A 72,089-nucleotide genomic window follows, 5' to 3' on the forward strand; every position below is an offset into this window, starting at 1 on the left:
GTGTTGGGGCTGAGCATTGAAGCTTTCACGTGTAGAGGCCTTCTTTGGAGTTGAACGCCAGTTTGTAACTTGTTTCTGGCATTTGACTGTAGCTTGCAACTTATTTCTGGCGTTTAACGCCAGAATAGGGCAGAAAGCTGGCGTTGAACGCCAGTTTGCGTCGTCTAAACTCGAGCAAAGTATGGACTATTATATATTGCTAGAAATTCCTGAATGTCTATTTTCCAACCCAATTCAGAGCGCACCATTTGGGTTTCTATAGCTCCAAAAATTCCATTTCGAGTGCAGGGAGGTCAGAATCCAACAGCATCGGCAGTTCTTTATTAGCCTCTGAATCAGATTTTTGCTCAGGTCCCTCAATTTCAGCCAAAAAATACATGAAATCACAGAAAAACACACAAACTCATAGCAAAGTCCAGAAATGTGATTTTTGCATAAAAACTAGTAAAAATATACTAAAAAGTAGCTAGATCCTACTAAAAACTATATGAAAATACCCCCAAAAAGCGTATAAAATATCCGCTCATCACCCTCTTATGCTAAGTTCATGAAAGAGATCTTAAGTCATAAGAAGGATTGAAGAGAAACTGAAAAAGTTTTTCTCACTGAAGAATGCAGTGCAATCATTTTAAAGAGCTTACCAGAGAAGCTTAAGGATCTTGGAAGCTTTATGATACCATGCACATTAGAGGGTACCTGTACCAAGACAGCTCTATGTGATCTTGGGGCAAGTATCAACCTAATCCCTACATCCACTATCAGAAAGCTTGGCTTGACTGAACAGGTCAAACTAACCCGGATTTGTCTTCAACTTGCTGATGGCTCCATTAAATATCCATCAGGCGTAATTGAGGACATAATTGTCACAGTTGGGCCATTTGCCTTTCCCACTAACTTTGTAGTGCTGGAAATGGAGGAGCACAAGAGTGCAACCCTTATTCTAGGAAGACCTTTCCTAGCAACTGGACAAACTCTCATTGACGTCCAAAAAGGGGAAGTGACCCTGAGAGTCAATGAGGATGAGTTTAGGCTGAATGTTGTTGAAGTAATGAATCATCCAGACACATCAAAGGACTGTATGAGAGTTGATATTATTGACTCCCTGGTAAAGGAGATCAGTATGGCTGAGAGTCTCGAATCAGAGTTAGATGACATCTTTAAAGATGTTCAGCCTGATCTAGAGGTACCAGAGGAAATAAAAGAACCTATGAAAACTCCTCAGGAAGAGGAGAAACCTCCTAAACCCGAGCTCAAACCATTACCACCATCCCTGAAATATGCGTTTCTGGGAGAAGGTAACACTTTTCCTGTAATCATAAGCTCTGGTTTAGAGCCACAGGAAGAGAAAGCACTAATTCATGTGCTAAGGACACACAAGACAGCTCTTGGGTAGTCCATTAGTGATCTTAAGGGCATTAGCCTAGCCAGATGCATGCACAAGATCCTACTGGAGGATAATACCAAGCCAGTGGTTCAACCACAAAGGCGGCTGAATCCAGCCATGAGGGAGGTGGTGCAGAAATAGGTCACTAAATTACTAGAGGCTGTGATTATTTATCCTATTTCTAATAGCACCTGGGTGAGCCCTGTCCAAGTTGTACCCAAAAAGGGAGGCATGATAGTGGTTCATAATGAAAAGAATGAACTGGTTTCTATGAGAACAGTTACAGGATGGTGTATGTGTATTGACTACAGAAGGCTCAATACAGCCACCAGAAAGAATCATTTTCCTTTACCATTCATAGACCAGATGCTAGAAAGACTAGCAGGTCATGACTATTACTACTTTTTGAACGGCTATTCAAGTTATAACCAAATTGCAGTAGATCCTCAAGATCAAGAGAAAACAGCATTCACATGTCCATCTTGAGTATTTGCCTACAGAAGGATGCCTTTTGGTCTATGCAATGCACCAGCAACCTTTCAGAGATGCATGCTCTCTATCTTCTCTGATATGGTGGAAAAATTTCTGGAAGTCTTCATGGATGACTTCTCAGTATTTGGAGACTCATTCAGCTCCTGTCTTGATCATCAAGCACTTGTTCTAAAAAGTTGCCAAGAGACTAACCTGGTTTTAAACTGGGAAAAATGTCACTTTATGGTGACTGAAGGAATTGTCCTTGGGCATAAAATTTTGAACAAAGGAATAGAGGTGGATCAAGCTAAGGTAGAGGTAATTGAAAAATTACCACCACCCACCAATGTTAAGGCAATAAGAAGTTTTTTGGTACATGCAGGATTCTACAGAAGGTTTATAAAGGATTTTTCAAAAATCACAAAACCTCTGAGTAACTGCTAGCTGCTGATACACCATTTGTCTTTGACATAGAGTGTTTGCAGGCCTTTGAGACTCTGAAGGCTAAGTTGGTCACAGCGCCTGTCATTTCTACACCAGACTGGATATTACCATTCGAACTAATATGTGATGCCAATGATCATGCTATTGGTGCAGTATTGGGACAGAGGCATAACAAGCTTCTGCATGTCATTTACTATGCCAGCCATGTTCTAAATGATGCACAGTAGAACTACACAACCACAGAAAAGGAACTGCTTGCAGTGGTTTATGCCATTGACAAGTTTAGATCCTATTTAATAGGATCAAGAGTGATTGTGTACACTGACCATGCTACTCTCAAATATCTACTCACAAAGCAGGATTCAAAACCCAGGCTCATAAGATGGGTGCTGCTTCTGCAAGAGTTTGATATAGAAATAATAGACAGAAAAGGGACAGAGAACCAAGTGGCTGATAACTTGTCCCAGATAGAACCAGTGGCAGGAGCATCCCTCCCTTCCACTAAGATCTTTGAAACCTTCCCCAATGAGCAACTCTTTGCTATTCAGGAAGTGCCATGGTTTACAGACATTGCAAACTATAGGGCTGTAAGATTCATATCCAAGGAGTACAACACGCAGCAAATGAAAAAACTGACCTCTGATGCAAAGTACTACTTATGGGATAAGCCATATCTCTTTAAGAGATATGCAGATGGAATAATCTGTAGATGTGTGCCTAGAGAAGAAGCACAGAAGATCCTCTGGCATTGTCATTGATCACAATATGGAGGACATTTCGGAAGTGAGCGAACAGCCACAAAAGTCCTCCAATGTGGCTTTTACTGGCCTACCCTCTATAGAGACTCCTGAGAGTTTGTGCGTAACTGTGACAGTTGCCAAAGAGCTGGTAATCTCCCTCAAGGTTACGCCATGCCTCAACAAGGGATCTTAGAGATCGAGTTGTTTGACGTATGGGGTATTGACTTCATGGGGCCTTTCCCACTATCATACTCAAACACTTATATTCTGGTGGCTGTAAACTATGTATCTAAATGGGTAGAGGCAATTGCAACATCCACTAATAATACTAAGACAGTGCTGAAGTTCCTCCAGAAACATATCTTTAGTAGATTTGGTGTCCCTAGAGCACTAATCAGTGATAGAGGCACTCATTTCTGTAATAAATAACTTTATTCTGCTATGGTCAGATACGGAATTAGCCACAAGGTGGCAACTGATGAGCGGATAATTTATACGCTTTTTGGCATTGTTTTTAGTATGTTTTTAGTAGGATCTAGTTAGTTTTTAGTATATTTTTATTAGTTTTTAGTTAAAATTCACTTTTCTGGACTTTACTATGAGTTTGTGTGTTTTTCTGTGATTTCAGGTATTTTCTAGCTGAAATTGAGGGACCTAAGCAAAAATCTGATTCAGAGACTGAAAAGGACTGCAGATGCTGTTGAATTCTGACCTCCCTGCACTCGAAGTGGATTTTCTGGAGCTACAGAAGCCCAATTGGCGCGCTCTCAACGGCGTTGGAAAGTAGACATCCTGGGCTTTCCAGCAATATATGATAGTCCATACTTTGCCCAAGATTTGATGGCCCAAACCGGCGTTCAAAGTCACCTTCAGAATTCCCAGCGTTAAACGCCGGAACTGGCACCAAAGTGGGAGTTAAACCCCCAAACTGGCACAAAAGCTAGCGTTTAACTCCAAGAAGAGTCTCTACACGAAAATGCTTCAATGCTCAGCCCAATCACACACCAAGTGGGCCCGGAAGTGGATTTTTATGTCTTTTACTCATCTTTGTAATCCTTAAGCTACTAGTCCCCTATAAATAGGACCCTTTACTATTGTATTTTACATCGGGAGATCTTTGAATCTTTTGATCACTGGGGGCTGGCCTCACGGCCATGCCTAGACCTTGTTCTTATGTATTTTCAACGGTGGAGTTTCTACACACCATAGATTAAGGTGTGGAGCTCTGCTGTACCTCGAGTATTAATGCAATTACTATTGTTCTTCTATTCAATTCAGCTTGTTCTTATTCCAAGATATCACTTGTTCTTCAACTTGATGAATGTGATGATCCATGACACTCATCATCATTCTCACCTATGAACGTGTGACTGACAACCACATCTGTTCTACCTTAGATTGGGTGGATATCTCTTGGATTTCTGATACATGACGCATGGTTGCTGCTCGCCTGACAACCGAGCCAGCCATTCCATGAGATCAGAGTCTTCGTGGTATAAGCTAGAATTGATGGCGGCATCCAAGAGAATCCAGAAGGTCTAAACCTTGTCTGTGGTATTATGAGTTGAATGACTGTGACGAGCTTCAAACTCGCGATTGTGGGGCGTTAGTGACAGACGCAAAAGAATCACTGGATTCTATTCCGACATGATCGAGAACCGATAGCTGGATAGCCGTGCCGTGACAGGGTGCGTTGAACATTTCCACTGAGAGGATGGGAGGTAGCCACTGACAACGGTGAAACCCTTGCATACAGCTTACCATGGAAAGGAGTAAGAAGGATTGGATGAAGACAGTAGGAAAGCAGAGAGACGGAAGGGACAAAGCATCTCCATTCGCTTATCTGAAGTTCTTACCAATGAATTGCATAAGTATCTCTATCTTTATCTTTTATTCATATATCATCCATAACCATTTGAGTCTGCCTGACTGAGATTTACAAGGTGACCATAGCTTGCTTCATACCAACAATCTCTATGGGATCGACCCTTACTCGCGTAAGGTTTATTACTTGGACGACCCAGTGCACTTGCTGGTTAGCTGTGCGAAATTGTGTTTATGCCATGGTATTGAGCACCAAGTCTTTGGGGCCATTACTAGGGATTATTTGAGTTGTGAAAAGTAGTGATCACAATTTCGTGCACCAAGTTTTTGGCGCCGTTGCCGGGGAATGTTTCGTGTATGGACAACTGACGGTTCATCTTGTTGCTTAGATTAGGTATTTTTCAGAGTTCTTAAGAATGAATTCTAGTGTTTCAAGGTGATGATCTTATCATCACCAAAGCTGATTGATTCTCATCAATTTAGCTCTTGAATGCAATGTCCTGCTGAAGCTTGGCTATCCATGTCTAATTCCTTTAGACTAAAGCTTTAGACTAACATTGCATGATTCCTGGAATTCTCATTAAGAATTTTGATACCTTTATTTTCTTTTCCACTTAATTTTCGAAAAATCCAAAAAAATTTACAAAATCATAAAAACCAAAAATATTTTATGTTTCTTGTTGAGTCTAGTGTCTCATTTTAAGTTTGGTGTCTTGCATGCATTGTTTATTTGATCTTGATTCTATTTTTCAAGTCAATAATACAGGGAACTGAAGACTCAGTACATGCAGCAGAGGAATTATACAGAAAAAGCTGGGCGTTCAAAACGCCCAGTGAAGAAGGAAAAAATGGCGTTTAAGCGCCAGCCAGGGTGCCTGGCTGGGCGTTTAACGCCCAAAAAGGTAGCATTTTGGGCGTTAAGCGCCAGAATGGATACCATTCTGGGCGTTTAACGCCAGGATGGCACAAGAGGGAAGATTTTGTTTTTAATGCAAATTTTTTTCAAGTTTTCAAAGTTTTTCAAAATCAAATCTTTTTCAAATCATATCTTTTCAATCAAATCTTTTTCAAATCAATTTCTTTCCATTTTCAAAAATACTTGCTATCAATTAATGATTTGATTCAACATTTCAAGTAGGTTGCCTTTTCTGTTGAGAAAGGTTTAATGTCTGAATCATATCTTTTCTTGTTAGCCAAGTCATTAATTTTTAAAATCAAATCTTTTTAAATTGTTTTTCAAATCATATCTTCTCAATCACATCTTTTTAAAACCATAACTTTTAAATCACATCTTTTTCAAAAAAGTTTTCAATCATATCTTCTTCAAAATCTTTTTCAAAATGATTTTAAAATCTTTTTAATTAATTTTCGAAAAATCTCTTCCCCTCTTCTCACATCCTTCTATTTATGGAGTACCACTTCTCCTCAATGCACAATTCGAACCCTATCTCACTAAGTTCGAATTCTTCTACCTTTTCCTTCTATTTTTCTATTCCTCTGACACCTCAAGGAATCTCTATACTGTGACATAGAGGATTCCATATTTTCTTATTCTCTTCTCTTTCATATGAGCAGGAGCAAAGACAAAAGCATTCTTGTTGAGGCTGACCCTGAACCAGAAAGGACCTTGAAGCGAAAGCTAAGAGAAGCTAAGGCACAACTCTCTGTAGAGGACCTAACAGAAATCTTTAAAGAAGAAGAACCCATGGCAGCCGAAAACAACAACAATGCCAACAATGCAAGGAAGGTGTTGGGTGACGTTACTGCACCTACTCCCGACTTCTATGGGAGAAGCATCTCTATCCCTGCCATTGGAGCAAACAACTTTGAGCTTAAGCCTCAATTAGTTTCTCTAATGCAACAGAATTACAAGTTCCATGGACTTCCATTGGAAGATCCTCATCAGTTTTTGGCTGAATTCTTGCAAATCTGTGACACTGTCAAGACTAATGGGGTTGACCCTGAGGTCTACAGATTTATGCTATTCCCTTTTGCTGTAAGAGACAGAGCTAGAATATGGTTGGACTTACAACCTAAAGACAGCCTGAACTCTTGGGAAAAGCTAGTCAATGCCTTCTTGGCAAAGTTCTTTCCACTTCAAAAATTTAGTAAGCTTAGAGTGGAAGTCCAAACCTTCAGACAGAAGGAAGGAGAATCCCTCTATGAAGCTTGGGAAAGATACAAACAATTGATCAGAAAATGTCCTTCTGACATGCTTTCTGAATAGAGCATCATAGGTATTTTCTATGATGGTCTCTCTGAACTGTCCAAGATGTCTTTGGATAGCTCTGCTGGAGGATCTCTTCATCTGAAGAAGACGCCTACAGAAGCTCAAGAACTAATTGAAATGGTTGCAAATAACCAATTCATGTACACTTCTGAAAGGAATCCTGTGAACAATGGGACTAATCAGAAGAAAGGAATTCTTGAGATTGACACTCTGAATGCCATATTGGCTCAGAACAAAATACTGACTCAGCAAGTCAATTTGATTTCTCAAAGTCTGTCTGGAATGCAAAATGCACCAGGCAGTACTAAGGATGCTTCATCTGAAGAAGAAGCTTATGATCCTGAGAACCCTTCAATGGAAGAGGTGAATTACATGGGAGAACCCTATGGAAACACCTATAATTCTTCATGGAGAAATCATCCAAATCTCTCATGGAAGGATCAACAGAGACCTCAACAAGGTTTCAACAATAATAATGGTGGAAGAAACAGGTTTAGCAATAGCAAGCCTTTTCCATCTTCTTCTCAGCAACAGACAGAGAATTCTAAGCAGAGCCACTCTGACTTAGCAACCATAGTCTCTGATCTAATCAACACCACTCAAAGTTTCATGACTGAAACAAGGTCCTCCATTAGGAATTTGGGGGCACAAGTGGGACAGCTGAGCAAGAAAATTACTGAACTCCCTCCTAGTACTCTTCCAAGCAATACAGAAGAAAATCCAAAGGGAGAGTGCAAGGCCATCAACATGGCCGAACTTGGAGAGGAGGAAGAGGCAGTAAACGCCACTGAGGAAGACCTCAATGGACGTCCACTAGCCTCCAATGAGTTTCCTAATGAGGAACCATGGGAATCTGAGGCTCAAAATGAGACCATAGAGATTCCAATGAATCTACTTCTGCCATTCATGAGCTTTGATGAGTATTCTTCCTCTGAAGAGGATGAGTATGTCACTGAAGAGCAAGTTGCCAAGTACCTTGGAGCAATCATGAAGCTAAATGACAAGTTGTTTGGTAATGAGACTTGGGAGGATGAACCCCCTTTGCTCACCAAAGAACTGGATGACTTGTCTAGGCAAAAATTACCTCAAAAGAGACAAGATCCTGGGAAATTTTCAATACCTTGTACCATAGGCATCATGACCTTCAAGAAGGCTCTGTGTGACTTAGGGTCAAGTGTAAACCTCATGCCTCTCTCTGTAATGGAGAAGCTAGGGATCTTTGAGGTGCAAGCTGCAAGAATCTCACTAGAGATGGCAGACAATTCAAGAAAACAAGCTTATGGACTTGTAGAGGATGTTTTGGTGAAGATTGAAGACCATTACATCCCTGCTGATTTCATAGTCCTAGAGACTGGGAAGTGCATGGATGAATCCATCATCCTTGGCAGACCCTTCCTAGCCACAGCAAAGGCTGTGATTGATGTTGATAGAGGTGAACTGATCATTCAAGTGAAAAAAGAATCCTTTGTGTTTAAGGCTCAAGGATATCCCTCTGTCACCATGGAGAGGAAGCATGAAGAGCTTCTCTCAAATCAGAGCCAAACAGAGCCCCCACAGTCAAACTCTAAGTTTGGTGATGGGAGGCCACAACCAAACTCTAAGTTTGGTGTTGAACCCCCACATTCAAACTCTAAGTTTGGTGTTGGGAGGTTCCAACATTGCTCTGAGTGTCTGTGAGGCTCCATGAGAGCCCTCTGTCAAGCTACTGACATTAAAGAAGCGCTTGTTGGGAGGCAACCCAATGTTATATTTAATCTATTTCCCTTTTGTTATTTTATGTTCTCTGTAGGTTGATGATCATGAGAAGTCACAAAATCAATTGAAAAAGCAAAAACAGAATGAAAAACAGAAAGAAAAATAGCACACCCTGGAGGAAGATCTTGCTGGCGTTTAAACGCCAGTAAGGGTAGCAGTTGGGCGTTTAACGCCCAGTCTGGCACCATTCTGGGCGTTTAACGCCAGAAAGGGGCACCAGATTGGCGTTAAACGCCAGAAAAAGGCAAGAACTTGGTGTTAAACGCCAGAAATGGGCACCAGCCCGGCGTTTAATGCCAGAATTGGCACATAGTGCATTTTTGCACAATGTTTGGTGCAGGGTTGAATTTTCCTTGACACCTCAGGATCTGTGGACCCCACAGGATCCCCACCTACCCCACCACCCATTCACCAATCACCTCAACACCTCTTCCCCAAAAACCCTTCACCTATCAAATCCCATCTTTCTCTTCACCACTCACATCCATCCTTCATTAAACCCCACCTACCTTACCATTCAAAATTCAAACCACTTTCCCTCCCAAACCCACCCATAATGGCCGAACCCTACCCCTCTCCACCCCTATATAAACCCATCTTCACTCCCTCATTTTCACACACCCTAAACACTAATTCTCCCCCTTTGGCCGAAAACACAAAGCCATCTCCATCTCCTCTATTTCTTCTTCTTCTACTCTCTTCTTTCTTCTTTTGCTCGAGGACGAGCAAACCTTTTAAGTTTGGTGTGGTAAAAGCATTGCTTTTTGTTTTTCCATAACCATTTATGGCATCCAAGGTCGGAGAAACCTCTAGAAAGAGGAAAGGGAAGGCAAAAGCTTCCACCTCCGAGTCATGGGAGATGGAGAGATTCATCTCAAGGGTGCATCAAGACCACTTCTATGAAGTTGTGGCCTTGAAAAAGGTGATCCCCGAGGTCCCTTTCAAACTCAAAAAGGGTGAATATCCGGAGATCCGACAGGAGATTCGAAGAAGAGGTTGGGAAGTTCTTACCAACCCCATTCAACAAGCCGGAATCTTAATGGTTCAAGAGTTCTATGCCAATGCATGGATCACCAAGAACCATGATCAAAGTGTGAACCCGGATCCAAAGAATTGGCTTACAATGGTTCGGGGGAAATACTTAGATTTTAGTCCGGAAAATGTAAGGTTGGCATTCAACTTGCCCATGATGCAAGGAGATGAACATCCTTACACTAGAAGGGTCAACTTTGATCAAAGGTTGGACCAAGTCCTCACTGACATTTGTGAAGAGGGCGCCCAATGGAAGAGAGATTCAAGAGGGAAGCCGGTTCAATTGAGAAGGCATGACCTCAAGCCCGTGGCTAGAGGATGGTTGGAGTTTATCCAACGCTCAATCATTCCCACTAGCAACCGGTCCGAAGTTACTATAGACCGGGCCATCATGATTCATAGCATCATGATTGGAGAAGAAGTAGAAGTTCATGAGGTTATAGCCCAAGAACTCTATAAGGTGGCGGACAAGTCCTCTACCTTGGCAAGGTTAGCCTTTCCTCATCTCATTTGTCACCTCTGTTATTCAGTTGGAGTGGACATAGAAGGAGACATCCTCATTGATGAGGATAAGCCCATCACTAAGAAAAGGATGGAGCAAACAAGAGACCCCACTCATCATGAAATCCCTGAGATACCTCAAGGGATGCACTTTCCTCCACAAAACTATTGGGAGCAAATCAACACCTCCCTAGGAGAATTGAGTTCCAACATGGGACAACTAAGGGTGGAGCACCAAGAACACTCCATTCTCCTCCATGAAATTAGAGAAGATCAAAGAATCATGAGGGAGGAGCAACAAAGACAAGGAAGAGACATTGAGGAGCTCAAGCACTCCATAAGATATTCAAAAGGAAGAACAAGCCGCCATCACTAAGGTGGACCCGTTCTTTAATCTCCTTGTTCTTTATTCTTCTGTTTTTCAAAAATTTATGCTTATGTTTATCCATGTTTGTGTCTTATGACCATTAGTGTCTTAGTGTCTATGCCTTAAAGTTATGAATGTCCTATGAATCCATCATCTTTCTTAAATAAACAATGTTCTTAATTGAAAAAGAGAAGAATTGCATGAATTTTGAATTTTATAACAGATTAATTATTTTGATGTGGTGGCAATACTTTTGTTTTCTGAATGTATGCTTGAACAGTGCATATGTCTTTTGAATTTGTGGTTCATGAATGTTAAAATTGTTGGCTCTTGAAAGAATGATGAAAAAGGAGACATGTTACTGAGGATCTGAAAAATCATAAAAATGATTCTTGAAGCAAGACAAAGCAGTGAATACAAAAAAAAAAGAAAAGAAAAGAGAAAAAAAAAAGAACGAAAAAAGAAAAGAGGAAGGAGAAAGAGAAAAAAAAAGAGAAAGAAATAAAGTTGTGATCTAAGGCAAAAAGAGTGTGCTTAAGAACCCTGGACACCTCTAATTGGGGACTCTAGCAAAGCTGAGTCACAATCTGAAAAGGTTCACCCAATTATGTGTCTGTGGCATGTATGTATCCGGTGGTAATACTGGAAGACAGAGTGCTTTGGGCCACGGCCAAGACTCATAAAGTAGATGTGTTCAAGAATCATCATACTTAACTAGGAGAATCAATAACACTATCTGGATTCTGAGTTCCTAAAGAAGCCAATCATTCTGAATTTCAAAGGATAGAGTGAGATGCCAAAACTATTCAGAGGCAAAAAGCTAAAAGCCCCGCTCATCTAATCAATACTGATCTTCATAGATGTTTTTGGAATTCATTGCATATTCTCTTCTTTTTATCTTATTTGATTTTCAGTTGCTTGGGGACAAGCAACAATTTAAGTTTGGTGTTGTGATGAGCAGATAATTTATACGCTTTTTGGCATTGTTTTTAGTATGTTTTTAGTAGGATCTAGTTAGTTTTTAGTATATTTTTATTAGTTTTTAGTTAAAATTCACTTTTCTGGACTTTACTATGAGTTTGTGTGTTTTTCTGTGATTTCAGGTATTTTCTGGCTGAAATTGAGGGACCTAAGCAAAAATCTGATTCAGAGACTAAAAAGGACTGCAGATGCTGTTGGATTCTGACCTCCCTGCACTCGAAGTGGATTTTCTGGAGCTACAGAAGCCCAATTGGCGCGCTCTCAACGGCGTTGGAAAGTAGACATCCTAGGCTTTCCATCAATATATGATAGTCCATACTTTGCCCAAGATTTGATGGCCCAAACCGGCGTTCAAAGTCACCTTCAGAATTCCCAGCGTTAAACGCCGGAACTGGCACCAAAGTGGGAGTTAAACGCCCAAACTGGCACAAAAGCTGGCGTTTAACTCCAAGAAGAGTCTCTACACGAAAATGCTCAGCCCAAGCACACACCAAGTGGGCCCGGAAGTGGACTTTTATGTCTTTTACTCATCTTTGTAATTCTTAAGCTACTAGTCCCCTATAAATAGGACCCTTTACTATTGTATTTTACATCGGGAGATCTTTGAATCTTTTGATCACTGGGGGCTGGCCTCACGGCCATGCCTAGACCTTGTTCTTATATATTTTCAACGGTGGAGTTTCTACACACCATAGATTAAGGTGTGGAGCTCTGCTGTACCTCGAGTATTAATGCAATTACTATTGTTCTTCTATTCAATTCAGCTTGTTCTTATTCCAAGATATCACTTGTTCTTCAACTTGATGAATGTGATGATCCGTGACACTCATCATCATTCTCACCTATGAACGTGTGACTGACAACCACCTCCGTTCTACCTTAGATTGGGTGGATATCTCTTAGATTTCTAATACATGACGCATGGTTGCTGCTCGCCTGACAACCGAGTGCTCGCCTGACAATCGAGCCAGCCATTCCATGAGATCAGAGTCTTCGTGGTATAAGCTAGAATTGATGGTGGCATCCAAGAGAATCCGGAAGGTCTAAACCTTGTCTGTGGTATTATGAGTTGAATGACTGTGACGAGCTTCAAACTCGCGATTGTGGGGCGTTAGTGACAGACGCAAAAGAATCACTGGATTCTATTCCGACATGATCGAGAACCGACAGCTGGATAGCCGTGCCGTGACAGGTAGCGTTGAACATTTCCACTGAGAGGATGGGAGGTAGCCACTGACAACGGTGAAACCCTTGCATACAGCTTGCCATGGAAAGGAGTAAGAAGGATTGGATGAAGACAGTAGGAAAGCAGAGAGACGGAAGGGACAAAGCATCTCCATTCGCTTATCTGAAGTTCTTACAATGAATTGCATAAGTATCTCTATCTTTATCTTTTATTCATATATCATCCATAACCATTTGAGTCTGCCTGACTGAGATTTACAAGGTGACCATAGCTTGCTTCATACCAACAATCTCTGTGGGATCGACCCTTACTCGCGTAAGGTTTATTACTTGGATGACCCAGTGCACTTGCTGGTTAGTTGTGCGAAGTTGTGTTTATGCCATGGTATTGAGCACCAAGTCTTTGGGGCCATTACTAGGGATTATTTGAGTTGTGAAAAGTAGTGATCACAATTTCGTGCACCAGCAACTCCATATCATCGACAGACAAATGGGCAAGATGAAGTCTCTAATAGAGAACTAAAAAGAATCTTGAAATGGACTATAATTGCTCGTAGAAAGGATTGGGCAAGGAGCTTGGATGATGCTCTCTGGGCATACAGAATAGCATTCAAGACCCCTATAGGAACTTCTCCATACCAGCTTGTGTATGGAAAGGCCTGTCACCTGCCCGTGGAACTGGAGCATAAAGCCTACTGGGCAACCAGATTCCTGAACCTTGATGCCAAATTAGCTGGTGAGAAAAGATTGCTCCAGCTGAATGAGCTAGAGGAATTCAGACTCAATGCTTTCGAAAATGCAAAAATTTACAAAGAGAAAGCAAAAAGATGGCATGACAAGAAACTGTCATCCAGAGTCTTTGAGCCAGGACAAAAGGTTCTGCTGTTTAACTCTAGGCTCAGACTATTCCCTGGAAAATTAAAATCCCGGTGGAGAGGACCATATGTCATTACAAGTGTATCACCATACAGATATCTAGAGCTTCAAGATATTGACTCTGACAAAAAGTTCATTGTTAATGGATAGAGAGTCAAGCATTATCTTGAAAGCAATGTTGAGCAAGAATGCTCAAAACTGATATTAGATTAAATCTCAGTAAGGTCTAGCTAAAGACAATAAAGAAGCGCTTGCTGAGAGGTAACCCAGCCATTGGCATAGTTTTTTTATTATTTAAATAATAATTATAGGAGTTTGATATGAATTCTCTTCAACATTGATTCTTAACTACAGAAGTTTACATAGTTACAGAAGGATTCAGAGCATAAAGCAGAGAAAAAAGAGCTCACTGGCACAAAAATGCCAGTAAGGGGTATTTTGGGCGTTAAATGCCAGAATGGGCACCATTCTGGGCGTTTAATGCCAGTAAAGATACCTTTCTGGGCGTTAAACGCCAGAATGGGTACCATTCTGGGTGTTTAACGCCAGAATTGCAGCATCTTGGGCGTTTAGAAAAATGCCCAGTGACAAAGGCTTTCTGGCGTTTAACACCAGCCAATGTACCTGGCTGGGCGTTAAACGCCCAAAACAAGCAACAATTGGGCGTTAAACTCCAGAATGGATGCCATTCTGGGCGTTTAACGCCAGGAATGTGGAGGGGAGGAAGTTTTGTTTCCAACTCAATTTTTTTCAAATTTTTATGTTTTCATCCATACTTCCTTGCATGAACATGTTACAAATCCTCATTTTTTTCAATTTTAATTTCAAAAAAAAAATCTTAATCCAAAAAAAAAATCTTTCTTCAACTTCTTTCAAATCTTTTTCAAAATTCATATATCTTTTTAATTTCCTTTCAAATCTTTTTCAAAACTCATCTATCTTTCTAATATCTTTTCAAATCTTTTTCAACTCATCATACTAGCTTTTCAAATTTAGATTTATCTTTTTCAAAACTCTCTCATATCTTTTCAATTTTAAAATTACATCTTTTGCATATCATACTTATCTTTTCTAAATCATATCTTCTATCATATCTTTTTTCAAAATTTTTGCCCACCCCTCTCCTCCACCACTCGAATTTGACTCTCCTCTTATTCCTTTCATTTCCTTTCTTTTGCTTGAGGACAAGCAAACCTCTAAATTTGGTGTGTTTTTCGTGATCACTGGGCTAAGATTCATCAAGATCATGGCTCCTAAGGGAAAACAAATCACTCGAAGAGGCAAGAAAGAGAACACTCCAAAGCCACTTTGGAATCAATAGAGGTTCTTAACCAAAGAACATGTAGACCATTACCACAAAATAATGGGTCTAAGGTCAGTGATCTGGGAAGTTAAATTCGATCTGAAAGAAGACGAATATCCAGAGATTCAAGAGCAGATTCGAAACAGGGGCTGGGAAATTCTAGCTAATCCTGAGACAAAGGTGGGTAGAAATATGGTTCAGGAATTCTACTCAAATTTATGGCAAATAGATAAGCAGAGAATGACTAGAACCGCCTTCTATACCTTTCAAACTATGGTCAGAAGGAAGATTATTTACTTCGACTGGGACAGAATAAGAGAGGTCTTCAAGCTGCCTTAACTACAAGATGATCCAGAATCCTTTAATAGGAGAATGGTGAGATTAGATAAGCCCTTGGACCAAGTTCTAGAGAACATATGCCTCCCTGGAACCAAGTGGATAACCAACACAAAGGGTGTCCCAAACCAACTCAAGAGAGGAGATCTCAAACCAGTCGCTAGGGGCTGGCTAGACTTTATTGGGCGTTCTATACTGCCCACCAGCAACCGCTCTGAAGTCACTGTCAAAAGAGCAGTGATGATACATTGCATTATGCTGGGAAACGAAGTGGAGATTCATTTTCTGATCTCTTGTGAGCTTTACACAATTGCAAACAAGAACTCCACTGACACCAAATTGGCTTACCCAAGCTTAATCTCTCTGCTATGTAAAGATGCTGGGGTAAAGATAGAAGTGGACGAATATATCTTAGTCGAGCACCCAATCACCAAAAAGTCAATGGAAGGACAACAAGTGCAAGATAACTCCATCAAAAGGAGGGCGCAAGAGTTCCTCCCAGAAATCCCTCAGATTGACTACTGGACCCGCCTAGAAGCTATGGATCAACTTAAGGAAGAACAGCAAAATCAAAATAGCCTGCTTTGTAAACTGCTTAAGGAACAAGAAAAACAAGGGCGTGAGCTACAGGAGCTAAAGCGCCAGAAGCTCTCCCTTGAGAGACCAGACACCCCACAGATTGAAGGAGCATCCATCTCCCAAAATAAAGGTTGTTGAGTCCTAATCTTAAATATGTGATAACTTTTATTATTAGAAACCTATCTTAAGAATTATATGAGTATTAGTAATTAGGGTCCTTATTTTTATTTTTTTATTTTTTTTCTATCTCCAAGTAAGCTATAATTTGTTCCTTTCATCATCACTAAACATGAATAAAATAGTAGATTCTCTTTAGAGTAAGGAGGCAATTATTTCAAGTTTTCAATAAGAAAAAAATTCTAATTATTTTTATGTGGTGGTAACACTTTTTGTTTTCTTAATGAATGCTTGAACAGCGCATATTTATTATAGTGAAGTTTATGAATGTTAAAATTGTTCTCTCTTGAAAGAATGATGAACAAAGAGAAATATTATTGATAATCTGAAAAACCATGAAATTGATTCTTGAAGCAAGAAAAAGCAGTGAAAAAAAGGCGAAAAAGAGAAAGAAAGAAAAAGAAGAAGCAAGCAGAAAAAGCCAATAGCCCTTTAAACCAAAAGGCAAGGGTAAAAAGGATTCAAGGCTTTGAGTACTAATGGATAGGAGGGCCCCAAAGGAATAAAATCCTAGCCTAAGCGGCTAAATCAAGCTGTCCCTAACCATGTGCTTGTGGCATGAAAGTCCAAGTGAAAAGCTTGAGACTGAGTGGTTAAAGTCGTGATCCAAAATAAAAAAAAAGTATGCTTAAGAACTTTGGACACCTCTAACTGGGGATTTTAGCAAATTTGAGTCACAATCTGAAAAGGTTTACCCAGTTATGTGTCTGTAGCATTTATGTATCCGGTGGTAATACTGGAAGACAAAGTGCTTAGGGCCACGACCAAGACTCATAAAGTAGCTGTGTTCAAGAATCAACATACTGAACTAGGAGAACCAATAACACTATCTAAAATTCAGAGTTCCCATAGATGCCAATCATTCTGAGCTTCAAAGGATGAATTGAGATGCCAAAACTGTTCAGGAGCAAAAAGCTACTAGTCCCGCTCATCTAATTAGAATCTGAGCTTTACTTAAAACTCTGAGATGTATTATCTCTTTATCTTCTTTTTATCCTATTTTATTTATCTAGTTGCTTGAGGACAAGCAACAGTTTAAGTTTGGTGTTGTAATGAGCGGATATTTTATACGCTTTTTGGGGTATTTTCATATAGTTTTTAGTAGGATCTAGCTACTTTTTAGTATATTTTTATTAGTTTTTATGCAAAAATTACATTTCTGGACTTTACTATAGGTTTGTGTGTTTTTCTGTGATTTTAGATATTTTCTTGCTGAAATTGAGGGACCTGAGCAAAAATCTGATTCAGAGGCTGAAAAAGGATTATAGATGCTGTTGGATTCTGACCTCCCTACACTCGAAATAGATTTTCTTGAGCTACAGAAGCCCAATTGGCACGCTCTTAATTGCGTTGGAAAGTAGACATACTGGGCTTTCCAGCAATATATATTAGTCCATATTTTGCTCGAGTTGTGATGACGCAAACTGGCATTTAACACCAACTTTCTACCCTATTCTGGCGTTAAACGCCAGAAACAGGATACAAGCTGGAGTTAAACGTCCAAACTGGCACAAAAGCTGGAGTCAAATGCCAGGAATAGCCTCTACACGTGAAAGCTTCATTACTCAGCCCAAACACACACCAGGTGGGCCCCGGAAGTGGATTTCTACACTATCTATCTTAGCTTACTCATTTTTTGTAAACCTAGGTTACTAGTTGAGTATAAAAACTACTTTTAGAGATTCATTCAGTATCTCATGACATTTTACATCTGAATTTGTATCTTCTATAACATGAGTCTCTAAACCCCATGGTTGGGGGTAAGGAGCTCTGCTGTGTCTCGATGAATTAATGCAATTATTTCTGTTTTCTATTCAATCACGCTTGTTTCTATTCTAAGATATTTATTCGCACTTCAACATGATGAATGTGATGATCCGTGACACTCATCACCATTCTCAACCTATGAATGCGTGCCTGACAACCACTTCAATTCTACCTTAGATTGAATGTATATCTCTTGGGTTCCTGGTTCACGAGTTTGACTGCCTCTCCTGACAACAGAGCATTCAAATCCGTGAGATCAGAGTCTTCGTGGTATAAACTAGAATCAATTGGTAGCATTCTTGAGATCTGAAAAGTCTAAACCTTGTCTGTGGTATTCCGAGGAGGATCTGAGAAGGGATGACTGTGACGAGCTTCAAACTCGTGAATGCTGGGCGCAGTGACAGTGTGCAAAAGGATCAATGGATCATATTCCAACATTAGTGAGAACCAACAGATGATTAGCCATGTACATAGACCCTTTTCACTGAAAGGACGGCTGGTAGCCATTGACAACGGTGATCCACCAACATACAGCTTGCCTTGGAAGGAGATCTGCATGCGTGAAGAAGAAGAAGACAGCAGGAAAGTAGAAATTTAGAAGACAGAGCATCTCCAAAACCTCAACATGTTCTCCATTACTGCATAACAAGTAACATTTAATTCATGCTCTTTTACTTTTCACAATTAAAACTAAGAACCACTACTGATATCCTGACTAAGAATAATAAGATAACCATAGCTTGCTTTAAGTCGGCAATCTCCGTGGGATCGACCCTTACTCACGTAAGATATTACTTGGACGACCCAGTGCACTTGCTGGTTAGTTGTGTGGAATTGCAAAATTGTGATTGTAATTTTCGTGCACCAAAAATATTGAATTGGAATTATGGATTTGTGTTGAATTATGGTAGAAAGATTGAGTGAAATAGGTGTGAAAGTAATGGAAGTACAATGGAATGGTAAATGTAGTGTGTGGTAGTGGTTTGTGCTGAATTGAGTAGGTTCTGTTTTGGTTTGGTTATGAAAGTTTTGAAAAACTAGAGAATTGTCACTTTTGGTAAAAACCTGTTTTTAGTGAACTATAGCGAATTATAACTTCAGCCTCAGTTTTCAAAATTGATTGGATTTTATTTTAAATTAAAGATGATTTTAATATCTTTAAAATGATGTTCAAGTTTGAAGAAAATGGAGTTTTTTGTAGAGGAAGTTATGAGCGTTTAAAGTTTGGTATAAAAATCTGATTTCTGCAGCTTTAACATTTTCCTAAGTCTGCTAAGGCTTGCGTACGCGACACTATACACGCGACGTGAGCATTCTCTACTGCCTGGGGGTCTTGCGTACACGGGCACTAGCTTGCATACACAAGCATGTGTTTTTAAGGTTTGCGTACACGAACATTTAACACACGATGCGAGCATCCCATTCAGGTTGGGACACTCGCGTATGCGAGCAGGAGGTTGCATACGCGACCATCTATTTTTAACAGCATGTGTACGCGGACAGAGGGCATTCGTACGTGAGACCCCTGTTTTGCTGAAAAATTATTTTTCTTTATCTTTAAGGGTTCTCTAGATTTTCAAACTTCTTTAATAAGCGTTTAAGATTATTAATTAGTAATTAGGCCCTAAAAATAATAGAGAATGAGTTAGTAAAATAGATTGATGAATTTCTTTTATAAGTTTAGAAGACAATGATTTAGGCTTAGGAAGTTCTGTGGGTGGAATAGCATAAGTGTCTAGGCGGAGTGCTGAAGTGACAATGAATTGAGAAACATGAATGATTATGGTTAATGAGATGAGTATAAGCAGACTTGTGCTATGAGCAGTGATCTCTGAGATGGAGTATGTGATTGTGATATACATTGTTCTCCGTCGTAAAGGATGTGGCAATCTCCCACCTACGTTCGGATGTGAGGGCTGTGGCAGTCTCTCGCTCACGTGACATGTATTGATTTGGTAAGTCGCTATGCTCCTCGAGCAAGGGCTGTGGCAGTCTCTTGCTTGTCGAGGTAGTGGTGCCGACGTAGGTTCTATGGCAGTCTCCCATCTACGTTGAGATGTGAGGATTGAAACTGGGCTTCCCACTCACATTTCTATCTAGTTGCAAGATAGTAGGACACTATCCCATAGAATCATACGGCATCCAGAGGAAGGTGGTAGGGAACTCTCCCTCGGAACGTTTCCCTCTGAATGGAGAAGGTGGTAGGGTACTCATTCCTCGAAATTATTCCTCTTGAGTATGCGCAACAGATAGACTAATCCGGGAGTGGCCGACCAGATTTTGTGTCGGGTTTGATACTATAACCGACATGTGATATCACAGCCAATAGGACAGACATTCATCATATGCATCTCTTATGTGCTTGTTTGCTTTGATTACTTGCAGTTTGATTAAATATATAATATGCCTACTTGCTTCTTGAATTACTTACTATACATGAATATTACCTATGTATTACTTGTTTGCATATACTTGTGATTGTCTGGGATTGAGAAGGCTCGGTAGGAGGCAACGATGGGATCACACAGAGGTTAGGTGGGCAAAGACTGTGGGATACAACAGTGTGATTGGTATTAGTTAGAAATCCCCTAAGTTTAGATAACTTTATTTATGGTTTATGGTTTAATTTATTTATTTCATTAAGCTTGAATATCTGTAATCGATATGAAGTTCTAGAATTGCCTTTGGTGTCTCGGAACCTTATATCTTACATATTGGACACTGTTACCACACTGAGAACATCTGGTTTTCATATCATATGTTATTTTTCAGATGCAGGTCGTAACCCACCTCGGTGAGTTGCGAGATAGTGACGGAGCGGAGGATCTTTTGCTATCTTTTATATCTTTTAGTTATTATGTTGTAGTTCTCTCACTTTTGTACCTTATAATTGGTTGCCTTAGAGGCTAAACTCGAGAGACAGGATGTATATGCTGTTTTAAATCAAACACTCTGTTATGTCTGTATATGACTAATTGGCTCAAACTCTGCGAGATGCGGCTAGCATTCTTTTGGCTATTATACTCATATATATGTCTATACTTCTTGTGATATTTTGTGTCCTTATCTTATACATCTTGTTCTTTACGCTTTTAGTTATCGTGTGAATACTTCGCGCATTTCTAATTCTATTTTGAGCTGTATTTCTTCATCAGACTTCTAGTATTATTATTCCTTTATATATATATATATATATATATATATATATATATATATCGTATAAGTCTTAGAATTGTCGTGACCTTTAATTATCCTTTGCTTTAGGGCATAAGGTGAGTCTTAGGGTAATTATGGTGTTACAGATATCCAAATAACAAAACGGATATCCAAATAAGTAAACGGCAACCTGGGGATCGATCACCCCGAGGCCAACAAAACAGATATCTAAATAACAAAACAGATATCTAAATAAGTAAATGGCTACCCGAGAATCGATCACCCCAAGACCAGCAAAACAGATATCCAAATAACAAAAAATGGTGGCCTGAGAATCGATCACCCCGAGGCCAATAGAACAGATATCCAAATAAGTAAACGGCTACTTGGGAATTGATCACCTTGAGACCAACAAAATGGATATCTAAATAAAATAACACGTATCCGAATAACAAAAAATGGTGGTACGGGGATCGACCACTTCGAGGCTAATAGAACAGATATCTAAATAACAAAAACGAATATCCAAATAAGTAAACAGCTATCCGGGGATTGATCACCCCAAAGCCAATAGAACAGATATCCAAATAATAAAAATGGACATCCAAATAAGGAAACGGCTACCCGGGAATCGATCATCCCGATGCCAACAGAACAAATATCCAAATAACAAAAATGGATATCCAAATAAGTAAACGGCTGGTACACTAAATCGTGATACACAACTCCGTACAGCTAACTAGCAAGTGCACTGGATCGTCCAAGTAATACCTTACGTGAGTAAGGGTTGATCTCACAGAGATTGTCGGCTTGAAGCAAGCTATGGTCACCTTCTAAATCTCAGTCAGGCAGATTCAAATGGTTATGGGGTTTTAATAATTAAAGGCTGAATAAGACATAAAATAAGATAGAGATACTTATACAATTCATTGGTGGGAATTTCAGATAAGCGTATGGAGATGCTTTGTTCCTCCTGAATCTCTGCTTTCCTATTGCCTTCGTCCAATCATTCATACTCCTTTCCATGACAAGCTGTATGTAGGTGGATCACCGTTGTCAATGGCTACCATCCATCCTCTCAGTGAAAATGGTCCTCTACGGTTTCTCGCATGGCTAATCATCTGTCGGTTCTCGATCATTTCAGAATAAGATCCATTGATCCTTTTGCACCCTGTCACTGCGCCCAACACTTGTGAGTTTGAAGCTCGTCACAGTCATCCCATCCCAGATCCTACTCGGAATACCACATACAAGGTTTAAACTTTCCGGATCTCAAGAATGCTGCTCATTTGATTCTAGCTTATACCACGAAGACTCTAATCGCACGGAATGGAAGCTCTGTTGTCAGGAGAGGCAACCATGCATCGTGAACCATGAGGCCAAGAGATACACACTCAAGCTCTTGTAGATAGAACAGAGGTGGTTGTCATGCACGCGTTCATAAGAGAGGATAATGATGAGTGTCACGTATCATCACATCTACCAGGTTGAAGTACAAGTGAATATCTTAGAACAAGAATAAGCTTGAATTGAATAGAAAACAGTAGTAATTGCATTGATTCATGAGGAACAGCAGAGCTCCACACCTTAATATATGGTGTGTAGAAACTCCACCGTTGAAAATATATAAGAACAAGGTCTAGGCATGGCCGAATGGCCATGCCTCCCAAATAGCATAAAACAAACGAAAAAGGGTTCAAAGACCTTATCCCAAGATCAAAGATGATCAAAAGATCACAGATGATCAAAAAGATGAAAATACAATGGTAAAATGTCCTATTTATAGTGAACTAGTAACCTAGGGTTTGCAGAAATAAGTAAATGATGCAGAAATTCACTTCTGGGGCTCTCTTGGTGTGTGCTTGGGCTGAGCATTGAAGCTTTCACGTGCATAGACTTTTCTTGGAGTTAAACGCCCAGAGCTGGCGTTTAACTCCAGCTTTTATGCCAGTTCTGGCGTTTAACGCCAGAAAAGGGTCTCTGACCGGCATTTTGACGCCAATTTGGGCCATCAAATCTCGGGTAAAGTATAGACTATTATACATTGCTGGAAAGCCCAAGATGTCTACTTTCCAACGCAATTGAGAGCGCGCCAATTGGGCTTCTATAGCTCCAAAAAATCTACTTTGAGTGTAGGGAGGTCAGAATCCAACAGCATCTTCAGTCCTTTTTCAGCCTCTGAATCAGATTTTTGCTCAGATCCCTCAATTTTAGCCAGAAAATAACTGAAATCACAGAAAAATACACAAACTCATAGTAAAGTCCAGAAATATGATTTTTGCATAAAAACTAATAATTATATACTAAAAACTAACTAAATCATACTAAAAACTACCTAAAAACAATGCCAAAAAGCGTATAAATTATCCGCTCATCAACGGCTACCCGGGAATCGATCACCCCGAGGTAACAAAACGGATATCCAAATAAGTAAACGGCTACCCGGAAATTGATCATCCCGAGACCAACAAAATAGATATCCAAATAACAAAACAGATATCCAAATAAGTAAACGGCTACCTGGGAATCGACCACCCTGAGGCCAACAAAACGAATATCCAAATAATAGAACAGATATCCAAATATCAAAAAAGGCAGCCCACGGATCGATCACCTCGAGGCCAACAGAATGGATATACAAATAACAAAACGGATATCCAAATAAGTAAGACGGCTAACCTCAGAAACCGATCACCTTTGAGGCTAACAAAACGGTAATCCAAATAAACTAAATAAATAAAGTATTGAAATCAGCCCACGAAGAGGCCTAAAATAAGTTCACAATAACGGCTCCAAAAAGGCCATACAAAATAAGCATGAGCTGACGGTCTTCCAACTCGTGGAAAGTCGAACTCACCAACATCCCACCAATCAGTGCATGATGACGTCACGCCCTTTCCAGGTCCCTCACAATCTCTTAAACTACAGAGAACCAAGCTCCCCAACAACTCAGCATTGAGACTAAGCAAGCATGCTCTCATGCTCTAGGGGGAATTGTTCCAAACCTGATCTCTGGGTCCGTCCTCGCAACGGTCACCGAACCCGACAATTCCAAGATGGGGTCATCCTCACGGCCTAAAGACGGATCAATAACTTACAATATTCTGACCCAATATTCGAATTCAAATACCTCCCTTATTTTAACGAGATAAGATAAGATGATGACAGCCCAAATCGATCTTACAATCTCTAACCGACATTCGAATTCAAATACTTCCCTTATTTTAGCCAGATAAGATAAGATGAGATAACTATCACTAGCTATATAAAGGGGAGCCAGAGGTCCCCTCAGGTACGTCACTCATTTCACTCATCTCATACATCTCAGATCCATTCTGACTTGAGCGTTGGAGTGTCTTTGTAGGTACCACTCTCCATTGCTCCAGTCAGATAATTTGCGTGATCGTCTCGACTCACAAATCTCTGATCCATCTCACAACCCATACTAGAGACATCTTGTACAAAAGTTATTTTCAATTTATTTATTTTATATTTAATTATTTATTAAAATAAAAAATTTAAAATTTTTATTTACAGTAACTTTGATATCTATGGTTAGGACACATATTAGCTATTATGTTAACGAGAATATGTTGATATTGTTGATATTGAAAAAATGACAGTGAAGGAGGAGAGATATGGATGATGGATCTAGATAGAAAGATTCCGCTGGAGATTTTGGGACATGCAATGCAACATTGTAGAATTTGTAGTCCTCTTAGTTGGTACGGTTCACATAAAGATAAAGCTGCCCTGCACTTCGGCACTTCCTCATAAAATCACATGTCGGCTAGGTGGATCCTATTATAAAATTTTTATAATTATTTTTATGTGAAGATGCATATTTTTTATCATTAGATAATAAATTGTAGAATTTAATTTTTATATATTATAAAAATATTATTTTTTTTAAAATATAGTCAAACAAATAAACATATTTTTAATATAAGACTCTTTTTATAAGAAGATATTTTTAATATCTCTATTTAAATAAGTACCTAATCATTTAAATATTTTTTTATAAAAAATAATATTATATTGACTTGCGAAGTGAATAATTATTTACCAACAAAAAAAAGTGAAATTTTAATTAAAATTTGAAGTATACAATTTTAAAGCAGCTTGATCCTACACAAGAGTCATCCGTATTCTACTTGGTTGGTATGCAACTGCCAGAGATAGAGTAAACCACAAAAAATGGGTAGGGAGTTGGAACTTGCTTGGTAAAATGGTCCTACACCCACAGCCACCACATGAAAAGTTGGAAGGGGGGGGGGGGGGGGGGGGCGAAATCGTTCTCATTAACTCTCTATGAGCTTAACTTTGCAACACTTGTGGATTTCTTAAATTGTTAAGCATGGATTGCTTCTTTATCAATTTATCATGGATGGGTGTGTATGTCGCTCTCAATATAGTATGCTTCTGTGTCATTGATAAGCAATATAATTCATCAAATAACCAATAACTTTGTTCTGGCTGTTAAAAAAAACCATGGCTTAGCTTTTTGAGGATAGGGAACAAAAGAACTAGTGAAGGTCACCAACTTGAAGGAGATGAAGCATTTTTTTGGTTCCAAAGTATATCTATATATGGGTGTCCAATAGATTCTTTTATAAATATTTAGGATTGAATCTTCGAAATTTATTTTAGTGAACAAGTGACTCAAATTAGTTATGTAATTTCAATTATGTAATCATAAAACCAATTTAACTTGCAATAAAAAGCAACTTTAATCGCAAAAATTTACTTAACTGTCAAGTGTCAATATAATATACTATACTGTAATTTCATACTAAGTACGAATACTAGTTAAATCTCTTAACATTTGTTTCACAATCTCTTTGTTGGGGCAAATTTATTTACCATTTTCCATATGGTTTATAATAATAGTCATTGGCTAAAGTTATCCATAATTTTAAGAACTTATTTACTTTAGACAAACCATAATTTAGAATATAATTTTAAACATCGAATTATTGTTTTTTAAATGAAAAGATATTAGGTAATTATTACTCTTTTATTTTTGTTTCGTATTTAAACAAATATGAGTTAAGTTTTACTTTTTTTTTTTTACTAAAACTATTGACTCTAACATTTTCTTTTCAAATGTTTAAAAAAAATTGACATACTTACAAATTACGAAATTACACTCAAACTTAATATGAGTAAAGCCTACAATAATAAGATGGAGTAACATTTTCAATAATTTATGATAAAAAAAAATTGGATTTTGAATCGAGATTCATTGATTAGATTCGTGAATTGGTGATAATCATTTTTTTACTCTTTTAATGTGGAAGGTCAACCCTATAATTTTTTTAAACCAAATAAAAGCATTCGTCAAGTTGACTATCTATCTCCTCTTCTTTTTTTATTATGTGCAGAATGATTTTTTTTTCTTTCTATACAAAGTAGTAGAGCAAAACAGTTTCATTTGGAGAATTCAGATAAACAAAAGATGCCAAACTATAAATCACTTGCTATTCGCTGATGATTCCATTCTATTCGATAAAGTCTCAAAAAATAATTGTGCCTGTATTCTAGAATTATTAGAATTTTATGAGAGCTTTAATGAGAAAATAGTTAATCTTAATAAATTGGGTCTATTTTTTAGTAATAACACTCCAGTACTGATTAGAACATTTCTAACAGCCTAGCTGAATATTTCTCACATAGGTGTATAGGATAAATATTTGGGTCTACCTTCCCTTATCAACTGCTTTAAGAAAGCCACCTTCAACTTCATCAAATATAAGGTTCTCAAAAGGATATAAGAATGAAAAATGTACTTATTATCTAATAGAGAAAGTCATGTATTATTCCGTGCAGTTGATGAAGCCATACGAATCTATACATTATCATGTTTTAAACTTTCGAACAGTTTGCTAAATGAAATTCATAGTATTCTAACCTAGTTCTGGCGGGACAGCAAGGTTCTGAAAGACAAATAGTGTGGATAAGCTGGAATAAGATGACTAGGCCTAAGAAAGAAGGCGGGCTTGATTTCACAAATCTTAGGACTCAAAACCTGGCTCTTTTGGATAAACAGTGCAGGAAAATTATAACTCAACCTAACTCTCTTCTTTCTAAAATACTTAAAGATAAATACTTCAGATTTAATTTTATCTTTACAATAGAAATATGAACCTTACCTTCTTGGGGTTGACAAAGTATTCTTGAAGGGAGGTGAGTTGTAGAGAAAGGTATTAGCTAAAAAACAAGTTCTGGTGATATCCGACTTTTCAGTGAACCATGGCTCCCTCTTCCTTATCCTTTCACTGTTCCACTATTGCGGTACTACTATCAGATAGTTACCATCTGTTATGGGTGAAAGACATATTTTTGTCAAATAAATAGTGGAACCAAGCATTAATCTCAAATCTTTTTCCTCCATAAATTACTCAGCGAATCCTTCCCATAATCTCGGGAGAAGGTGAAGACACAATTCAACGGTGATGAACAGAGCAAAAACATATGATATTGTATCAGGGTAAATGATTGCTTACCAATTTTACTATACTTTCATTGAATTTTGTCCGAACTTCATGCAACAAATGTCAGTTTGGAGTCATCTATAAAAGCTAAAAATTCCTCACAAGATTTTGCTCTTTGCTTTGAAAATCCTCTATGGTAAGCTTCTTGTTTTGCTTCTCATCCACCAGCGATTCTCATCCACTACAGCAACTTGTTCAATTTGCAAGTCAGCACCAGAATCACTCATGCACTGTCTATTTTTTTGTGTAGACGCTAATCTAGTATGAAAGAAGAGTTCTTTGACTTACCTCATTCCAGACCTCAGATATTCCTTGTTTTTCGATTGATAAAGGGATTTTGTGTTACAAACTGGATTTCAGGGAAGAAGCTCTCATAGAGTTCGACTGTTTTTTGTTAGAGTTTGGAATATTTGGAAGGAGAGGTGTCAGCGAGTCTTCGAGTATGTCCAGAAGCCTTCGAAAAAAATGTTAGCAACATCGCTTAAGTTCAACCAGGAGCTATTTATTTTGCCTTATGCATAATAGTCTAAGATTTTTTTTCTTGTTTATATTTTAAAGTTATTTTCTTCTTACAATTTTACCTGGTCGTGAATATTTGGGAATTTTTATTTATTTATTTCTCGTGTCCTGATTTTTAGACATTATTTTTTTATTGAATAAAATATCACTATTATCTTAAAAAAATAGCAAATTGAAGTTTTTTCCTTAGTGCTTGTTTAGGCTCATTATTTTGATAAAAGAAAAAATATTTTTTTTAATGAATTTTTTTTTTATTTTTTAGTGTGTGACAAATTTCTAGTAGTATAAAAATAAAAGCACTAAAAAATAAAAAATATATTTTTTAAAAAGCTGTCATTTATATTTTTTTTAAAAGATTTTTTTAAAAAAAATATTTTTCATATAATAAATAAACAAAAAGTTACTTTCATATTGTTATACCCAAATATTATTGATAAATAAATTTTTTTTGTATAAAATATCCAAACATAAACTTATTTTTTATAAAATTTAAAAAAAAATTAACTAAAAAAATCTTTTTTTAGACCCAAGCAAATCTTTATTGGTGGTGATAGTGGACTAGTGGGCAACAAGGTAATAGGCGTCGCAGTTATTCCCGCTCAATTTCACATTTTATTTTTGAAAGCTTGTCCTCTCTTTTCTCATGCGCGGGCGCCTCCACTCCACAACTCATTCGCCACGTCATCACCGTAAAATTGAATTCCATATGCTACTGCCTTCAAAGTTCAAACCCTATCGTGAGAAGCTAAAAATAGAAAAAAAAAAGAAAGAAATTAAATTTAAACACATCATCTTCCCCAATCTCTCTCTCGCCTGTTACTGATTTTCTTCTTTCTTCACTGCAAGTCTGCAACTTCCTCTGTCTTAAGCAAGACGAAACAATCTCTCACTCTCTCTGCGTGTTCCCCTCCGCTTGTCACAGGTCACAGAAAATAATATCTTATCTTACTAATGTAGAAAAATAACAGAGAATAAAATAAAATGTTTTTTATTTAATTTCTTTTTTCAAAAAAGAGCAAGAGAACCAAATGCTCCACGCTTTAGTGTGTCAAGCCATGTGAGAGTTCTGACACATTCTCTTCCCCTCCATCGGCAATTCAATTTTGCTGGTCTCTACTGAGTCGCCAACTCGGTGAGTGAACCCAATGGCCTCGTCTTCGCGAGCAAGGAGTAGCTCACCGTTTTCTCACCGCAAATCCTCCACGCCTTACTCCTCCACCTCTTCATCCTCCTCCTTCATGAACGGAAGGTTAATACCTCGCTCCAGCTCCTCCTCTTCCTCATCGTTCTTCAACTCCGGTGGCCGATCCATTACTCCGAGTCGTGGTCGCAGCGAGTCAACGTACTATGGTGGCGGCGCACGCAGCTACAGTGGTCGTTCGCCTGTGGCGTTCGGAAATGAGGAGCTGATCGCGGAGCCTTTGGATTCGTCGAGGTCCGCGGACAGCATTTCGGTCACGATTCGGTTTAGACCATTGAGGTAATGCTTAGATCTAGAGTTATGCTTTCAGATCCATTCCCTGCGGGATTGAATAGTTCGATTTTGGCGTTTGTGTCATTTGAAATTTAAACGTCACTGAAAGTGAATGGTGCGGTTGCAGTGAAAGGGAGTATCAGAGGGGAGACGAGATTGCGTGGTATGCCGATGGCGACAAAATTGTCAGACATGAGTATAATCCAGCTACTGCATATGCATTTGGTATTATATATTCCTCTTGTTATCTCTCTTGTCTTATTTTAGGAAGTAAATTTTAGGGTGAATTAGGTGTTTGGGGAAATCTACTGGGGAATTTTATATGATCCCGATATAAGTGAAGAAACTGTGGATGCTGATTCTACAATTATGATTTTGATTTGTGATAGATAGAGTTTTTGGGCCACATGCCAATTCAGAAGAGGTTTATGAAGTTGCAGCAAAACCTGTGGTGAAGGCTGCCATGGAGGGCGTCAATGGTACAAATTATCACTATCTAGATGGATTAACGCAAATCTGTTTTAGCTTTGATATTATTTTTCTGCTTGAGCGAACTGGCATTGCACGGGTATAGTGTTAAGGCAGCTAACAACTAACAGAGTCATGCATTTGGGACGTAACTTTATTCTAAACATTGCAGGAACTGTGTTTGCCTATGGTGTGACAAGTAGTGGTAAGACACATACTATGCATGTAAGTGTCATTCTTTAATACCATACTTTCTCTTATTAGAGTTTTTTTTTTCTCTTTAAATCTGTTTTGTGCTGAAAGTAAAGGTCTCCTGTGTCACTCTTATACTGGATTTTGTATTTTAGATCACACATATTGTATCATGTAGTGTTGGTTATTTGTCAAATTAGGATTGTGTGTTGAAGTTGATAGGACATTGTGGCATCGACTTATCCATGTAGCTAACACAACCTAGTGAGATAAACCTTGGTTGTTGTTTGAAAGCAAAAGGAAAATACATTACAAGAAAGTAGATAGTTTAACATTTTGTATTCTGATTCCAAAAAGATTCACAGTGTTGATTTTGTTTTAAAATACTTTCTGCCTGCAACTGCATCGTCTAATTCATTTACTTTTCTTGGTAGAATTTTCTCTCAAGTTCTGTTTTGATCATAATATGTGCAGGGAGACCAACATTCTCCAGGTATCATACCTCTGGCTATAAAGGATGTTTTCAGCATGATCCAAGATGTAAGATATTCTCCAAACTTAGTAAACATGGATCATTTCTTTATTGTGTGGGTTACTTTTAATTACCTGTGCAGCATTGTGCGCCACTATTGTTCATTTTAATGTTATATTTTGAAGTAAAAACTACAAATCGTGTTTTTGTACCTGCTTTGATAATTTTTGTGAATATGTGTTTGTGTTGGTTACTCTCTGTCTCTTGTAATTGAAGCCATCTACTTGTCACTCTCTTGAAAAGTTGAACATCATTAATACCTTTTACCTTAGTTAATATTTATGCCTTTGTTGAGTTATTCACAAGAATACATAAGCTCTATGCTTTGATTGGAAGCTGTAACTAATAGTTACTCGCTTACAGCAACATTATTTGAAAATCTGATTATACTTTTTCTGCAGACCCCAGGAAGAGAATTCTTGCTGCGAGTATCATATCTAGAAATATATAATGAGGTAAAAAACAATTCTTTGTTCCATCATCTTGGAGCTGAACTAGGTCTTGCACATTAAAAAATGATACCTTGGCAGCAGCCTTTTCTCCCCTATCCTCTGCCTCTTTGTGTCATTGATTATCATTTATCATATTGTATTTAGTTTATAAACTATTTCGTTTTAATAGATGTGCGCTGGTTGTTTCTACTTGTTGTCAGGTGATCAATGATTTGCTTGATCCAACTGGCCAAAATTTGCGAGTTAGGGAAGATGCCCAGGTCTTTGCTTTATTCTCATTATATATATATATATATATATATATTTCTTCATCCATTCTTTCCATATCTACTTATCTATCTATCTATATGTGTTGTGTTAACTTTGAACAAAAACTGGTGTGGTGTGGCCATGGCTGATAAACTGGTTGATGTTCAGTTATGATGTTGGATTCTTATAATTTCTTTTTCCATCATCCTCTCTTTAAGCTTACAATATAGTATCGTGATTGCAGGTTTATTATTTGAAGATTAAGTCTTCATTTATTACACTCCTATTCTATGATTTACAAATAATAAAAGAAATTATTTCTATATGTTAAATCGTGTTTTTGTTTTTTCATTAAAGAAAATTTAATTACAATATCTGTGATTGGAAGAAAATTTGGAATAATTGTCAATTTTGAATTTGAGACAGTTTCTTGTTTTCTTAAGTCCAATTTGGGATATATTTGATTTGTTGTTCCTCCTTTATTCCAGGGAACGTATGTGGAGGGTATAAAGGAAGAAGTTGTTTTATCTCCAGGACATGCACTTTCTTTTATTGCTGCTGGAGAAGGTACTTATGTTGACACTGACAGTGACAGTCACATATACCCAAGTTATTATTGTTTTAATTGAACTTTTAATAATATACTATTCGGTAGTCAGCTAGTCATGATTAATGATAAGTTGAGAACATTCTTTAACACGGTTTTGCTTGGATGGCAGAGCATCGTCATGTTGGATCAAACAATTTTAATCTGTTTAGTAGTCGGAGTCACACGATATTTACATTGGTAAGCTACTAACATGGTTGATATGGTAGTGTTAAAATTGCCATCCAATAACCGTTTTCTACACTTCAATTTTAAGAGTTAATACTAAGAGTGTATTTGCTATAGTTTTTGGGGGAAAAAATCTGGAATTTTATAAATTATAATTTTATGTAATTTAGAATGTTGAAACTTGAGATTTAAAAATTGAAAATCAACCTTTTTGCGATTCTGATTTGTTATGATACTTTTGCAGATGATTGAAAGCAGTGCCCATGGCGATGATTATGATGGAGTGATCTTCTCTCAGCTTGTATGTGAAACTTATTTATAAATTATTACTTGGAGGTGTCCATATTCATAGTTGATGAACAACCATTCTCAGTCTTATCTTATTTTTCTTTTTATTATCTTTCAGAATCTAATTGACTTGGCTGGATCTGAGAGCTCAAAAACTGAAACAACTGGGTTAAGAAGAAAAGAAGGATCTTACATCAACAAAAGTCTTTTGACCCTTGGAACTGTAGGTGTCTTCCTATACAATTCTTTATATATTTGGCCTTCGATAAGTTTTTCTTTGGCCATGTTTTATTTGCTACCGAGACCTCTAGTTGTATATAATAAGCATGCAGTAACTCTGATAAAGATATAGTTATTACTGCATAAAATTGATGTATTTCTAATTATTTTATTTATTTTTTGGGTAAGCGAGTTAGCCAGAAATCATTGCATCAGTAAAGTAGATTATGTTAAGTGTTAATGAGATGATATTTATCACTGAACGGATTGTCAAAAACAGCCATGCTTAGTTGTGCAAATGCTTGTTATTTGTTTGGTTGGAACTGGAGATAGATGAAAATTGCTTACCCTTTCTTTTGCCAGCTATTGTTGTTTTGGGTATTGGGATGCATGATTAAGGTTCGAATTTTATGGTTTCAATGTGAAGGTTATAGGAAAACTGAGCGAGGGGAAGGCATCTCATGTTCCGTATCGAGATTCAAAGCTAACCCGGCTGCTGCAGTCCTCTCTTAGTGGGCATGGTCATGTTTCAGTAAGTTTCGGATTCTACAAACTTCTTTGTTGATTAGATGGTTTAACCGTCCTTTTATTATGTACAAATGCCGAGTTATTATTCTATTTCAATATGTCATTTACATCGATGGGCTGTGCATATTTGAACATTAATATTTGTTTAAATACGACAATTTCAGCTTATATGCACAGTTACTCCAGCATCCAGTAATATGGAGGAGACTCATAATACTTTGAAGTTTGCCAGCAGGGCAAAACGAGTAGAAATATATGCCTCACGCAATAAGGTTAGCTGAAACTATTAATTTACCTGTATGCCTTACATATAAGCATTTTTTGGAGGTACCTGATTTTTTATGGAAATATATGTCAACAGATTATCGATGAAAAATCTCTAATTAAGAAGTACCAGAGAGAAATTTCAGTTCTTAAACTCGAACTTGATCAGTTAAAGAAGGGCATGCTTGTTGGTGTCAATCACGAGGAGATTCTGACGTTAAAACAGAAGGTTTTAGCTTCCTCTGATACTACTTTCATAATATGATGGTTTTTTAGTACCGTACTTCTGTGATTGTGTGTAACCATTTCTGTCATGCTTTCGTCATTAGTTGGAAGAAGGTCAAGTGAAAATGCAATCAAGATTGGAAGAAGAGGAAGAAGCTAAAGCTGCTCTAATGAGTAGGATCCAGAGGCTAACCAAACTCATTCTGGTATCCTCAAAGAATGCAATTCCTGGATATATAGCGGATGTTCCCAGCCACCAGCGAAGTCTTTCTGTTAGCGAGGATGATGTGAGCTCCTCCTTCGATTAAGTGTCTAGAATGTTATACTGTTTGCTACACTTAAAATTCTAAGTGCTTGGTTTTTTGGCTCAATATTATTTGCCGTAAAACTGCTTTAGCACATTTAACTTTCTCATGATATTCTATCCATATAGCTTACAAATTTTATGATTTTACTGCTGGGAGACATTGAAGTTGTTCTAGGTAGTTATTTTTTGTTTCTTCTCGTCACTGATTTAGTACTTGAAACTAAAATTTGTGTGTTCATGATCGAAGGATAAAACCATTTCACGAGAACCATTTGTGTGTGTCTCTTTAACAGCTAGCTTTTTTGTTTTAGAAAGCAAAGCAATATGTTTTTCTAAACAGTAGTACAGTACGTAAAATTGTTAAATCTTTTTTAATTTTAGAAATTTGATGCCCCGCGTGATGGTGGGTTGATTGAAAATGAGAGCCAAAAGGATGCTTCTGCATCGAGTAAATGGAACGGAGAGTTCTCCCCAGCTAGCAGTACTGTTACTGAATCAACACAAGCTGGTGAATTGATCAGTAGAACAAAACTGGCAGCGGTATGTTCGTTTCACTTCTCCCTAACAATATCTGTTTCAAATAGATTTTATTATTGGATGCTCTGGGCAGAGTTGTATTTCACTATAGATCCATCCATCCAAAATTCTTAACTTGATTGGTAATTGTAGGGAGGGATGACAATGTCTGATCAGATGGATCTTCTTGTTGAACAAGTTAAGATGCTTGCTGGAGATATTGCTTTCAGTACCAGTACTCTGAAGCGCTTGATGGAGCAGTCTGTAAATGACCCTGAAAGCTATAAAACTCAGGTATGTTGCACTTAATTGTGTTGGCATGATCTATTTTGTGCTTGCATCTCGAGCTATTGCTTTCACTTTGATACCAGGAGCCGATGCGAGGGAAATCCCACCGTAATTTTGAATGGAAATGGATAAGAAAAAGGAGAATAAAATTTCTAGTTGTCAAGACATTTCAAATAGCGATAATTAAATAGGATGACTAGCATCTATTTAAAGAAATCAAAATAAGATTAAATTAGAGATTTGAGACGGTGAGGGTGCGGTTAAGAGAAAACATGGCAGATTGAAATTCTTTGTTCTTCCATGATGGTTAGCCTTTCTGGGGAGACATTGGAAGTTGGTTTTCCAGACAAAATCCCTGGCAAAGAGGTGCGGGTAGTGGAATCAAGGTCGGCAATAGGCTTGACTGAATTCCCCCATCACCGTGAAGATGGTGGGAGGCTTGATGGTTCAAGTTTGGCCACGCAGGATTGTGCGCAAAGGAAAAGCATCGCCAAGGGTGAAGGTTTGAGGTGGAGGAAGCTGTGATTGATAGCGCCTCTGTTAATGAATTGAACACTGGTAGCCGCTGAGTGTTAGGCTGGTGACCCACGGTCTTTTTTAGTTCAGGATATAGGTTAGTGTTACCTGTTTATTTATTATCGACTATACTACGTGTACACCAAAATCAGCCACCAAAATCATCCACAAATATAAAATATATATTGAAATACAACAACAACAATAAAACCTTGTCCCATTAGATGGGGTCGACTATATGGATCAAACGACGTCATTGAGTTCTATCATGCATCATATCTACAGAGAGACCGTTTACATGTAGATCTCGTTTGATTATTTCATAGATGGTCTTCGTAGGTTTTCTTCTGCCTTTCACCCTTTGTCCATCTTCTATCTCATCTACTCTCCTTACTGGGTGCTCTGACGATCTTCTTCTCAAATGTCCAAACCAAAATCAATTAAACCACATATGCATTTATATACAAATATATTAGTGGCTGGTTTTATTAGCTGATTTTGGTGTATGAATAACATTTTTTATTTACAATAATAGGAGTTGAGTTTTAGTATTTTTTGTTGGGACAAATATCTTGGTAAAAGTATATTATTGAGAGCCTTCTTTGAGGTTAAAATCACTTCAAATATAACTGAGGTTGCATAAATTTTTCAATTGAAATGGTGTTTTAGTGTCATTGTTGTCTGAGAGTGTCATTAGATTTGAGGCAGTTGTGCTCAATAATTTTTTTGCTGCTCCATCAAAAAGCACAAAAGTTGTTGTAAAATTTTGATTTGAAACCTTTAATTTAATTTTGAACCTAGAAAATTTAAGTTAATAATTTATAATTTGATAAAATTTTTATGATAAATATATATGTGCCACAAATGTATTTGTTTCCTTTTTTGTGTGCTTTCTTATACTTTTCATATTCAATATAGTCCCATCTAAATTTATCATCAATTTTGTTTATAGTTGCTAAAATTGTGAAAATATTTTTCTATTCGAATTTCTAATTTTTGTTATCATTAGATATATGGTATTTGAGTTGTACGATGTATGTTGTAAGTTTTTGTAGTCATATCTAATTATCTGCTTTCCATTGCATGGCCATTAGATATTGGATAATTATTCAATTTTTGATCATCCTATTTTAAAGATTTGTTTTAACATATTCTTAGCTTAGTATTTCCATTATTTTTTCATATTGACCAATTTTTTTAGGAGATTATATATATTTGTTAAATTGAATAATAAAATAAATGAATTAATATTTAAAAGACTTGTTATTATGAAATATCCATAAATAAACTCTACAGATTATTGAGTTTGTGGATTGATGTGGATTTTTGTATTTGAAGTTGTGCTAATCAAATAGTCTCTTGAATATATTATAATATAGTAGTTAAAAAAGAAATAACTGTAGGCGAAATGAAGTTAAAGTTATGTTGAAAATTTTTTGGCATATAAGATCTTGTGGATGTAGACCCTTTCCAAAATAAGATTGTGGTATATTTTTCTAGTTCAATTATATAAAATATAATTCTTTTAGATAAAAACATAATATATTTAAAATTTTTATGAAAAAGAACATATATTTGTATTCACTAATCAGATGTCACTACAATAATTTTTTGACACTTTGTTTGTATTGTTATTTCGTTGTCCATTTAAGTTGATATGTTCCTCCAGAAATTGACTTTCAATACAATATTTCTAAAATTATTACTACCTTGTTAATTATTATCATGTAAATTAAAAATGAATTGTATATTTATTTTTATACTCATTAAGTACCAACTCCATTCTTTGTACTTTTATGGATTTTTTTTTATATCTACTTGTTCTTATTCTCCTAGTACATACAGTTTTCTAATGGCATTTATGATAGTAATAATAAAATTTTTTAGGATATTTATTTTGTGTGTGTATATATATATTAAATAAGTTATTATTAAAAAAATAATTTAAATAACATAAAGTAAAAATATCTGTCAATATTTTTAGTTGACCGACTTGGTCAGATAATGTCTCAAGTGATACAACTCAATAATGTTGTAGAATCTTTAAAACTGGTTTTTTGATTTTGTTCACAGTAGTTGTGAGCAAAAAGTATATACTTGTACCTTTAATTGACCTATACAAATTATATGCCTCTTCTATTTTCAAATTTTTATAGTATAGACTTTTCTTTTTTGTAAATGTTTAAATTTATTCATCATATTTTTTCTCACAATTACATGAAAAGGTGTTTCCTGCACGGTTAGTAAATCATAGTTAAAAAGTTAGTAAATAAAATTGTTAATGTTAAATTTTTTTAGTTATTACAAAAGCAACAACCAATAGCATATTTAAGTAAGTATAATTATAAGAATCTTAAAATATAATTATATGTAAAATATTACAAATTCATGAAAAAAAGTATAACAGTAAAAGTAATAAGAGTGTTTTTCATTTTAAAAATACAATAAGTATTTTTGTTTTGTACTTTCTCATCTAATATAATAATTTCTAAATAGATAAGCGCTTTTTTATTTGTTTGTGTAAATATTTTTTATTGGATTTTGATAAACTAATTATATATTTGTTTGGTGATACTGTCTAAAGAATGGTGCTTTATTGTATAACTTTGAGATGTTCTATAGTTTGAAAATAATTAAAAAAATTAGAACTAGAAAAAATTATTTGAGAATGAGAATACGTATAATATAATATAAAAATAAAAATCAACTATATGATCATGGTATATTTAAATATATTTATTAAGGATATTTTGTTGTGTAAAATTTGAGGTTACTTTAAAGAATTTTCAACAGTTGGCGCGAGAGTTTGTGAAATGAAATAATTGTGGTAAGAGTCTTATGTATGATATATAAGTAAGTCATATAGTATGAAATTTATATATGTGTAATTCAAAATTTATGATTAATATTATTATTATGATACTTTTAATGTTGATGTTTATTACATTTAATTAGTATTTTATATTTTTATTGAATAATATGTAACAAATTAATTAATTAATTATAGGGGGGGTTATAGTTTTAATTAGTTGTGACGGTTGTAATACAAATTCATTAAGCAAAAAAAAAAAAAATAGAAAAACTTGTGCTGCATGCAATGATTTCACAACAAAAACTTCACTATTAAATACAAATAAATAATGAATTAAAAATGTTATTTAAGAAGAATAGAGAAGGACAAGAAATTCTTGTTTTCACTGAAAAATAGATTATTTTTTTAATTTTTTAAAATATTTTATTAAAAGTTGATTATTAAGTTTTTGTCAAGTAATCAAATTTGCTGACATACATTATTAGTAAGAGATAGTATGACTTCGACTTAATGTAGAAGTTGGTATTAACTTTTATATAATAAAAATAGATACATGCTTGTATAGTTGATTATGTTCTTCTTAGAAGGTCCTTTCTTTGTTGTAGATTGACAACTTGGAACGTGATATCCAAGAAAAAAGAAAGCAAATGAGGGTGTTGGAACAAAGAATAACCGAATGTGGCGAATCTTCTGTGGCTAACTCATCATTAGTTGAAATGCAGCAGGTATTGATATGGTATTGAAGTTAACCTTTTTAGATTTGAAGGGTGCTTCTTTATATAGGTGCATGTGCTTTAAGAAAGCTTACTTATACCTTCGAATTTCCTTTATTGGCTTGTTGGCACAGACAGTTACAAGATTAATGACTCAATGTAACGAAAAGGCCTTTGAGTTGGAGGTAAGTAATATCTTATCCATGTTAAAATATTTCTTCACTAATCAATTTATGTCCCCCATCTATTTTTTCGGCATTGAATTGTGCATGTTCAACATGATCCACGGGCAACCCCCTAGTCGTTCGCTTGTAATAACTAATGTCTTCTACATTATCTGTAGTTAAAATCTGCAGACAACCGTGTCCTTCAGGAACAACTAAATGATAAGGTATGCGTGTTTCCTGTGCAATGGGTCTCCCGCGTGCATTTTATTTCTTTATCCTTTTAAGTTTACCGACTTTCTTAAAGTTGAAGATGCTGAAATCTCTTACAATTAATTACGAATTTTCCTATTTTGACATTTTTCTTTGGTTTGTCTCTTGTGCAGTGTAATGAAAACAAAGATTTGCAAGAAAAAGTAAAGGTGCTAGAGCAGCAACTGGCAGCAGTAGCTAGTGGTACATCTTCAGAAAGGCCCATATCTAGAGGACACATTGATGAGTTAAAAAAGAAAATACAGTCCCAGGTATCTGAGAATTTATTGCATATGTTGTTGCAAAGTGCTAAACCTAAAGAAAGTGAAAAACCACATCCTAAAAGCTAGTTATTAAGGAGAAAGAATCACTCTCCTTAAATACAACATCAAGTATCTATACTAGATGTGAGGCTTTGGACACACCATAATACCCAAATCTCTAACAAATCATCGACCCTGAAAAAATCGACGTCTAGGTTGTCTTCAGTCTATCAACACTAACCCAGTGGCCAGTGGTAGCTACTCGTCTATTGACCATCAGTGTTCTGTATTTACCTTAATATAGCCTATTGGTAGCCCTACCCTTGCTGCCAACAACCGAAGTTCCGATACCATTGTTAGACTAGGCAGTAGCAACAGAGTAAGAGTAAGAGGTGTAATAGAATTATAGAAGAGAGAGTAGAAGTGAGGGAGTGGATAAGAAACAGAGGAGCTCGAAGATATCCAGCTGATACCCTCCCAGTCTCTGATGTATTAATTGAAGAATAAAATGCTGAAAGGTCGAGAACAAGGTAGCATTAGAGAGGCTACCACTCTCCTTAAGTCCAAAGGTCCTGACATCCCAAATCGTTTCTCTTTTCTATTGATTCCCTTCATCCCTCATATACATTGTGGATCCTCTCTCCTGTAACATAATTTATCCCTCTCTCACACCCTCCCACTAATTTTCCAGCTGTCCTATTTGTTACATCTGCTGGTCCACTATATTTTCGTTTTCAACCATCTTATCTTTCACTATTCTACTGTAAATAAAAGGCAAAAGTGCTATTTTTGACCTTTCTTCGCTAACTGAATGAATTAACTCTTTTTCCTCATTCTTCTTGTTTTCTTCACTTGGGTACTTAACAAAAGGCTGAATGGGTTATGTGCTTTCAAATATCATTTGCTGGCTTTCTATCCAATTATTTTGCACTAGACCAATTTGATTATGTGTCCCATTAGCAAATTTTGACACCATCAACAAAGAAAGTGATGGAAGGACTAATATGATTAATTTAAAATCTTTAAAAAAGAAATTTAATTAAAAAATTCTTTCGAGAACCAATTTGAAAAACGAGTAATTTTTTTGGGACGAATTTGACCATTCACTCGGATTAGTATTGAACCTATTATTCAATTAGAGAATTATGCTATAAATGTGAATATGATATAATAGTATAGTTATACATGATATAATTAGAAACTCAATTTCTCTCTTGGTCCTAATTCTAGGATTTCTATTATATTCTCCCTGGATTTCTACTTAATACTCTATCTCTTGATACAAATTCGTATCAATTTAAATTCTTTCTATAAATAATTGCAAGACCAAAGTAAAGTGAGAATTCTAGAATGGATGAAGGTAACAGTTTTTAGGATGGATTAAATGTTGTTAATTTTTATTTCTTACATAAATCGGTTATAATATGAGACATCTGCAATACATAGTCAATTCCAAACCTGGATTAAGGAGAAGAATTGTATTAGGTTTTCAATAGCCAACATAAAAACATAGTCGAATCTTCATGACATGGACCAAAGATATTGCGCTAAAGCTAAGCCGTTGTCTGGAAGCAACACGTTGTATGGCTCGCGGACAGTGTCAAATAAGCAAGAGTCGCTGCATCGGTGCTCGAGTGTAGTGTTAAATGAGTAAGGATTTCCACGTTTTATGAATGGACGAAGGTAAATAAGCTAGTCCACAAAGAAAAAGGTAAAGGTTGAAGAGACAGAAGGCTGAGATTTGGGACATGGAACATAGGCACTCTAATAGGAAAATCTATGGAAGTGATTGATATCATGACAAGGAGGAAGATTAAGATCAAATGCCTACAAGAAAAAAATGAGTCGGTGCGAAGGTTAGGGAGTTGGATACTTTTGGGTTTAAACTTTGGTACATATGAACGGTGAAGAATAGGAATGAGGTAGGTATTATCGTGGATAAACAGTGGAAGAAGGATATGGTGGATGTCAAGAGGGTGAGTGATTGGATTATCTCTATCAAATTTGTGGTGGAAGGAGGTATTTTTCATGTGATTAGTGCCTATGCACCGCAAGTGGGTTCGGACGAGCAACACAAGATAAGGTTTTGGGAGGATCTAGAGAGTTTGGTCCAAGATATACTTTCGGGAGATAGGATTTTCTTAGAAGGAGATTTAAATGACCATGTTAGAAGAGAAGTGGCTAGGTATGGAAGTATTCATGGAGGCTATGGCTTCAAAGTGGTTAATACTGAAAGTAAAATTATTTTAGATTCTTTCTCAACTTTTGACATTCTCATCGTAAATGCATGTTTAAAAAAAAAAGACGAACATCTTATAACTTATAGGAGTGGTATGACAAGCTCTCAAATAAACTTCTTTTTGTTAAGGAGAGTCTATCGAAAATTTTGCATTAATTGTAAAATTATTCCGGGAGAAATTTTAACAACACAACATAGGATGTTTGTCATGAATTTTCGCGTTGAGCAAAAGTTGAGGAAAAAACATTATACGAAAAACCCAATTATACGAAAAACCCAAGGACGAGGTGATGTCGGATGAAAGGTGATGAATAATAAGCTTCCTAAGATGGGTAGGAGAAGAGACAAAGTGGGAAGGGGATGAAAGTGTGGAGGAGATATGAAGGGAGATGACAGAAGTTATTAGAAGAACAGTAAAAGAAAGTTTTGGTAAATCTAGAAGAATAGGGTTAAGAGACAAAAAGAGTCCTGGTATGAGTGTACAAGAAAAGATAAAGGCAAAAAGGGAGTGCTTTAAAGAGTGGTTTTTGTGTTGCAATGCAGATAACTGAGAAAAATATAAGGTGGCTAAAATTATAGAAGGATCAAACTCATAAGCCATACCATGAATTTATAAGAAAGAGTGATAGAATGGAGGCTGAGACAAGAGACAAGTAACAGAGAAGCAATTTCATTTATATTAAACAGATTCTCCACTGAAACTACATACCTATTAAGAAGGATGATGGAGAAGTATAATAGTAATAAAAATGATCTATATATGGAGTTTATTATTTTAGAAAATGCGTACGATAAAGTACCAAGGGAGGTCTTACGAGAGTTTTTGGAAAGGAAGAAAATAAGAGTTGCATATATTCGTACAATTAAAGACATGCATGATGTGACTATAACTAGTATGAAGACTCAATGTGGTGTAACAGAGGAATTTTCTATTGGTATAGGATTATACCAGAGATCATCCTTAAATTCATATGTTTTCACATTAGTTTTGGAAGTACTCACAGAGCATATCCAAGAGCCTGTGCTATGGTGCATGCTTTTTGCCGATAATGTCGTCCTTATGGGAGAGTCATGAGAAGACTTAAATAAAAAATTGAATTTATGGAGAGAAGTTCTAGAAGTGTATGATTTGCGCATAAGTCGTAGTAAGACAGAATATATGCAATGTAAGTTCAGCAATCAAAGGAAAAATCCTAATACAGAGGTGAAGATTGGAAAAAGCATCCTACGAAAAGTTAAAAGTTTTAAGTATCTTGGGTGTATCATACATGATAATGAAGAGATTGAACTAGATGTAAATCACAGAATCCAAGTAGGTTGGTCAAAATGGCGGAGTGCGTCTGGTTTTACATGTGACAAAAATGTGTTTTTATAACTTGAAGGTAAATTCTATTGCACTACTATCAGACTAGCTATACTTTATAATACTGAGTGTTGGACGGTCAAAGGGGAACACGAATATAAGTTAAGTATAGTAGAGATGAAGATGTTGATATTGATGAGTGATCATACGCGATTAAATAGAATAAAGAACAAAGATATAAGAAAGAGAGTTGGAGTAGTACCTATTGTAAAAAAGATGGTAGAATTGCGTCTCAGATGGTTTGGACAAGTGACAAGAGGACCGACAGAGCATCCAGTCAGGAGGGTGGATGAGATGAAAGATGGATAAGGAGTAAAAGACAGATAAAGACTTAGGAAGAGCATTCATGAGGTGGTCAAACGAGATCTATATGAAGATGGTCTTTTTATAAACATGATATATGATAAAGTTCAATAACATCTAGTCAATTCCACTTAGTTGGACAAGACTTTGTTGTTGTTGTATTATTCAATTACTAAGTCCTGTTAATTTATGCCTTCCATAGCTCTTATTGGTGTGACAAAATGGAGTAAATAAATACGAGGAAAGGAGATGTTGCTAATCTTGCTATAAGATGATGTGGCAACAATATAGAATACTGTGTCAAACTTTTAACAATACTACTTTGGTCTCTTTTTTTATAAATAGATAAATAGATAGATTCCTTTGCCGTTTTCCCTTGCCGTTCCTAGATTATAATCAATGAAGGAAACATGGCCTAGGTTTACATTTAAAATCATTTGAGGTCTTTTCTATTTAATTTCACTAAAGGTACATTTGTCTTTTCATATGTTATCAGGAGATAGAAAATGAAAAACTAAAGCTAGAGCAAGTTCACTTGTCAGAAGAAAATAGTGGATTGCGTGTGCAGAATCAGAAACTCTCTGAAGAAGCTTCTTATGCCAAAGAGCTTGCCTCTGCTGCTGCTGTAGAACTGAAGAATTTGGCTGGGGAAGTCACAAAACTTTCATTGCAGAATGCAAAATTGGAAAAAGAATTGATGGCTGCACGGGACCTGGTCAATTCTCGTAGTGCTGTTATGGCAAATGGTGTCAACCGCAAGTACAATGATGTTAGATCTGGGAGGAAGGGGAGATTTTCTAGTCGTGCTAATGAAATTTCAGGAGCTGGTCTAGATGACTTCGAGTCATGGAGTCTTGATGCTGATGATTTGAAGCTGGAACTGCAGGCTAGGAAACAGCGAGAGGCAGCTCTTGAGGCTGCCTTAGCTGAGAAGGAATTTATGGAAGAGGAATACAGGAAAAAGGCTGACGAAGCCAAGAAGAGAGAAGAAGCCTTGGAGAACGATTTGGCAAATATGTGGGTCCTTGTTGCGAAGTTAAAAAAAGAAGGGGGCGCTGCCCCAGAATCAAACATTGATAAGAAAAATGATGGTGCAGAGCATATGGATAATCCAAAAACTGATGACGTTGAAAATATTGAACCCAAGGAGCAAGTTTTGGATGTATCAAAACCAGACATTGATATTCCCAAGGATGAACCATTGGTTGCTCGCCTTAAGGTAACACCTCCTTAGTTATTTATATGGTTTGTTGTTGTGGGAAAATTCTTTTAAGTGATTTTGCTTTGTTTGATCACCAGAATATATCGTGGTGCCACTTTCTATTTTTCTTCCTAGATATTTTTTTTTCAACTTTGTTGGCACACAAGTTAGGCTTAGGAAGAAATCTTTTGGGATGATGTTATGTATTCAACTTCACCGAATGGGAAAGTACTTCATTTTTGTTATTAGGTTTGGCAAAGCACATATTATTTTCATATTTGCTGCAAAATCATGTAATAAATGCTGATATAAATGATTCTTTGAATTTAGTTTTTGAATTATGATTTTTCTCTTCAGGCACGCATGCAAGAGATGAAAGAGAAAGAACTAAAAAATCATGGAAATGGTGATGCCATTTCCCATGTTTGTAAAGTATGTTTTGAATCTCCGACTGCAGCAATTCTTCTTCCATGCCGGCATTTTTGCTGTAAGCCTTTTCGAAGCTTATTTGAATATTTTATTCTTGTAAATTTTGTTGATTTTTCTTCAAATTTTCTCTATTTTTGGGTCCCACTTACATCTTCTCGTTTGCTCTTTACAGTGTGTAAATCTTGTTCACTTGCTTGCTCCGAATGCCCAATATGTCGCACCAATATTACAGATAGACTTTTTGCTTTTACACCTTAACCCTTTTAATAGAGGTCTTGCAATTATATTATAATATTTTAATCAACCTATAAGCTGTTGTTTAGTAACAAAATTTAATGTTTTCGCTTGCTGTTTTAAATTTTTGCAGGGACTTGTTTCATTGAGTGAATATATTCCATGCAACTACGGATGCAATTCTTTTATTAGTTTTCCTGTATGTAAAACCATTTTAAAGGTATATCAAATTCTCATTTCCTTTACTCTGCCCCAAGAGAACTGTAAAATAGGGGGAGACGGGTGCGGGGGAAGAATGTAAAAAGGGAACAGTGTAAACTGCACTGCTGAAGTACATATTATGCGCAATGTATGCTTCTTTTCTGTAATACATCAGAAATTTTTTGGCCATCCTCTCTAGTCTATATATCGTGTTAATCAAAACTTGAATTGCTTAGTTTAGTTTAGCCAATTAACTCTTACTAATAATGAATCGTGGAGATTCTTTATTTTGCCGAATGATCTCATAATTACTACTCCAAGAAACATAATCTGTTCAATATTGTGAGCTTCTTCTTTTGACTGTCTTGAAAGGTAACACCTATTTCAATCCTAGTTCCTATGTTGAATTATTGACGGCTGCAATATACGTGGGAAAGGTCCTACTTGAAAGGTATCAACCGAGAGAGTTGAACAGTATAGATGTTTCGCATCATTAAATTCGGAAAATTTCAAATCTGATGTTCGATTGAACTATGCTTTACGTTGAAAGTTGAATGAATTGATATTAGTTTGAAAATTGATGCCATGTGCACCCGGCCATTGATGAGGAATGTTATATGCAACATATATTACTTTTAAATATATAACTAAAATAATAAAACATAAGGTCTTTTTTATACCATAAAAAGGTACAAGATAAATGGATAAAACAAATTAAACAAACATCATTCATCATTCAAGATTACCAGGATTCTGGCCTTCTTACAAGAAAAGTATAACATAGAACATTTTTGTGGTACCGGTACCTTTTTGGTTTGATTTGTTCGTGTGTACAATTGAATAGTACAGATTCAACACTTGAGTACCCACCGTAAGGGTAAACGATTTTACAATTTGCATGTGATACTGTCAATAAGACTTCTCAATCATATTCCAGATCGTGTCCGTCCTCTTCTCATTTCAAAACTTCAATTTAAGATTTTAAAACAGACTTGAAATGTCTCAACGTTTTAAATTTTGAATAAAAGTCTAACAGGTATCCCAAATCCTTTTGTTTTATGATTTAAATACCCTAAAGTTCATTCCTTTCAATCCTATTCTTCTATCTCTTTCTTCTTCCACCTCTTTCTCTCACAAGAATATTCCGTGTATGAACACAAATAAGAGTCAACTTTATAAGTTGATAAGTCTTCTTTCACCTCTTTCTCTCACAAGAGTATTGCGTGAGTGAATACAAAGAAGAGTCAATTTTATAAATTGATCAAGAAGCGTTAGAAAAAGTAGGAATTTTTTATTTTACATGTCTTGTCATTATTATGCCAAATTTTTATTATCTATGTTTACTATACATAGCTTTATCTTTTCATCCATAATACTTTTTATAACATTAATCCTTTTGTCTTCACGCATATACTTAAGTTATCATCCAAATTTCTATCACATATAAATTTATCATTATATAAGGTTTTTAATTAGAAATACATGCATAATTTTATGATTTTGTTGATTGATACTATTTCTATAATGGTTATCATTATATTACAAACTATGTAAGTCAAGAGTATCTATATTTTGTGAACTCTATACGGATTATTTAATTTGCACCATCATTGTTATATTTTTGTGAAGAGTAATGTTAGGGAATCAAAAGGGTATTAGTTAAAAACCAGCCAAATATTTTTAGGTAAATCTAAAATCTCTACGAGTTAATATATATGGATGTTTCTTCTGCTAAGTATTAGAATGTTTTTTTATATATTTTTCGAATTTTTTTGTATTGCAAATGTAAATGTTTCTATTTCTTTAAGAATTTCATATTTTTTTTCAAATTTTATTGATATTTAATTATTTTTGCTAAAATATAACTAGATATTTCTTTTGTTAAGTAGTAGGATGTTTTTTTTTCATATTAAATGAATGTTTTTTTATAATTTTGTAATTGTGTAGTTTGCAGTCTCTTTAATCATCAAAACGGCACCCAGAGCAACATCTGCAACAAACCATACAAAATAGAAACTCCATCATCCACCATCTTTCTCACTAGCATCATAGCACCATCCACCTTTAAATCCCTTCACTTCCCTCCCCACCTTGCTTACCACCCCAACGATCTCGTGCCCCGGAACAACCGGGTACCTAGTGATTCCCCATTCATTTTTGACGTAGTGAATGTCCGTTTGGCAAATCCCACAGTACAAGATCTCTATGCTCACGTCATTAACACCGTTCTCTCTGCACAACAAACTAACTAAGCTACAAATCCAAATACATTCAAAGCATGTATTAAATATGTATATACCTTCTTTTGAAAGTGTAGGGGGTTATGTTGCCAGAAGAATCATAAGCAGCCCATTCAGAAACTGTTTGTGTGTGATTGGGTGTGGTCTCAGCCATGATCCAAGAATGAATTCCTGATCTAATTGTTTCTACTTTCTACTGATGATGTGGAGCAGCATTGGTGAGAGAGAAGTACGTGTGTGTGAATATTGGAAGTGGGTAGGTTAATGTGAAAGAGAAGAGGAAGGTTTTTATAAGTTTTAATTAGGTTTACTTAATTAATTTTAATTTTTTTAAATTTTGAATTTAAAAAATTTAAAATTAATTATTAATATAAATTAATGTGATTTTGTTTAGTTTTTGACTGGTAACCTTTTGGTTCCATATACTTTTCTTTTTGTAAAAGTATAATCCTACATGATTTCTAGGTTGTGCCATTAATATCGTTATCTTACTATTTTTTTTGGTGACTGTTATCTTACTATATTACTGGATTGAACTCAATACTTTTTTATAGTGGATTGAACTCAATACTTTTTATAAATATTAGAAAAAAAATAATGAAAAGTACAAAAGAAAATATGATCATATTTTTATTCTTTCTACATAATTGAATATGATAATGTTACAGTTATTTTCTTTAAATTTTTTCTCTTTTTTATTGCTCAAGAAAAATATAGTAGATGCCATGCTTTTCATTTAAAAATCCAATAAATGAACTGGAGATACACAAGATTGAGAGTTTTTTTTTTTTTTGACAAATATTTAATTTATGGCGTATTCTATTTCTTCAATTATTTTTCTTTAGATATTTAATTGAATACTAAGAACTAAGGTTCATAGGATACTGTGTTTCTATCAAACGTGTCTTCTTTTTTTTTTTTATCTTTTTTTACTTGACATAATACTTAAATGAGATTTCTTCTCAATGTGTAACACCTACTCAAAGGCTTTAATAACTTAGTTTGGGGTGTTACATAAAAGTACATGAATAATTCACATAATAGTCTTCTGAATTGAGAGTAAACAATCCATAAGCAATCTAAATGCTTATGAATGCTCGACTATCATAACCGACAAACACCGTATTACAACTATGAAATGCTGTCGGTTTTATTAGCATTGAGCAACAACTATAAAAAAATTGAGTGTTCTTTGAAGGGACAGCAACTACCTTTTTGTATGCGTGAAGCAGCAACTTTTCTCTCAGCAATTAAGTGCTAAAACCGTAAAAGATGTATGCTGACTTACATTTTAAGGAAGAAAATAAAGTAGACTATTTCATCCAGTTCTGTACTTAATATTTAATGAAAAATAAATTAAGAAACAACAGGTCTGAAATCAAACGTCAAAAATGACGATTAAAAAAAAATGTAAAGATATGGACAAATAAACACAAACAAGTGCGAATTGTAGAAAAGCAGAAAGAGGATATTTTGGAACAGATTTTTACAATTAGTTGTTAATGAAGATCGGATGACTAAGTTGAGGAACTCTAGAGCCAAAAACTTTCTGTATCAGTAATTTCCAGATTCCTTGACATCGAACTCCAACTACAGAACTGATCTGGGAAACAATCCAGGTTGAAAATAATAACCACATATTGTCACTGACATGAAATGTTGATTCTGCAACACAAAAACGTAACACCATTCATTCCGAGTGCTGGACTACGGGATACGTAGTGTCGTAATGAGTATTAGAGTGATAGATAAAACTGTGTTCAGCAAACCTTACAGAAACCATTATTATGTGGAAAGGAAGCATCGAGAAGGTCTTCGAAGCAGTAACCGGGAATGGTTTCAATCAAGAATTTGGATATGCTGCTTGAGGAAGCCGAACCGGTGTCACTATTACTAGTAGTAGCCGCAGACATATTGTGCTCATTATTGAAAGCAGTGGGTCTCTTCATTCTTGAACGGGAGCTTCTTGCCTCAGTTGAGCTGGTGACTGATGATGATGAAGCCGTGTCGAGAGAGGAACCAGAGAGCTTCACACCAGTGAGAAGGAACCTGCTATGGTTCTGCGTGTGTTCGTTGGCTTTGTGGATAGGAACATCGCATTCTCTGCAAAGTATTGCTCTGTCTTCTTTGCAAAACAGATATGCACGCCTTTCCTGCAAGTATACATGATTGTTTGAGTATGTAGCATAGTTATACCGAACACACTACCTTCTGGTACGGGAACTATTACGCTGTACACGATACATCATATAGAGAACAATGATTATCTTGAACAACATGAACAACCATCGATCAAATACAAGTATACTACACCCTAATTTAATGCTACTAGTTAAATTTATTCTTTTAACCCTATTAATTCACATTGTTTACACATTGTTCAAGAATGTTATTAGTTACCTATACTTTTCCATAAAATATTTTGTGTAACATATCTATGACATATGCACTAATTGGTAAGCGGTACGCTACCAAATGGGTGAATTCATGTAACTATGACATGCAGCGCATATATTTATATATGGAAGAAGTGAAGAAGAGAAGGAAAGTAGTGTAAGTGTTTACTTGGCAGATATCGCAGCGAGGGGTGTCTTTGGAGGAAGGCTGGTGGAGAGTGAAGCGCGTGTGCTTGATTGCGAGCTTGTTAGCATGGTGGATTGTAAGGTCACAGGCATGGCAGAGAGCGGCTTCATCTGCAGGACAGAATAGAGATGCCTCGTCTTTGTCACACGCATCACATTGGATCTTCATCTCTCTATCCAACGCTGTTGCTTGTCTGTTTGTACAATTGAGATTGGTATTGGAGCTAATAAAGGGAAAGGGGAATGGCGACAAAACAATTATGGGCGACTTGGCATTAGGGTCCATAAACAACAGCTAGGATCAGGTCACTGCCTATTAACTGTATTGTCTGACTTTGGGTTGGATTGGGAGATACACAACTCTGGATATGAATACCAATATGAATGCCATAGCTATCAAATAAAGTTTGCCTTTTGACTTCCCCTTTCTACGATTAAAGAGGGGGGAGGGTGCAAGTTGGCTTATTGGCCTATTATTATTATTATTATTATTATTATTATTATTAATTTTAAAGAGGAAGGGGAGGAAGAGGAGAAACGGTAGCAAAATGGTATATTTCAGGGGTCTGAGTTGAACTCGATTGGCATGGCCTTCACTGGCAATGTCTATGTACCTGCTGGCTGCTGCTTCCTTTGTTCATTCACTCGATGGTTCTTGTTTGTATGCTCACTGCTCGCTGCTCGCTGCTAACTGCTGAAGTGCTGAGGCTATACAACAATATGTCGGCTATTTCCAACACCCCAGGGAAACTTCCCATTTTGTCTCCGATATCTATTTAAACATAGATATATTTGTATCGTCAATTTTACAGTGCTTATGAGTTGTTATATAAATTTTATTTAACTTATCGTTTTGATTTTTTAAAAATTATTTATTTTTATATATTTTAAATTAAATATTAATTTTTAATCTTTTTTAATAAGTAAACACGACTTTTTAGATACAACTAGTATATGTCCCGTACCTTGTACGGGATAATACATAAAATTATATTAAAAATTTTATTAAAAAGTTAAATAATATATAGTAATTATTATTATAAATATTTTACAAATTTATAATTAAAATCAAATTTTCAAAAAATTTAATATTAAAATATTAAAAATAATTAGTATTTGTCTTAATCAATTTAAGTTTGTTAAGTGATTATCTCACTCGTCTGCTTAAACAACTATTAGGAGTTTGAATCTTACCTTGTGTATATAGCAATTCATTGGCTAACGATAAACCTTAAAATGGAATATCAATACGTGGTAAATTTGGCAGGAATTTCCAAATACGCAGGTACCAAACCCGTCCATACCCGGATGGAAAGGGTAATAACTTAACTCGAGTCGGGTCTCACTCGTCTGCTTAAACAACTATTAGGAGTTTGAATCTTACCTTGTGTATATAGCAATTCATTGGCTAACGATAAACCCTTAATAAATGGAATATCAATACGTGGTTAAATTTGGCAGGAATTTCCAAATACGCAGGTACCAAACCCGTCCATACCCGGATGGAAAGGGTAATAACTTAACTCGAGTCGGGGCAGATTTTGCTCAAGATAGGTGTGGTCGGGTTTAGGGTGTACCCGCCCGATATATACATAACACTCTTTAGGAATTAGGATTTGCCTCACATCACAGATGATTCATAGCTTCATCATTCAGTCTATACTCTATAATCATACAAGATAAACTCAGTCATCCTCACCCAAAATTATTACAATCATAATTAATTAAAAAAATTAAGAAAAAATTATAAAAAAAAATCAAATAAAAGATAAAAAATAGAGTAAACATTTATTTTGAAACTAAAAATTTGTTAATTGTGCTAGAAATTCTAAAAATTTGTATCTTATTATATAATCAATTTTGTTACTCACTTTAACTTTATTATTCATTTATTGTATCTAAAAAATATATATAATGTCACACTTATTTTTAAAAAGATGAAACTCTTCAATACATGGTATAATATATAATTTAAGAACAATAAAATAAAAATATCTAGAATTTTATAATAGTATTTGAAATTTTCAATGACGATAATACAAGTGTTTAAATCGACCAAATGAATTCAATAGTTATCCTTTGCACATCTTATTTAAATTTGAATCTTAAAATTTACTTTTATCTTTTTTTTCTAATATAAATTATTTTTGACAAAAAATAGAGAAAAAAATTTATTAGACCAAAAATCCAATCAAAAATTATTATAAGGAGATTTATAATTAGAGAAGAAAAGAATAAAGTATTAATAATAATTAAGAAAAAGAAATGAAGCTTGTATTAAAGAATCTTAGAAAATAATAAAATTTATATTATTAATAATAATGCTGAAGAATGATGATGCTGGTTTAGGCTTCTAACTTTTGTCTTTGGCCATCTTTTTTTCTGTTCTTTGCTTTTTTTTTTTGAATTATCAGGTCATAAAAAAATAAAGAACAATTCAAAAAAACCAAAACAGCAAGATCGAAAACAGTAAGATCAATAGTAACTATACAAATCAAAATATATAGAAGAAAACAAACTATATATGATAGAGTTAACATGAGTATATTTCATCATTAAATAAACAAAATTAATGCACAACAAAATTACATGTAAAGAGAAAAAAAAAAGAAAAAAGAGTTAAAATAATATCCAAAGTGATAAAAGATTATTTATAGAAGACTAAAAATAATGAACTTCTAACTAAATTAAACTGTACTTATTATTATTAGAAAGAGTAAGAGAGAGCAGTAGAGAAAAAGTTTTGTGTATATTAAAAAGTTTATACAATACTATATAATAATTATCATTCATCATACTATATGATATCAAAACAAAAAAAAATCAAGGTGCTAATATAATATTATCAATATTATATAAATCATCTTTATATTTTTTCTGTGCGTATATAATATTTAATTAACACATTAAGACATATAATATTTTGTTAATACATATATATATAAAGTGATTTACAAATTATTTTATTGAATATTATAAATTAGAGTGATTTATAAATTATTATAATTCGTATATATGTATAATTAAATTTAATGAATTCAATTAGAATAAACAACAAATTTATTTTATTTCAGACTTTATAAATGAATAAATTAATTAACTAATATAACAAATTACAATTAATGTAGTAAAATTAATTAAGTAATATATATAAAGTATATTAATTTTAAATATCTAATCAAATCAATTAGCTGATATAATTAAGTCATGGTAATAAATTGTATTGAATGAGTTAAAATAATTAAATCGGTAAACACTATCCGGAGCATGCCACATCAGCTTCATCATTAAGTGCAGACATCCGATTTTTATATAATAGAATAGATAATATTTACTTATTTGTATTCATATTATGTACACTCAAACTCATTAATTCACTTTTCTCTTTCACATCATTTTAAATTATGTTATCTAAATTAGCATTTAATTTTTTTTAAATATATATCATATCATTAATTTTACTAAAATATCTTTATAATTTTACAAAAATAAAAAATATTTTTTATTTAACTTACAAAAAGACATAAATATTCTATTTTATTAAGTTGAACAAAAACTACTCTTTTAAATTTAAATTAATTAAATTTTAGAATTACTAACTTTAATTTTATATAGGGTTAAGTACGATTTTGGTTCCTAAGGTATATAAGCCGAAAATTGTTTCCGTCTCCAACCTTTTTTTTTTGCATATAAAATAGTCCCTAAGATTTAATTTAATTTTAAAATCGTCCTTTAAATCAAAATACCATTCTCCTTCTTCACTAAAATACTCAATTTTTATACTTCTTTTCCTTCTTCTCTGTTACAACAGTATCTCTTTTTTTTTTCCTTCTTCTTCGTCACAATATTAGCAGCAACAATGAAATCAGAAGCACAACCAATATAATAAAAAACAGCAACAACAACAATTTCAACGAACAACAACAGCAGAAGACAAGAAAAAGAGAAACCATCACCATCTCTCTCAATCTGAAGAACAACAACGAAATTAGAAGCAGAAGAATGGAATCAGAATCAGAAGTAGAAAAATAGAATCAGAATCAAAAGCAGAAGAACAATGGAATCAGAGTCAATAATAACAACATGATTAACAAAATCAATAAATTAACAATGTAATTAACAAAAGAAACAGAAGCTGAATAATTAACAATGTAATTAATACAATCAACAAATCAAAACTAGAATTGGAACCCTAGGGAGGACCAGCGGCGAGGAGCAGCAACGAGGACCGGCGTTAAGCGACGTGGAGCAGTGGCGACATGCGAGGAGGAGGAGGAGCATGGCGATGCGGCGAACTTGTGAGGAGGAGGAGGAGCAAGGCGACGCGGTGAGCTAGCAAGGAGGAGGAGCAGAACGGTGACGCGGCGAGCTAGCGAGGAGGAGCAAAATGGCGACGCGGCAGACGTCCTCCCTTGCCGATTTGCTAGCATCGACGTCCATCCTTTCCATCACAGGTGGCGTCGCTACCTTCCCTTCCCCCTTCTTCTCTTTCCCCCGATTCTCTTTCTCCCTCTCGTCATTCTCTTTTTGTTTTTTTTTTCTTTTTATTTTATTTTATAATTTTTATTTAGGGAGATTTTGGTCATAAATTATAAGATTTAAGTAAAAAAGACGATTTTAAAATCAAGTTAAAACTAAGGGACAATTTTGTATGCAAAAAAAGTTGAGAACGAAAAAAAATTTCCGATCTATATTATAGGGACCAAAATCATACTTAACCCTTTTATATATTTAAATTTTATATAATTTACAAAAAAAAAACAAAAATACATCTGATCATCTATCCACATTGAAAAATATTGCTTCAATATTGTTGATGCTCCTCATAAACCCTAATCTTTGATAGCCATTCATAAAAAAAATACATATAAAAAAAGCTCTTCATATATGTTCTCTAGGTTTGGCGAAAGGACCAACCAGGAGAGGCAACATCTCAAAGTCACCGTAGAATTGTCGACGTGTGTCTAACACTCAGCTCAAGGAGAATTGTCTCCATCAGAGGCAAAATTGTCTTCGGCAGAGGTAGAAACGTCGCCGTCCAGCAAGATCGTCAGAGACAAAAAATTTTGAAGGATCTCGATGTAATCCTGCATGATTGATACTAGTTATCGTCACTCTCACTCTCATCATAGGGCATGTTTGGGTTTAAGATCTCAAATATGTGTCCTGATTGATGTGAGCATTTAATTTCCTTTGTCATGCTGTGGGTTCAAACAAGCATTAGTAAGATAACGGGTTATGGTTTATGAAGTATTATCCTATGGGAGAGTCTATAGTGTGGATGTATATAGTATCCACATGTGTGGATTCTACGTGGAATAAATGATATTAGAACACGTGTGTAGGGACTTAAGTGTGACAAGATGCTATTGCATCATCTCTGCTGATAGTCATAGAGAGGCTGCAGAAGTTGTCGTTGAATTATGTGTGATTAGGGTGCTAATGAAAAAATCTGCCATTTTATTATCATGGTTATCTTTTTTTTGGGCTTTTGGGCTTATAAAGTGATTTTGTTTGTAATGGGATTAACAGGCTTGGGTGGATTATTTTGTTTTTGTTTTTTGTATAAGTTTTATAGTAGTTTACCAAAAACATCTATACGTAACCCAAATTATCCATAAGAAATGCTTTGAAAGAACAAAAAAGAATTGTGATAAAAATTTAGTATGTGGTGGAAGAAAAAAAAAGTTAATGCTAAAAAAAATCCCAGAAGACCAAAATCAAAGAAACATAGTGTCTCTCACCTCGTATACGGGAAAAAGGAACTCTCTGTCACCTCTCACCTGCGTGATTCATATCCTAAACCACATAATGGGGACTTAACATGAACCCTAGCGCCGCCCATCCCTTCCCTTCTCCATCGGCTAGTTATTGCCATCATCCAAAAGGTGTCGTAGCTGATGGAATCGGCCCCAAGGAGACTTCCAACTTTAAGGTCGGCGTCGTCGCACAAAGAACGAAGGTGAAGTTCGTGTCGTCCCCGGCGGTAGTCGTTTGTCCTTCATGATCGTCTTGTCGTTGATGCAGTGGTCTTCTTCTCGGGGTGTAGTGGTTGGTTCTCTCCTTGACATCCCTTCGTTGGTAAAGTCGCTCTCTCTGTAACTATTTCGCTATTTATGTGAATCATTTTGATTAGTTAAATATTTTATCAGTCACTGACTTCTGAGTTAATTGTGATGTTTTTCATCTTTAATTGTCTAAGTTAATTTTTTGTTGTTATTAAGTATGCTGAGTTAATGGTGTTTGTTGTTGTTAATTCTCCTAGTTAGCAAGGATCTGATTTTGTTTTGAGCTAATAGGGATCGATATTTGTTGTGAGTTAATAGATTTGAGTCTTCTTTACTGATTAATTGATGCTCGGCTTGTTTCGGTTGATTTCATACAACATGGTTTCTGGTTCGTTGTTTATTTAAAAAAATAAAAAAGAAACAAATATAGTATTTGAAAAGAAATACTCAAAAATTAGTTGTCAATATCATTCATGTTTATAATCGAAGCCATTTAATAAATGAGGAAATACGAGAAGCATAATGGGGCAGACGAGAGGCACGATGTTTTTTAGATGATCCTTGCATGCTTTTAAAATAGCAAAAGGGGATATTATGGTCGGTTCGTAGTGCAAATAGCATAATTTTTTCTTGTGGTGGAGACGTGTTTGTGCGGTTGGTTTTTATGGTTTAATGTTGGAGTATGATATCATTGCGAGATTATTTTGCAGATTTGATTTTTTAATTCGGCACTCCATTGTGAACACTTAGATGGACGTCCCCCAGGTTGATGATGTCGTTAATATAATGTGTGAAGATGGAGTTGGTGATACGGACGTAGTTGATTATGGAGATGTTGTGGAACTAACGGAGGATGATATTTTGAGGAAGGTTTTTTGCAATGAAGATGATGCATACGAGTTTTATAAAAAATTAGGAAAATTTTACGGATTTGATATTAGAAGGGGAGACATGTTCAAGGATGAGGAGGGTAATTTGGTTTGGAGAATATTTTTTGCAATAGAGAAGGATAGAGAGATAAAAAAACATTATAACAGGGTCGATAGAAAGAGGCTTCACAAGCCGGAGACAAGGACGAATTGTGAAGCGAGGATGTGTGTGTATCTAGATAAGGAAAGGTCGTTGTGGAGGGTCAAGAAAGTCATTTTGAACCACAACCATGAGATGGCACATCACGTAATGGTTCATCTAATTCCAAGTTTTTGTTACATGACAGATGCTGTGAAAGCACAAATAGAGGGATTTCAAGGATGTGGCATCTCAACATCGAAGACAATGCGGTATATGGCTGGCATATCTGGAGGGTATTCACTTGTAGGGTTTTTGAAGAAGGATGCTTACAACTACGTCGATAAGAGACGTTGTGCAAGGATAGCTGATGGAGACGCGAACGCAGCTATAGTGTACTTGGGGGTTAAAGTTGATGCAGACTCGACTTCGATGGCAAGGTACAATGTGACGGAGAATGAAATGCTAGCCAATTTATTTTGGACAGATGTTGGCAACAGGATAGATTACTAATGTTTTGGAGACGTACTGGCATTCGACTCAACTTACAGGAAAAACAAATATAAGATGCTATTGGTGATTTTCTCAGGGTGCAATAACCACAAGCAAACATGTATTTTTGGGTTTGGTTTGGTATTAGATGAGTGTATTGCTTCATATACGTGGCTTTTAGAGAATTTCTTGGAGGTCATGTGTAACAGGAAGCCGTCTATTGTTATTACGGATGACGATGATTAAATTTGAGAAGCTATATGAGTAGTTTTTCCGAATGCAACGCATAGGTTATATGCTTGGCACTTTGAGAAGAATGTGACGTCAAACGTGAAGGATGACAATTTGTGTCGGCTATTTAATTGGTGGATTTATGCTGATATGACGGTTGAAGACTTTGAAGCGGAGTAGGCCCAGGCCAAAGCTGATTATGGCTTGAAGGATGCAATGTGGTGGAACCAAGTGTATGGAAAGAAGGAGATGTGGGCAAATGTTTTTCTGTGCGAGAAAATTTGTGCTGGGTATCGGACAACATCACGGTGCGAAGGGATAAATTCTGTGTGCAAGAATTTCCTTGAATCGAAACATAGTATGTTGGATCTTGTTCAAAATCTGGAACTTCTTGTGCGTGAGTATAAGAATAATGAATTGTTGGCACAATTCAGGTCCATTTATAGTGTGCCGGTTATGACTACCTCATTGGAGTCCCTTGAGCGTCATGCGGCTTCTCTTTACACAAGAGCGATATTTGGAGATGTAAAAAAGAGATTGAGAGTGTATCTTCAGTTAATTTTGTCGGTGTGAGGAGGTTGTTGACCATGAAGGTTTACACAGTTGAGGAGTATGGTCATCCTGGCCGTAATATTATGGTTTTATGTGATAAGAATATGGAAAAATTGGATTGTGGTTGTAAGTTTTGGAGAATTCAGGGGTTTCCATGCAAACATATATTTTTTGTGATGAAGCATGAACACTTGTTGGCAATACCTGATAGCGTAGTGTTGAAGCGTTAGACAAAAGAAGCAAAAGCATTGAAGGCATACGTTGAGAAAACTGATGATGATTGTGATAGAGGCTTTTTGCTTCGCTATGGAGCACTTCATTCAGCGTCACGTTGGTTGTTCTTTTTAGGTGCTCAGAAGATTAGTTTATACACTATTACTTTGGGAGGGATTCGTAGCCTTTGTGCAACCTTGGAATCAGAATTCACCAAAGGTGTCCATGCAACAAATTCAAATGCATGCGGTGAAATTTGAGATCCTATAGTCGTGAGAACAAAGGGAACACCTAAAAGGACTTGCATAATGGAAGACCTCGTAAGGGAAAAAGGCCTCGAGAAGATGAGTTGGATTCGGATCAAGCTAATGAAGGACAACGTGATGAGGTAATTTTGTTATCTGCATAAAGTGCTTTTTTGTAAATTGTGATGGCTATTAATTAGCTTCGAGAATTGGTTATAACGGCTTATACTTCAATGTTTTCTTTTTTGAATATTGTTTTCATTCTTTTTATAACGGCTTATATCTGTTGTAGTGTGCTAATCTGGACGTCATTGGATCCGATGACCAAAAGATTGGTGAAAAAGAAGGGTTCGGAGGTAGGTCTGTTGGCATGTCCCGGGTAGATTCCATAAAGACTATTGCATTTGGCAGACATTATGTGCAGAATTCATTCACACCCAAGGATGTTGTTGGTCCATGTCAACAGGTGCGTAGATGCATGCATAAACAATTACTATGTTTGGCTAATATGGTTTGGCATGAAGAGTGTTCTGTGCTAACGAGTGTTCTGTGACGAATCACATAATTTTAGGTGCTGGAAATTTTACACATGAAGTCTAAAAAAGTTTAGCTAAATGAGTATTTGATTCGAGGTTTCAGTTGTGTCGTGGCATGTCATCTCAGTAATAAAAAGGATAAGCAGTGGTAAGAAGAAGCCTATTTAGCTAGTTAGATATTGTGATCAATACGTTTGGAATAGTTACTTTTAATGTTGGTTGATATGGACTACAGCTATGGGTATGATGTTGTCACGTTGCATATACCTTTTATGTGATGTTACTATTACCAGGACCATGCATACTAGAATGGGGAGTAAGCTGTTTGAGTTTTATTCTGGTTTTTCTTATTGACTCTTTTGGCGTTGTATCAAATAAAATCAGAAGTTTAGATTAGTTTGTGGCAAAAATTGTTCATTATAGGTGGTTAAAGTTTGTTTTAGGTTTAATCATACACATATCTTATTCACTTTGTAAGTTTAACCGAAGAACCTTATGCAAACTCATTTATATGCTGCTAGAAAATGTGTTGGAAGGAATACTTATGTGATAAAAAAAATAATAAAATTACGCCTGTATGAGAGGATGTTAATAGCTTTTTTGGCTGCGGGAAAGCATTGTAGTAAGTGGTGGTAAGTACGTGTGTATGAATGATTTAGGTGGCAAAACTCTTGAAATTTTTTCATCGGCTCCATTCCATTATATAAGAATTTTTGCTATAAAAGGCCCTCTAAGCCCAACCAGCTTTAATGATTTCTACCAGCAACATATCCAAAGTGCAAGAAAGGAGATATAATTGAAGACAGGAATTGTACCGGTGATATTAGTTACGCATCCATCTTTTCAAAACACCATAGCGGCTCAAAGTAATAAAAGTTGCTTCCTCCCAAGGAGGAGCCGGATACAACAATGAAGCCCATGAAGTGCGATGAAGAAAACTAAAAGAGATAGACCAGACATAGCTTCTTTATATCAACCAATCAACCCATTGGTGAGTGCATGTTGGTTAGATTTAAAGGGTATTTAAAAATCTACAGTCTTGCTGCATTGTTTAAACAGCCCATCACTGGGCACCAAAAAACAAACCAATATTTTTGTCTATAGTCTATATGGTTGGACTTGCAATAACTTCCACTATGCCAGTCTTCTTCTTGGTCTTCCTATTTGAGCTTCTACATCTTTTGTCCTAATATTTCACCGCCTTCTGGCCTATTTCAGCTCGAATGGGGTTGTGTCTCCCCACAACAAGATCAACCGCTAGCCTCATTCTTGTATGTGCATTAACCACCTAAGAAAAAGGCAAACATTCCATGCAAAAAATGTATTATCAACCGTGGCTTGCACCTTGAATCATGAGACATGAATTGTGTTAAGCTGTTACCGGAAGATCATAGTCACTCCATAAGTGGGACTGCATCATCCATTGGGCAACCCACACCCTGCAGTTGTTACTGACATTAATAGCATCAGGCATCATAGGCCCAAGATTGATTAGTCCAATAATAAAATATGATTGCTAGTGCATGAAATTTTAAAGGAGAACACGTACTCTTTTGAACTGTATTTACATTGTCAATGATATTAATGGATATATATATACTGCAATGTTGTTCCTGCTACCAGAAGACTTCTTAACTGTTAAACTAACAGAAAAATATATGTTGATATAAGTAAATTTATAAATTAACGAAACTGTATTCCCATGAGATTTATTTCGTAATGGATTCAAAAGAATGTTTTGAAGGGCTGTCGATACATTTAGTGTAACTCACGGGTCTTCATCCGTGCACAGGAAACATCTGAACACATTCTATATCGAATAAAGGAGTTTATCCACTTGTAAAAATTTTACCCCATCTCGTCCAACATGTCTAGTTATGTTAAATATGTGGGTAGAAAACTAAATAAATGACAAACACAAATACTTACGATCCATCAGCTTGTTGTCCGATCTCTGGCTCCACTATTTCATACATTATGGCTTGTGCATTTCATTGGGGCTTCCAACATAGAAAACCTTGTCAGCTAACAAGTTCTCCAAAAAAAGGCCTATTTCATTAGACAAGGTGCATCAATTTATGCCAACATGCCTCATCATTAGCACCTTGAAAACAAACGGATATTACTAACGCGTACCATGTATAGCATCTTATCTTTACGGGCCTTTGTAAGCCTTGAATCTTTCAAAGAGTCTAGATACACCAATTTCCAGTTGAAGAAATCAATAATCATCAAGTACCAATGATCCTCCGCATGGAAGGGAATGTAAACCTGCGAACGGAACATAAAATCTAGAAAGGTTGTTCCCATTTATGAAAAAAAAAATCTAAAAATCATAAGAAATGCATGTTATTACCTTAAAAAGTTTGTCTGCCTTTCCCATGAATTTTTTCTTTATGTACTGCAGCGTATTTGGACAGTAATTTGTTGGATTCACTGTGATTTGCTGTAATTATAACTACTCATTTAGAAAACTATATAATACATATAAGAAGTGTCATGCATTCTTCACCTAGAAAGAGGTGGGAAGCCACCACCTCTTGAGTACCGACTCAGACATAGCGCCTTTCGTGCACATGACTGCAACCAGGATTATCACCTATCAAACAGGATGCCAAAAAAGTCATATTAAATATTAAGACAAGGTGCAGACAGTGTGATTTAGTAGTTTTTTTTTTAAAAGAAAAGGCTAGCACGAAGAAAAAATGTTGCTCTTACGTCGTCCATGACCCTTTCTCCAAGAAAGAGTGTGCGCAGGGCACGCCTGTCTCCAAGATAGTGCTCAGTTGAGACGAGGACCTCGCTGTTATTCCGATTTTTAGATTCAAAACCGCAGAAAATGTCAATGGAAATGTTAGCCTTTTTTCATACAGTTCTGGCAGCAGGAAATTCAACCAAAATTAATAAAAAAATAGCCAACTCGGTGCATGTGGATAACCTAACCTCTTTGGCAGATCTTTTGCAAAATATATGCTGCGACTACAAGTTCCATCCCACGAACTCCATCCCATCAGGCAGTTGGAATAGTAATTCCATACACTGAGAATGAATACTAGTTAGGCAGTAAAGACCCCCAATGAAAAAAAAATGATGTCTAAATTTACATAATCATGAATACGATGACACTGGTCATACCGCAGGCGTCTCGGCACCATCCATATAGGCATTAGAATGAGTGTAGTAGGTGAATGGGGATCCATGGACATCTTGGTGTACCTCCGTCATCTCATCAGTTGCAGAATCCTTCTCAAAGTACAACTTTTGCTAAACGACAGCAACATAAATGAAAAAGACATCATATAAATACACAAGGCCATATTCATGCAATAGTATCTACATAGAACATATTATTTATCATACATGCCATCAGACCAACCATCACTAACCTTAAGGGAACTATCCACCATCTTCGGCTTCTTCGATTTTAAATCCGGCGTCGTCCTTGATATAGATCCGGTCTCTGTCTTCCTGCTGGCATTGCTGGTCTTCTGAACTTGGCGTCTCTCTTTAGCTAAAATAGTCTTTCCATCATTCGTATTAGCTGGCACCGAATCCTCCTTTGTGGACACGTTCTTTATCAAAGCTCCGAGTACATGGCTGTGACCCTCGACCACTTCTGCCAGCTTCTTGATCTGGTCTTCATGAAATTGCAGCATAATCTTTGTTGTTTCCTCATCCCTATCCAGATGCTGCAAGCACAATGAGTCAGTATCTCATCAGCACATGATGCAGCACAAAAAGATCATCCATGGTTCAACCCCATGACATGTGCATTTCATTAGAAAAAAAACTTGACAACATAAGAACTCATACCTCCCTAATTCTCAAAAGGAGATGCAACACTTTCTGGTCATGTGTTGTCCCACGCTCACTGGGATCCGTGCATCCTTTCTTGAGGCAAATTAAAAAAAAAACGTCATACAGGGGATTAGTTTCTATCACAACTCAATGTATCTATGCTTGTACAAGATAAAAATCTATACCGGTCAAGTTCAGATTGGGATGCCGGAGTATCTTCGCTAGAGTTCATCACCTCCTTCTCCTTGCTACTGGGTGGGACACTAGTTTTCTCCATCACTGAATATGACCAAGACATGTAGTTGATGTGTGCGAAGAGAGTAAGGTTGTCTGAACAGTGATTTAGTCCCCGAACCCTGCATGCATTCTTGTACTGTCACAGTAACTCAAGCATAGTGAATGGGCTTGGACTTTGTTCTTCTTGGCCCAATGAAATCAAATGAGGCCCATGAAGAAGTCTTGCCTACTACTAGGGATACTTCCTCCGGATCATCATGCCTAATCCTTTGATGGTGTACAAATGATTTATTTATTTAATATGTCTATTGTTTTTATAATCCATACGGCAGCACTCTTTCACTTTTGAAATACCTACTCACCATCAGAGTAAGGTTGCGTGTGAAGTGTCGTTATTTTAAATGTGTTGTCCCATCAAACAATATCACTCAGCTACTGCAAATGCGCCCCCATCAATCAAAATATCAAATCCATACTTTACAAGAACGTTATGTAAAGAGTCCATCACCAAATCACTAATAGCACCCTATTATTAAATAAATAATCGGGGGCCAATTAACCATTGGTTCATACTAATCACGCCGACCCTTGCTAACTTAACATTGTCAAGTTAAGCCATTATAATTCTTTGAATCTGGTATGCTTCCAGTCATGGTTTTGAATTTTCCACTATGCATCACTGATGCAAACGTTAAACAATTGTAGACCCCACCCTAGTCACTTGTTGAACATTCTTCAACGTACATGGTATATTCAGGTGGTTTAAATTAATGAATATTTTCATCATAAAGAAATTGTATGTTTACGATATATAATGTATTAAATTTCTAGAAAAGTAATAATTAACAATTTTTTGCTTCGCACTTTCTACATGTTAAAAAATTAAAAAATACGATAACATGAAGGTTATATTAAAATCGCAACTACCATTAGTGTTACACTAAATGAATCAGTCAAATAACTTCAAATGTTACTGAGGTAAGCCTTTGTTAACAAATAATCTACGAATAAAATAATTAATAATTAAATTATAATTTTAATAATATTTTAAAATAACCAGTCAAACTTTTTGTTAGAATGTATATTTTATGGTGTATTCTTCTAATTTTCATTATGGGAATGCCATAACTGATTGCAAATTAAACACTTTATTATGCTAACGAAGTAGTTTCTTTAATCGATATTTACGAACATCACTCAAAATTTAATAGTCCTTCATAGCAACTGAAACTTGATTGTAATTACTAATCATGCACTAAGTATTTTAACAATCAAGTTTTATGTGCATCAAACATTTGTCTGGAAACAAGTCATAATATTGTTTGCCAAGATAAACTCCAACTAAAACACCAACAGAATAACCACTAACACTCCAACCTTTTGCAAGATCTGGTAAACACAAAAGGAAAGATTAAAAACAGCAGACTATTGGTCTAGCATTTCCCCAAATATTTCAACTTGTCCCCTAAGATCCTCATTTTCAATCTCCAACGAACGAATACGTTCATTCAATCTGTCAACTTCCTCCTTGTTAACTTGATTCAACTGCTCTGTGAGACATCCAAGAACGCGATAATTGTAATCACGCACAGCATAACCTGTAGTAGAAAGAATCTTCTCTACCATTGTGAATGAAACTTCTTGACGTGCAGAACGCTCCTCGTAGCACAATGGACCATGAGCCAGAAGATCTAGACCTCTGCTATTGTAGGAAAGAAATACCGTGAAGCCGAAAAGCAAATTTTCATCAGCTGTGTCCACTTCTTGAGGAACAAAAATTGGGACACCAATGTGAAAGAATGTGCACGCTCGCATCAACATCAGCTCCATATCTTCAACATGCATGAATGAACTCTCTGTAATTGGCTCTATCACTGTACGGCCCACATCAATAACATGACATTCCTTCTGGAAGTTAAAAATATCTCAATTAAAATCCAGGTACATGCATGATAAAAAAAATTATATATAATAGCTCACCTCCCTGTCGATTGGGATTACCGCCCACACCACTGGGCTGGCTGTTGGCTACCGCTACTCCGGAAGATGTTTGTTGAGAGGAAGGGATAGAACAGAAGGCCCCTTCTAACAATCTTGATGATTTTTTTCTAACCAGTTAAATAGGGCGTGTTAGCTGACGGGTTGGAGGATCTGCGGCGATTCGTAACCAAGCAATAGCCTCCGACAAATCACGAAATCCACGATGTTCACCGTTCTGGTAGCCGTTCACTTGTTGGTCACACTCCTGCCATGACCTATACACACCAGGAACACGACCCCGACGGACCGCATAGAATGAAAACCGACCACCATCACTGCTCATCTCCAACAACGCGTACAACCCAAAATATCTATTTAAAGAGGGAAGGGAAACAGGGGAAGAAACAACACTGGCACAACTTATACCCTCACTCTCATCCAACGTTAACTCATATATACTGCAAAATAAAGGCATTTACATGCTTTTTGAAATAAAAAAGGGGAAAATGTTAGGAAATTATATTTCTATGTACTTTTAGTTTTCAGTGTCATTTAAAACTGTTATAAAATATTATACTCTTAACTATGTGATTTAATTTAATTTATTCATTGACATATGTAGCTCTTTTTTCAGAAGCTATAGTATTGTCAGAGGGGAGTTGTTACTCAAACTATGTAAACTTAAATTACATTCATATTTGTTAATGATTATATAACTAACAATAATGTTAAAAATGTATCAAAAAAATTTCCGCTAGATTTTTCTTGAGGATAATGAGACAAACTATGGTCAGTTCCATGCACAAAAAAGGTATTTCACTTATATTTAAATACAGTACAAAATTTCTGAAAAATGATCATCATCTATTGGCCTAACATGTTTTCAACTATCACTCTAATCCGTTGTTATACTATAACATCATTCAAAAAATAATACCAAAGGAATCATGTAAATTTAAATGCTTGATAGTTACTGAATAGACATACTATTTACTTGATCAATGCAATTATGATTTTTAGTTTTTTCTTCTACAACTAACAAGATAAAGAATATGAAAAATTAGACAAAAAGTTGATCAATACTATTTATTTTTAGACGAAAATATAAGGTGAAATCTTTTCGTTGATATTTTTATTAATTAACAAAAAATACCGAATCTTTTTTAAAATGCCAAATATATCTTTAATTATCTTTACATTTATGTTTCACTTTTAAATATAATTACAGTATTGCTACTACTGAATAAATTTTGTTTTAAAGATTTTTTTAGTAACAAAATCTTAAAAAATAATCCTTTACATTAAATGTTCATAAACGTAGTTCTAGAAGACTAGATAATTATCTTGTTCACTGAATCATAATTTTACAAAAATTCACCCATCACACAGCACGTCACATATCTTTACCAACAATTCAAAATAAAACTACGAACGTTGTCATGCGCCCCGCCAAGGATAAGTTAACAACAACATATACATTCATTACAACAGTAAATCCTAACCCCAGCATCATAGTTGCGCATTTTCTTGAATTTTACTATTTCATTAGAATGGTTTTTTTAAAAAAAATCAAACGGTGGCAACACTATAAAATGATGGAGAAATGAGATAGCCAAACATAAATAAAGAGTATAGACGGAGTTTGCTGATTTCGGTAGAAACATATTCATTTAAATACTAACAAAAGAACGGTAAAAACTCAGGTGCAGTCGATTTCACGTAAAGTTAAGAGTTGAGAGTCGTTAGATAAAAATTTAGTCAAATCAGTTAAATCATCTAGCCACTTTCAACTATCAATTTCATGTGAAGTCGACTGCACCTGAGTTTCGCCCAAAAGAATATCTCATAAAACATTCTAACTAGTGAAATTAGTAATTACAAATATGTAAGTCACACACAAACTAGGAATGGTAGAACCACATACAAGATACAGTCACATCGCTTATTACTGAAAATTACGCATTAGTCTTTAATACATGTGGTTAACAATTATGACTTCGGTTCAAAATCTATGATGTCTTCGCTCATTAAGGTATATGGTTTAGGTTTTACGGTGTAGGATTCAATAATTTTATGGTTTAGGGTTTAAGTATTCACATTTTTCCATTTAGGTATCATGTTTCAGAGTCTATAATTTGTGTTCCAGGTTTAGGGTTTAGAATTTATGGTTTAGGCTCGGCGGTTTATGTTTTATGGTTGGGGTTTAGGCTATAGGCTTTGGCGTTTAGGGGTTAAAAATTATTTATGTACTCTCATTAAATTATTAAATCTGTTCTCCCTCTAAGACAAATATATATTTTTTTATTTATCTTTTTATAATATGATTTCATGATCCTATTGAGTAAAGTAAATTGAACAAAAAATCAATCATAAATAATAATACCAGTAAAACATTATAGCATACTAAAAAAGAGTACTAGAAATATACTATGTAAAAGACATCATAAAAATTATTTGATTTATTTCAATTACTACCAAGGCAAATATTTATTTTTTTTATAATTGTTAGTGTTCTCTGAAATTTATATTTTGTTAATTTTAATTAAAAATATATTTTGCCAACTTTTATGTATTATTTTTATTTTAGAATAAAAATATTAATTTCATTATAAAATTAGTTAATAAGATCTATTCAAATATCTAAATTTAATATGATCAGATAATATACAAAATTAATTTAAGTTGAGGTCTATTTTAGTAATTTTTTTTAAAAATGATTTTTAGTAGCATAATCTAAACAATATTTTTTTACTGTAACCTATTTTCATATAAAGATTGCCAAAGGTAAATCACCTTAAGATAAACTTTTCATCAAAATCATGTTTGCAAAATCAATTTTATGTCAATTTATATAGTGTAATGCAAGCACACACCTAAAGATCTCAAATCTCCACAATTATTTGATAAAACTTAATATTAAATTTATTTCTACATATCTTGCATTAATTTAAGAGACTTCTTTTTAGTTCTTCACAACAAGAGGATTTAACTACTTCAATTTTAATTTTATAATTTTTTTAGGTTTGGCATATAGTCAGTAGTAATCAACTTCATAATTTTTTTGCATCTACATGCAACTTCAATACCAATTATTCCACTTTAATAAAACTTGTATTCTTTTCTTTATGTAACTAAAAATATAGATATATTTATTTGTCGATTTACCTTCTTTTAAAGTTAACTTCACTTTTCGCATTAAATTCAGTTGAAATTATTTTCTAACATGAATATCATAATAAAAAACTCGTTTCGTTATTATAACAGAGGTCAATAATTAAAAAATTCTGCTCAGTTGGTTCATTGTTAATGTAGGCACTGCTCATTCTTTAATATAATAAACGAATTCTATTTTTTTTATTACTCTATGCTGTTTTTGAAGGCTACATTCAGACTTTATACATAGGTAATTTTCGTTTACACAATCCACGTTTATCCACAAATTTTTTTTCACTTGTCAAAAAAATTCACTTTTAACCCATTCACTATTAATAGTCCTAGCCTGTTAGTCCAATACTCTAAGAAAGATTACATTTTAGCCCATTAACATTTAATTCATGTGGCCCATTACTCCATTCTACCAAAAAAATTAGGCCTCTTCTCTCCATTAATTAATCTACGTAAGTGAAATTATTACCGTTCACTAACTCAACCAACACTGCAAGGAACAGTACATGTCAGCTTTTTATAGCAGTGGTCACATCAGATTCCCTTCCACATGTAAGGCGCTATAGAAAAATACGTCAAATCCACATGTGTGGATGTTCAGAATAACCACATCATAAAATTTTCCTTATCGTATAACTTCGGATCTCAGTATTTTATTCAAGTGAAGCTTTATATTATTTTGAGTTGAATAAAATCTCAAATATAACATATATAAAAAAGGTATGTTGAACTTCCTTTACATATACAGGTAATGGCATATGTGACTGGGGAAAGGAGTAGTAGCATCGCTGCAATCAGCAGTGTTTGCAAAAGTAGGGCAACCTAAACTTGAATAGATAAAGGTTTACAACATGTATAGAAAATCCTGAAATCAAGTGGGTGAATGAGTAACTTCTGCTGTTGTGGAAAATTCTACGAAAATATGTTAAATATATATCGATCTTATTTTTAAGGAGTTAAAAGAGTAAAAAATGCAATTGAATCAGTATTTGAGGAATATTTGTATGATATGAATGCTTCTACTTTAGAGTTGGTCTTCGATGTAAAGTGTAATTATTTTATTTCTTTCCTCTTCACTTGTTTTTACCAAGTCAATAACTTCTGTTACACAGAATAACATGGTAATTATAGAACAAGTGATTATAGTGTGTTAGAACATATGTGCTTCCACAATTTGACATTGAAAAATATGTAATCTTGTTATTCTTCATCTTTTTTAACTTTTAACCTCTTTTTAACACAATAAAATATTGCATTACAAAAGTCAAACGTTAAAATGGATTACTTTATGTCTTCATCTATAACATTTTTTTTATTCAGAGTAGCATAATTTTTAAATTATATCAAATTATCTAATAATTTTAAATTATTATAATCAAATGAACAGTCTTAAAACCAAAGTTATACAAAGTTATTTTTATTATCCCATTGATTGGTAGCTAGTAGCCTAGCACCTTTCAGTCTTACTTCTAGATTTTAGAGTAAGTGATGAAATCATTTTTCTAATTTTCTTTAGTTATTTACTATGAGTTTTATTTTTTTAAGTAGATCAACATATTTATTTTTTGTTGAGATTTGGTGAAACGGCTTAGTATATTAGCATAGGAAGAATGTTTTGACAACTTGGACATGCGGATTGAAATGCTATAATCATAAATTCTAACCTGATTTTCACTATTTGGACACTTGAAAGCAAGCATTTTTGCATCACATATGCTAACAACAAAGACTTAAAAAACTAAAGACTACTAGAGTTAACAAAATTTTCATAGAGATAATCAGATACAATTTATATGAACAAGGATATGTTGTTGTGCATGAGAATGATGATGAATTTTTTCATGAGGTCACTAATATTTAGCTTGGTATTTTTTCTATGGTGTTGTTTAATTTTAATTGAAGTCTTTGTCTCATTTATTTGGCCTTATACTGTCCAATAGTAGAATATGACATTCTTAACTTTTTCTTTGAGAGCTAGGAGTTGTCGAACATAACTTATCTTTTGATCTTCACGATGAGGCTGTTCGCAAACTAATCCTGCATACTTAGTTACTTCTATCCAATCCTATAAAGCAAACACAAAATATGTTTATTCAAGAGCAAGATTGAACCTTTAAACAATTTAGCATTTAAAAGCACAATAAAGAATACAAATATTTGTTTTTTTTAACAAAGGAAGTTCAACACAGTAAAGTAGAGCAAAAAGGAAAACACAACAAAATACATGACATAAACACAAATAAAAAGGTATAATCCATTGTCATCTCTGGCATTGCCATCAACAACCAAATGGGTCAACTCCATACCATTCCTTGTAACTCAAAAAGGTCATAATCTTTACTCCTTCAACACTTATCTCTGAGCTCTAAAATACTCTATTATTCTGCTCCAACCAAATGTTCAAAATAACCGCAAAGAAACCTATCAGCCATTTCTTTTGTTCAGACTTGCAACTTGGCACACCAGTCCAACTCTCAAAGAACTCTTTAACGTTCTCCGGAATGGACCATGTGTAACACCATACCATACAGAGTCTTAAGCATAAGTCATAATTCAGAGATGGCAAGGTATTATGACCTCTAAAATAAAAATTTAGTACATATGGTAGTATGAATGATTGATTATAACTAGGAGCCTTTATAGAAAAAGGGGTAAACAAAAATCGCAACTCAAAAGCGCAACACTCCGATCGATAACGTAACGAACAAGGATAAATGGTGTGCGAAATTGTGATCACTACTTTTCACAACTCAAATAATCCCTAGTAATGGCCCCAAGAACTTGGTGCTCAATACCATGGCATAAACACAACTTTGCACAACTAACCAGCAAGTGCACTGGGTCGTCCAAGTAATAAACCTTACGCGAGTAAGGGTCGATCCCACGGAGATTGTTGGTATGAAGCAAGCTATGGTCACCTTGTAAATCTTAGTCAGGCAGACTCAAATGGGTATAATGATATACGAATAAAGCATAAAGATAAAGATAGAGGTACTTATGTAATTCATTGGTAGGAACTTCAGATAAGCGTATGAAGATGCCTTCCCTTCCGTCTCTCTGCTTTCCTACTGTCTTCATCCAATCCTTCTTACTCCTTTCCATGGCAAGCTTATGCAAGGGTTTCACCGTTGTCAGTGGCTACCTCCCATCCTCTCAGTGAAAACGTTCCTATGCTCTGTCACAGCATATGGCTAATCAGCTGTCGGTTCTCGGT

At 35.4% G+C, this 72,089-nt stretch overlaps 4 protein-coding genes and 1 non-coding gene across 6 annotated transcripts; 1 reads left to right on the forward strand and 4 right to left on the reverse strand.

Moving 5' to 3' along the window:
• Positions 1 to 6,973: 6,973 nt before the first annotated feature.
• On the reverse strand, positions 6,974 to 7,081 carry LOC130942302 (small nucleolar RNA R71). The gene has a single exon (XR_009070878.1). It is a non-coding gene; the product is annotated as a small nucleolar RNA R71 (small nucleolar RNA).
• A 21,812-nt stretch (positions 7,082 to 28,893) lies between these two features.
• Positions 28,894 to 45,777, forward strand: LOC130941058 (kinesin-like protein KIN-7D, mitochondrial). Its single transcript, XM_057869427.1, has 25 exons — positions 28,894 to 29,601; positions 29,723 to 29,820; positions 29,985 to 30,074; positions 30,236 to 30,288; positions 30,730 to 30,795; positions 31,189 to 31,242; positions 31,440 to 31,499; positions 31,977 to 32,055; positions 32,208 to 32,275; positions 32,508 to 32,564; positions 32,670 to 32,774; positions 33,198 to 33,302; positions 33,463 to 33,570; positions 33,660 to 33,791; positions 33,892 to 34,074; positions 34,476 to 34,634; positions 34,764 to 34,904; positions 38,832 to 38,951; positions 39,074 to 39,124; positions 39,283 to 39,330; positions 39,490 to 39,627; positions 44,020 to 44,742; positions 45,082 to 45,211; positions 45,326 to 45,425; positions 45,521 to 45,777. Exons 1-24 carry the CDS (start codon positions 29,267 to 29,269, stop codon positions 45,409 to 45,411), a joined length of 3,189 nt encoding a protein of 1,062 aa, XP_057725410.1. The 5' UTR covers positions 28,894 to 29,266; the 3' UTR covers positions 45,412 to 45,425; positions 45,521 to 45,777.
• Positions 45,778 to 47,594: 1,817 nt separating this feature from the next.
• LOC130942143 (probable cinnamyl alcohol dehydrogenase 6) lies at positions 47,595 to 48,081 on the reverse strand. The gene is made up of 2 exons (XM_057870839.1): positions 47,888 to 48,081; positions 47,595 to 47,820 (listed from the first exon to the last, which is right to left on the reverse strand). The coding sequence occupies exons 1-2, from the start codon at positions 47,980 to 47,982 to the stop codon at positions 47,610 to 47,612; spliced, it is 306 nt and encodes a 101-aa protein (XP_057726822.1). The 5' UTR covers positions 47,983 to 48,081; the 3' UTR covers positions 47,595 to 47,609.
• A 456-nt stretch (positions 48,082 to 48,537) lies between these two features.
• Positions 48,538 to 50,993, reverse strand: LOC130941888 (B-box zinc finger protein 20-like). 2 transcript variants are annotated; one of them, XM_057870522.1, is made up of 3 exons: positions 50,394 to 50,993; positions 49,603 to 49,981; positions 48,538 to 49,493 (listed from the first exon to the last, which is right to left on the reverse strand). In XM_057870522.1, coding segments are annotated over exons 1-3 (684 nt in total). In that variant the 5' UTR covers positions 50,697 to 50,993; the 3' UTR covers positions 48,538 to 49,491. The 2 variants fall into 2 exon arrangements, with proteins under 2 accessions (XP_057726505.1, XP_057726504.1); XM_057870521.1 differs by having other exon boundaries at positions 49,598 to 49,981.
• Positions 50,994 to 65,155: 14,162 nt separating this feature from the next.
• LOC130939848 (uncharacterized) lies at positions 65,156 to 66,053 on the reverse strand. The gene is made up of 2 exons (XM_057867914.1): positions 65,870 to 66,053; positions 65,156 to 65,604 (listed from the first exon to the last, which is right to left on the reverse strand). Exons 1-2 carry the CDS (start codon positions 66,051 to 66,053, stop codon positions 65,156 to 65,158), a joined length of 633 nt encoding a protein of 210 aa, XP_057723897.1.
• Between the last annotated feature and the right edge of the window lie 6,036 nt (positions 66,054 to 72,089).

The sequence above is a fragment of the Arachis stenosperma genome, chromosome 7 (genome assembly GCF_014773155.1).
Source record: "Arachis stenosperma cultivar V10309 chromosome 7, arast.V10309.gnm1.PFL2, whole genome shotgun sequence".
Lineage (NCBI taxonomy): Eukaryota > Viridiplantae > Streptophyta > Magnoliopsida > Fabales > Fabaceae > Arachis > Arachis stenosperma.

Bases quoted from the DNA above. Each gene is read 5' to 3' on its own strand.
- LOC130939848 (XM_057867914.1), bottom strand. From the start codon at position 66,053: ATGAGCAGTGATGGTGGTCGGTTTTCATTCTATGCGGTCCGTCGGGGT. The intron at 65,605-65,869 runs GTCAGCTAACAC...TGGGCCGTACAG, and splicing joins CGCCGCAGATCCTCCAACCC to TGATAGAGCCAATTACAGAG.
- LOC130941058 (XM_057869427.1), top strand. From the start codon at position 29,267: ATGGCCTCGTCTTCGCGAGCAAGGAGTAGCTCACCGTTTTCTCACCGC. The intron at 31,500-31,976 runs GTCTTTGCTTTA...CCTTTATTCCAG, and splicing joins GAGTTAGGGAAGATGCCCAG to GGAACGTATGTGGAGGGTAT. The intron at 33,303-33,462 runs GTAAGTTTCGGA...CGACAATTTCAG, and splicing joins GTGGGCATGGTCATGTTTCA to CTTATATGCACAGTTACTCC.
- LOC130941888 (XM_057870521.1), bottom strand. From the start codon at position 50,696: ATGGACCCTAATGCCAAGTCGCCCATAATTGTTTTGTCGCCATTCCCC. The intron at 49,982-50,393 runs GTAAACACTTAC...GTATACTTGCAG, and splicing joins CTCGCTGCGATATCTGCCAA to GAAAGGCGTGCATATCTGTT. The intron at 49,494-49,597 runs GTTTGCTGAACA...TTTGTGTTGCAG, and splicing joins ATAATAATGGTTTCTGTAAG to AATCAACATTTCATGTCAGT.
- LOC130942143 (XM_057870839.1), bottom strand. From the start codon at position 47,982: ATGGCTGAGACCACACCCAATCACACACAAACAGTTTCTGAATGGGCT. The intron at 47,821-47,887 runs GTATATACATAT...TTTGTTGTGCAG, and splicing joins CCCTACACTTTCAAAAGAAG to AGAGAACGGTGTTAATGACG.